The sequence below is a fragment of the Pristiophorus japonicus genome, chromosome 4 (assembly GCF_044704955.1).
Source record: "Pristiophorus japonicus isolate sPriJap1 chromosome 4, sPriJap1.hap1, whole genome shotgun sequence".
Taxonomy (NCBI): Eukaryota; Metazoa; Chordata; class Chondrichthyes; family Pristiophoridae; genus Pristiophorus; species Pristiophorus japonicus.
This window is the reverse complement of record NC_091980.1, coordinates 100,671,902-100,738,611: the sequence shown is the minus strand read 5'-3', so window position 1 is coordinate 100,738,611 and position 66,710 is coordinate 100,671,902. Positions and strand designations below refer to the sequence as shown.

At 46.6% G+C, this 66,710-nt stretch overlaps 1 protein-coding gene across 1 annotated transcript; it reads right to left on the bottom strand.

Moving 5' to 3' along the window:
• Nucleotides 1-26,618: 26,618 nt before the first annotated feature.
• Nucleotides 26,619-29,328, bottom strand: LOC139262127 (trypsin inhibitor ClTI-1). Its single transcript, XM_070877276.1, has 4 exons — nucleotides 29,274-29,328; nucleotides 28,130-28,170; nucleotides 27,925-28,034; nucleotides 26,619-26,686 (listed from the first exon to the last, which is right to left on the bottom strand). Exons 1-4 carry the CDS (start codon nucleotides 29,326-29,328, stop codon nucleotides 26,641-26,643), a joined length of 252 nt encoding a protein of 83 aa, XP_070733377.1. The 3' UTR covers nucleotides 26,619-26,640.
• Nucleotides 29,329-66,710: the final 37,382 nt, after the last annotated feature.

The following is a 66,710-nucleotide window of genomic DNA, read 5'->3' as shown; positions in this document are numbered from 1 at the left end:
AAAGGATCAATCGAAGATGTAGCAGAGTAATGCTTAGACAGAGTCAGAGGAGACAGAAGAGGCGAGCGTACAGCCAATGAAGGTAAACACAGAAACATAGAAACATAGAAAATAGGTGCAGGAGTAGGCCATTCGGCCCTTCTAGCCTGCACCGCCATTCAATGAGTTCATGGCTGAACATGCAACTTCAGTACCCCATTCCTGCTTTCTCACCATACCCCTTGATTCCCCTAGTAGTAAGGACTTCATCTAACTCCTTTTTGAATATATTTAGTGAATTGGCCTCAACAACTTTCTGTGGTAGAGAATTCCACAGGTTCACCACTCTCTGGGTGAAGAAATTCCTCCTCATCTCGGTCCTAAATGGCTTACCCCTTATCCTTAGACTGTGTCCCCTGGTTCTGGACTTCCCCAACATTGGGAACATTCTTCCTGCATCTAACCTGTCTAACTCCGTCAGAATTTTAAACGTTTCTATGAGGTCCCCTCTCATTCTTCTGAACTCCAGTGAATACAAGCCCAGTTGATCCAGTCTTTCTTGATAGGTCAGTCCCGCCATCCCGGGAATCAGTCTGGTGAACCTTCGCTGCACTCCCTCAATAGTAAGAATGTCCTTCCTCAGGTTAGGAGACCAAAACTGTACACAATACTCCAGGTGTGGCCTCACCAAGGCTCTGTACAATTGTAGCAACACCTCCCTGCCCCTGTACTCAAATCCCCTCGTTACGAAGGCCAACATGCCATTTGCTTTCTTAACCGCCTGCTGTACCTGCATGCCAACCTTCAATGACTGATGTACCATGACACCCAGGTCTCTTTGCACCTCCCCTTTTCCTAATCTGTCACCATTCAGATAATAGTCTGTCTCTCTGTTTTTACCACCAAAGTGGATAACCTCACATTTATCCACATTATACTTCATCTGCCATGCATTTGCCCACTCACCTAACCTATCCAAGTCGCTCTGCAGCCTTATAGAATCCTCCTTGCAGCTCACACTGCCACCCAACTTAGTGTCATCCGCAAATTTGGAGATACTACATTTAATCCCCTCGTCTAAATCATTAATGTACAGTGTAAACAGCTGGGGCCCCAGCACAGAACCTTGCGGTACCCCACTAGTCACTGCCTGCCATTCTGAAAAGTCCCCATTTACTCCTACTCTTTGCTTCCTGTCTGACAACCAGTTCTCAATCCATGTCAGCACACTACCCCCAATCCCATGTGCTTTAACTTTGCACATTAATCTCTTGTGTGGGACCTTGTCGAAAGCCTTCTGAAAGTCCAAATATACCACATCAACTGGTTCTCCCTTGTCCACTCTACTGGAAACATCCTCAAAAAATTCCAGAAGATTTGTCAAGCATGATTTCCCTTTCACAAATCCATGCTGACTTGGACCTATCATATTACCTCTTTCCAAATGCACTGCTGTGACATCCTTAATAATTGATTCCATCATTTTACCCACTACCAATGTCAGGCTGACCGGTCTATAATTCCCTGTTTTCTCTCTCCCTCCTTTTTTAAAAAGTGGGGTTACATTGGCTACCCTCCACTCCATAGGAACTGATCCAGAGTCAATGGAATGTTGGAAAATGACTGTCAATGCATCCACTATTTCAAAGGCCACCTCCTTAAGTACTCTGGGATGCAGTCCATCAGGCCCTGGGGATTTATCGGCCTTCAATCCCATCAATTTCCCCAACACAATTTCCCGACTAATAAGGATTTCCCTCAGTTCCTCCTCCTTACTAGACCCTCCGACCCCTTTTATATCCGGAAGGTTGTTTGTGTCCTCCTCAGTGAATACCGAACCAAAGTACTTGTTCAATTGGTCCGCCATTTCTTTGTTCCCCGTTATGACTTCCCCTGATTCTGACTGCAGGGGACCTACGTTTGTCTTTACTAACCTTTTTCTCTTTACATATCTATAGAAACTTTTGCAATCCGTCTTAATGTTCCCTGCAAGCTTCTTCTCGTACTCCATTTTCCCTGCCCTAATCAAACCCTTTGAAAAGCAATTTTACCTCAACTTGCCTGAAAACGCGTGTCTTAGGAGGCTGCGCATCTGGAAGGAGGTCATCGATGAGATTTGCTAGCTCATCAAGGGTGATCTGCAGCCTTCCAGCACCATCAGAACTGCACTCTCCGTTGAGGTGAAGGTTACTGGAGCCCTAGCCTTCTATGCATCAGGATCTTTTCAGGCTTCAACTGGTGACATCTGCCATATCTCTCAGCACGCCACACACTGCTGCATTCAGCAGGTGACTGAAGCCCTTTACGCTTGCAGGATGGGCTTTAAAGCTTCCCAATGACCAGGAAGGCACAGACCGAGAGGGCTTTGGGTTTCTCGAGAATATCACACTTCCCCAAGGTGCAAGGAGCAATAGACTGCACGTACATTTCCCTGAAAGCCCCCTTAAAGAACACCCTAAATGTGCAGCTTGTTGTCGACCACACCCAAATAATCATGACAGTAAATACTACATTTCCTGGCAGCATCCATGATGCGCACATCCTACATGAGAGAGCTATCCCTGACCTGTTTGTCAATCAGCCAGAAGATCATGGTTGGTTGCTGGGGGATAAGGGATATGGACTTGTCAGTTGGCTGATGACCCCTCTGCATAATCCCGTCACTGAAGCAGAGAAGCATTACAATGAAAGTCACATAGCGACACGCAACATCTTTGAAAAGACAATTGGAGTCCTAAAGCAGCGCTTCAGATGCCTGGATCATTCTGGTGGCAACCTACAGTACCACCCTGACCAGGTCGCTGAGTTTATTGTGGTGTGTTGCCTGCTGCATAACCTAGCTATAAGGAGAGGACAAGTAATGCCAGATCTGGCTGCAGGCCCACCTCCAGAAGGAGGGGAGATGGAAGAGCCAGCCGGCGAGGAGCAAGAGGAGGAAGAGGAGGCAGAAGAGGCTGGTGAGGACCTAGGGGAGGGCAATCAGCCTGGCGATCTAGCCCCGGTACCACCACCCCACTCCCGAAGACCAGTACCCAGTGGCTGTTACGCGGCTGCTAAGTTGTTGCATCAGCAGCTCATTTATGAACGCTTTGCGTGAACTTACATTGTGGATATTCACATTTGCATTTAAAGTTATGGTTAATCAAAAGTTTCATTTGCGTGGGGTTTCATTTTTGCCTTGCCTGCACTGGCCTGGCATCTGCATTAATGCTTAGCTTAAGTAAAGTGATGCTATAATAAAAGACTGAACAAATAATGCAGAACAACTGTAAATATGTTGTGCTTAATGTAATTCAGAGAGAAGACACAACAATTGTTAAACTCAATAAATTTTTTTAATTAACACAACGTATTATTGACATTTTTTTTATCAACACCCTCCCCCAACCCACCCTTCCCCCCCACCCCAAACAACCATGAACAAAATAACAAACTTGTAAAAATATTAACAATTTAACAGTTTAATTGAAAAACAAACCCCCCCTCCCTACCTGCGGCCACGTTTCCCTCCAGGTCCTTTCCCGCCCCGTGTTTTTACACCACCCACCCGTTTTGGTCTACGCAGATCGACACGAAGGTGGTGTGCAGCGTGGGATGGCAAGACTTCCTGCCGTGGTGGAGGTGACGGAGTGGAAGCAGAAGCCTGAGGCTCCATTTCCAAGTCAGGAGGAATTGTGTCCTCCGTGCTCACTTGAGTGCTAGGGGTCACACTCCGAGCCAACATGACACCTTGGGGTGCAGCGCTGTGTCCAGCCAGCAACGCATGCCGAAGGGCATTGGTTGCGGTGGTCTGTTCACGAATCGCCTCCAAGGTCTCCCGTACTATTTCCGTTTGCACAGAAGACCAGTTGGAGAAGTTCGTGTTGAACTGGCTCCAGGTTGTTGGGAACTGGCTCCATTTCGTGGAGAACCCATCGAACCCCTGGATAAGGTCGCGACCTATCGCGACCGTCTCCCTGCACAGGGAGATCAAGCACTCTGTCTGCCCGACCGAGGTAGGCGATTGCTCACCTCGCTGACCTGACCTCCGTGGGGTCGGCGTGTGCAAAATGTTGCGCCTTGGCGTCACCACCTGCACATCGCTTGGTTCTGGTGCCTCATCACTTTCAATAGAGATGAGCGCAGGTTCTTCCCTCCTACAATAATGGTCGATTCCTCTTCGTCCTCCTCCTGGAGGTGAGGAAAGTTTTCTTCCTCTTTACTTAAATGTTCCTCCTCTTCCTCCTCCGAGGTGGTTGCATCTGATGGTGCAGGTGGAGTGGACAGCCAAATTGACACTACCTTCTCAGGTTGACCTTAAAAACGCGAATTACATTTTTAAAGAACTTATTAGAACAAAACGGTGATCATTACTAGGAGACCTTACATATCAATACTTTTCGCCAGCCCATCTGCACAAGGGCTGCACCAGGGCTGCCATCACATCATTAATATATCAAGAGTACATCACAAGTATATTGCATATTGTATTATAATTACAGGATATTACATGCGTAACTAATTTAAGATTTTAAGATTTTAAAAATGTTTTTAACACTGTTTGACACATTGCACAGTTCACATTACTCACGAGACTCAAGGCTGGGTTCGGCCAGACCACGGGTCGTGACCGAACGGCTGTCATGTCCCACCAGTGTGTCCGCAAGCTCCTCAATTTCTGTTAATGGTTGCAGCTGAGCAGATCCGCCCCCCCCGTCCTCCTCTGCTCTGCCCGGTTGATAGATATCTTCTTCTGCAAATGAGAAGAGAGCATGGCATGGCATAAGCTAATGGACTTGGTAATTAACATTTAAGAATGACAGACTTAAATTCAATGCAGGAGATTAAAAGTTTGATTAAAAATTTGAATTGCATCAGTACAATATTTTAGAAATGGAAAATGCAACTTACTGTTAGCATGGCTTAATTAATTAATTGATACAATAAAGAAAGTCAAACTTAAATTCAACACAGGAAATTCAATGTTCTAATCAAAATTTGCATGCATCATTAAAATATTACATATAACATTTGAAATATAACATGCAACTTACTCTTGCTGCTGCCAACAAGCAATTCCATCATTTCTGGCACTGGTCAGGTGTCCTCACCTTGTGGGATGCAAATGTTACCACGTCTGCAATCTCCCGCCAAATTTTTCTGTAGACACGGGGTGGAGGTTTCCCATGCCCACCCCAAGTCAAGTCGTCCCACCTAGCATGCACCACATTGACCAGGGCTTCGTTCACCTCATCACTGAAGGATTTGCCCTTTTCCTTTCAGAGTCACCCTCCATTTTACTATATTAAATTTAACTATATTAGTTTCTATGTCAGGACAATTAGCCTCTTCACCACTAACAATATACATTTATATAGCTTTTCTAACTCCAAATAACTTTTATAACTCCAAACAACTCCTAAAACAAATTATTCTCTCTCCTCTGCAACTCTGCCTTCCTTTTCTCGCTCTATCACCACTCTCTCTCTCTGACCCTCCCTGTGCATTCTGAGCATGAGTGATGACCTCTGATCTCCCAAAACACAGCAAAGGCAGTCAGCCGGAAGAAAAAAAATCCCACACATGCGCAGAATAAAGTTGCTAGGGAAGCTTTTTTTTTTCTTTGACTTCTGTTTTCGGTGGGCGATTATGAGATCGCCGAAAAATCATATCGCCCATTTGGCATCGCCAGGCTAAGGCCGAGTGGAAAATCGCAAAAAAAAAATTGGGCCTTGTACCAGCGATCAGTAAGGCTGAGACGTCCCATATCACTGAAAGAAGGTCCACTTTTTGGGGCCTTGGCCACCTAGTGGAAAGTCTAGCCCTAGATGTGTTCTTATAATGCTATCTACTAGTTTATACACTCTCTTGGTTTTAGTTGCAATTCATATCTCATGATGTGATGAAACTACTGTGGTAATTGACTAATTGTGGCATAAAGTATATATCACAAATATTCACTTTGTTTTATGTTAATTTTGTCATTAGCCAATCAAATATAAAACTATAAAATGACATCATACTACATGATATCATTAATTAACCAATCAAATTTTCCTATATCTCATGGTACATTATGATATCAAAGATATATCAGCAGGTACTTTATGATATCATCAGTAAGAGTAAACTAAAATCATCCCCATGGAATTACAACAAAGTCGACACAATCTCCGAATTGGACATACAATGTAAGTTTCTGTCCAATTACCTTTATGAATATATCAAAATTCAATTTGGGAAAGCATTACCTCAGACCCTTTGTTTAATTATTTTTTTAGATGACAGATAGAAAAGCCAGAAATGCTACCTGGAGGCAATTTTAGCTGCTATTGGATGCCAACAAAAGGACAAATGAACTCGTTGTTAATTTATTAATGTAAACAGGTATATTAACATTCAAAAAAATGTTTGAATGTAAATTTTCCTTCCAGGTAACATGCTTAAGATAGGATCACGGAAAAATACGAGTGTTATGGGAGATACGGATATAAAGACATTCAACTGGAATTTTCCTAAGGGTTTTACTATAATGTCAGCACAAGATTAGTGGAACCTGTGAGAAATAGCATAAATGGCTAAAACTGAACTGCTTCTCCAGGGTTTCCATTTATTTTCTGTCAAAGTTTTAGTGGGAGATTGGAAGAAACCTGCAGAAATTATCCCACATTTCATTTTGAGATGTAGTTTCCCCATGCAGATCTCGGAAAATTATCTCATTGAATTTATCTTTAATTTTCAAGTGTTTTTAATCTTTTACTGTGTCATCTGTAAATTTGTACAAGAGAGATCTGTAAAAAAAAAAAGATGCATCCCGGTGACTCAGTGGGTAAATGTACAGCTTCATGAACTGTACAAACCAGGAAAATCCCAGGTTCAATCTTTGGTTGGTACTGATCCAATTGATCTCAGATAGCGTAGCAGCAGTGGATGTATACAATTGGCATCAACTGACCCTGAGCTAAGAAGGGGAAAAAAATCAGCCCAAGTTTCTACTCCTTATTATGAACGACTGACCTCCAATGACCTGGGTGTCATGGTACATCAGTCATTGAAAGTAGGCATGCAGGTACAGCAGGCAAATGGCGTGTTGGCCTTCATAGCGAGAGGATTTGAGTATAGGAGCAGGGAGGTCTTACTGCAGTTGTACTGGGCCTTGGTGAGACCTCACTTTGAGTATTGTGTGCAGTTTTTGGTCTCCTAATCTGAGGAAGGGCATTCTTGCTATTGAGGGAGTGCAGCGAAGGTTCACCAGACTGATTCCCGGGATGGCAGGGCTGACATATGAAGAAAGACTGGATCGACTAGGCTTATATTCACTGTAATTTAGAAGAATGAGAGGGGATCTCATAGAAGCATATAAAATTCTGATGGGATTGGCAGGAAGAATGTTCCCGATGTTGGGGAAGTTCAGAACCAGGGATCACAGACTAAGGCTAAGGGGTAAGCCATATAGGACCGAGATGAGGAGAAACTTCTTCACTCAGAGAATTGTGAACCTATGGAATTCTCTACCACCGAAAGTTGTTCAGTCCAGTTCATTGGATATATTCAAAAGGGAGTTAGATGTGGCCCTTACGGCTAAAGGGATCAGGGGGTATGGAGAGAAGGCAGGAGTGGGGTACTGAAGTTGCATGATCAGCCATGATCATATTGAATGGTGGTGCAGGCTCGAAGGACCGAATAGCCTGCTCCTGCACCTATTTTCTATGTTTCCATGTTTCTATGAAAGTATAGATCTGTCACTATTGAATGGGAAAAGGATTCCACAAAAGTCACATCCTCACTGATACTCATGGTTTAGGGTCAGACATGAAGAATGACCATTTAGACAAAGTACACGGTTGCATGACCCTGCAGAACTATACCTCAAATTTCAACAGCTTAATTTTGGCAATATGAGATTCAATTCAACAATGTGATTGTAGTACAAAAGCAAAATTCTGAGAATGCTGGAATCTGAAATAAAAACAGAAAATGCTGGGAATCTCAGCAGGGCAGGCAGCATCTGGGAGAGAAACAAAATTAAAGTTTTGGGTCTGTGACCCTTCGTCAGAACTGGAAAAGTTTGAGATGTAACAGATTCATAAGGAAGTGCAGGGGAACTAAAAGGGGGAGGGGGGAAAGAACAAAAGGGAAGATCTGTGATTGGGTGGAAGGCAGGAGTGATTTAAGAGACAAAAGGGATGATGGGCAAAATGAGATGGTAATGGCACAAGTTTGGAAACAAAAGATGAGTTTAGATGTGGTGTGAAAAGTGGAATGATCACCAGCTGCCATGGGAAAGAGAAAAAAATGGGGGGTTTATGAAAAAAAAGGAGGAAAGGGGAAAAAAATATACGCAGTTATTTGTACTATCAAAATGGCCACACTGTCTCTGATTGGCTCTCCATTATCACATGACTTGATTGCTGATTGGTCCCCTTGGAGGATAAACCACACCCAGAAGTTTCTCTGGAATGTGTAACTGGAACCGCCCAGCCCAAGTTCTGACTTCAGAAGCAACAGAGGAAGGACCTTCACCAACCTAGCAAAAGTCTCTTAAGTTCCATCCAAAGCCCCTTCACCCAGCGCAAGTTCATGACCTTACCCCTCAGCCCCCACCATAGATGGGGCATTGTGTGTGGGTCACGGATTGTTAACAGGTTTTTTTAGGTATGAAGTGAATAGAGTGTCGTGACTTCTGGATTTCATCCAATCCAACAATGCCCCTTGTAACACATGCATGGAGCTTTCCGAAAATCGGTGTGGGTGTAAAGTGGGTTGGAAGAACGTGATCTGTCTGCCTTGACCTCTCTCCCCTCCGATCCCCCCCATGTCTCTCTCTTTCTCTCTCCCCGCATGTCTCCCGCCCCGCCCCTCTCTATCCTCTCCCCGGTCCGTGTCCCTCTCTCTCTTCCTACCCCCTGCGTGTGTCCCTCATTCTCTCACCCCCCCCCCATGTCTCTTGCCTCCTGTGTCTTTCTCTACCTCTCCTCCCCCATGTCTCTCTCTATCCCCTGCCTGCCCGATACCTCTCTCGCCCCCACCGCCTCTACCTCCTACGCCCAACACCTCTCTCTCCCCGCCCCGGCACCTGCCACCTCGCTCTCCCCGACCCAACCTTCTGCCTATTCCCCACTCCTTGCTCTCCCCTGCCCTGCTACCTCTCTCTCACCCCCACCATCTTTCTCCCCCCCGCCGCCTCTCTCTCCCTCCCACCAACTCTCTCACGCCCACCATCTCTCCCCTAACTCCCACTCCCGGCCACCTCTCAATCGCCGCCCCCCCACCCCCCGACACCTCTCTCTCCCCCCTTCCACCACCTCTCTCCCCTGCCTGTTGCCTCTCTCTCCCCCCTCGCCGCACACCGCCTCTCTCTCCCCCCTCATTGCCCATCGCCTCTCTCTCCCCCCTTGCCGCCCGCCATCTCTCTCTCCCTCCCACCACCTCTCTCTGCCCCGCCTGTTGCCTCTCTCTCCCCCCCCACTGCCCACCACCTTTCTCTCCCCACCGCCACCCGCCATCTCTCTCTCTCCGCCCGCTACCCGCTGCCTCTCTCCCCCCCCCCACTGCCCACCACCTTTCTCTACACCCCCCCACGCCGCCAGCCACCCCTCTCTGCCCCACCCGCCGCCTCTCACTCCCCTGTCCGCACGTCTTCCCCCCTGCCACTGCCCACCACCTCTCTCTCTCGCCCACCGCTTTTCTCTCCTCCCCACCGCCCGCTGCCCCTCTCTGCCCCACCACCGTCTCCCTCTCCCCCGCTCACCACCTCTCTCTCCCGCCCATCAACTCTCTCTATCTTGCCCACTGCCTCCCCCCCCCCCACACCCCACCGCCTCTCTCTTAGCCCCCCCTCGCCGCCTCTCTCTCCCCTGCCCACCGCCTCTCTCTCCTCCGCCCGCTGCCTCTCTCTCCCCCAACCGCCACCTCTCTCTCCCCCGCCCGCCGCCCCTCTCTCCCCCACCCACCGCCTCTCTCTCCCCCGCCCGCCGCCTCTCTCTCCCCCGCCCACCACCTCTCTCTCCCCCGTCCGCCGTCCCTCTCTCTCCCTCGCCCACCGCCTCTCTCTCTCTCCCCCGCCCACCGCCTCTCTCTTACACCCCCTCCCCGCCTCTCTCTCCCCCGTCCACCACCTCTCTCTCCCCTGCCCACCGCCTCTCTCTCCCCCACCCACCGCCTCTCTCTCCCCCGCCCACCACCTCTCTCTCCCCCACCCACCGCCTCTCTCTCCCCCGCCCACCACCTCTCTCTCCCCCGCCCACCACCTCTCTCTCCCCCACCCACCGCCTCTCTCTCCCCCGTCCACCACCTCTCTCTCCCCCGCCCACCGCCTCTCTCTCCCCCACCCACCGCCTCTCTCTCCCCCGCCCACCACCTCTCTCTCCCCCACCCACCACCTCTCTCTCCCCCGCCCACCACCTCTCTCTCCCCCACCCACCGCCTCTCTCTCCCCCGCCCGCCGCCTCTCTCTCCCCCGCCCACCGCCTCTCTCTCCCCCGTCCGCCGTCCCTCTCTCTCCCTCGCCCACCGCCTCTCTCTCTCTCCCCCGCCCACCGCCTCTCTCTTACACCCCCTCCCCGCCTCTCTCTCCCCCGTCCACCACCTCTCTCTCCTCCGCCCGCTGCCTCTCTCTCCCCCGCCTGCCGCCTTTCTCTCCCCCGCCCGCCGCCCCTCTCTCCCCCACCCACCGCCTCTCTCTCCCCCGCCCGCCACCTCTCTCTCCCCCGCCTGCCGCCTCTCTCTCCCCCGCCCACCACCTCTCTCTCCCCCGCCCGCGCCCCTCTCTCTCCCCCGCCCGCCGCCCCTCTCTCTCCCCCGCCCACTATCTCTCTCTCCCCCACCCACCGCCTCTCTCTCCCCCGCCCGCTGCCTCTCTCTCCCCCGTTGTACTGAGGAACAATGTGGTCAATTGCGGGGCCCCACTTCCAGTTCCAGTTTCGGGTGGAGTTTGAGGACGCAGACGCAGAATGCCAGAAAAAGGACAATGCAAATAGACACTCTGAAAAAAATATGGGCAGAGGTTATGATCTGAAAATGTTGCATCCAGAAGGCTGTTAAGGGCCTAAACGAAAGATGAGGTGTTGATCCTTGAGCTTGCGTTGAGCTTTGTTGGAACAGCGTAGGAGATGTAATTGTAGTATTTCTTTTTAAATGAGTCGATTGATCCATCTTCAGTTGACTGAACGTAAGCATATTTTCGTTATTGAAAATTACATGTTTTTGGAATACTAATGTGTCAGTTCAAGGTTTATGTTTGATTTTTTTCCCCATACTTTTTTTGTTTATTGGTTTGGGAGTAGGCTTGAGATAAGCAAACCGAACAACTGAGGATAAAGATCAGAGCCAAATTATTTTCTTTCAGGGAAAGAATCCAAATCTTTGCACAACAACTTTTACAACTGCATAAATAATTTAACACTGAGTTACCGGTTGAACTTGTCTTTCAGATCTGCTGTGTCTTTAATGAGGATAAGAGGCAAAGCAGTTTCTGGTTAATTCATCATCTCATACTGTAGGCAGGAGGAGGCAGGTTAAGAGTGGTGACTCTTATGGAAACCTTTTTGTAACTTTTCACGGTAAGCTTTCCCCTGGCTCCATAGTCCTCTTGGGCATTGTCATGTATTCAACCAGCAATATAACCCATGTGTAATCTGACCTAAGTTGTACACTGTGAGCACAATGACCACTAGGTGGTGAACTTGTGGGAGACACTCCTAACCTGGACCTTCAGATATAAAAGGGGAAGCTCCACCAACTTCCTGCACTTGAGTGCTAAGGAATAAAGGACAGGTCACAAACTGACCTTCTCTCAAGCATGGGCCTCGTGTGCATTTATACTGTACAGTAAGGACGTATCAATGGCGACGAGAAACTGGGATTTAAACCACGCGAGCATGGCCACTAGCAGAACAGACGAGAGGTACTGTGTTAAGGAATGGTTGGGACAGAGATTCAACATTGTTACAGCAGCACACAGTTCTCCAGGCAGACAAGGGCAATCGGGCATGCCCCAACATGTAGTCGAACCCAGAGGGGGGGTTCGACAGGGATGATGGCAAGTTGAACAGCAATTCATGCCATTGCAAGGGACAATGCGGCCAGTAATAGGGCCATCAACACCTGTTAATGGCGCACTCAAGGACAATAACAGGGGCAGTCAGGGCTGATCAACTGGCAAGGGACCTTTTGTTTCAAACAACAGCTCATGTTGGAGGCGTGGAGGCACACACTCAGCCAGAGTTTGCAGAGATGAGCAAAATACCTGCAGAAATTGCAGAAATGAACGCTGGGGGAAATCGCTGGAAACTGAAGTTCAGTGAGTTCATGTGGAGCACGTATACAGTTCATACACCAGGACGCCACCGATAATGATGAAAGTGCTTCTCAATGGCATCCCAGTATCAATGGAGCTAGACACGGGGGCCAGCCAGTCCCTGATGGGTATCAGACAGTTCGAAAAGTTGTGGGCGTCCAAGGCCAGGAGGCTAAAATTATCGCCGATTGACGCACAGCTACAGACATACACAAAGCAGATCATTCCGGTGCTAGGCAGTGCCACGGTAGTCGTGACCCACAAAGATTCGGAGAATAGGTTGCCACTCTGGATTGTTCCGGGGGATGGTCCCACACTACTGGGAGGAGTTGGCTTGCTGTCATGAACTGGAAATGGGGCGATGTCAATGCAATTTCCTCTGTGGAGCGAGTATCATGCTCACAGATCCTGGACAAATTTGACTCATTATTTCAACCCGGCATTGGCACTTTCATGGGGGCCAAGGTAGTGAATCACATAAACCCAGACACCAGGCCAGTACACCACAAGGCCAGGGCGGTGCCGTACGTGATGCGGGAAAAGATAGAAGGCGAATTGGACCGCCTGCTGAGGGAAGGCATCATCTCGCCAGTCGAATTCAGTGACTGGGCGAGCCTGATTGTGCCGGTGCTCAAGACGGATGGGTCGGTCAGGATATGTGGTGATTACAAGGCCACCATCAATTTGGGATTCGCTCGGCCGCTGCGATCTTCCAACGAAATATGGAAAGCCTCCTCAAGTCGATTCCAGGGATGGTGGTTTTTCAGGACGACATCCTCATCACGGGTTACGATACTGAAGAACACCTCCACAACCTGGAGGAGGTGCTACGCAGACTGGACCGGGTAGGTCTGCGACTGAAAAAGGCGAAGTGCGTCTTCCTCGCTCCAGAGGTAGAATTACTGGGGATGAGGGTAGCAGCAGACGGGATCAGCCCTACTGCGTCCAAGACGGAAGCGATCCAGAGAGCACTCAGACCCCGTAACACGATGGGGCTGCGTTCGTTCCTGGGGCTCCTGAACTATTTTGGTAACTTTATTCCCAAATTGAGCACGCTGCTAGAGCCACTACACGTGCTCCTACGCAAAGGTCACGAATGGGCTTGGGGGGGACAGCCAGGAAAGGGTTTTTAATAGAGCACGCAATTTGTTATGTTCCAACAATCTGTTGACGCTATATGACCCATGTAACAAACTTGTGTTAACGTGCGATGCATCGTCCTATGGTGTCGGGTGTGTGTTGCTGCATGTCAATGCCAAGGGTCAGTTACAGCCGGTAGCTTATGCCTCCAGAAGTCTGTCCCAGGCAGAAAGGGGCTACGGGATGGTAGAAAAGGAGGCGCTCGCATGTGTATATGCGGTAAAGAAAATGCACCAGTACCTGTTTGGCAGGAAATTTGAGCTGGAGACAGATCACAAACCCCTAACGTCCCTTTTGGCCGACAACAAGGCCATAAATGCAAACGCATCGGCCCGCATACAGGGGTGGGCACTCACGTTAGCCGCCTATGACTACACAATTCGGCACAGACCGGGCACCGAAAACTGCGCCGATACACTCAGCAGGCTCCCACTAGCCACCGCTGAGGGGGCTACCGAGCATGCTGCTGAGATGGTCATGGCTGTTGAAGCTTTCGGAAGCGAAGGCTCACCCATGACAGCCCGTCAGATTAAAGTCTGGACAAATAGAGACCCGCTATTGTCTCTAGTCAAGAAATGTGTCCTGAATGGGGACTGGGCAGCCACGTACAGAAATTTAAACCATTTCACAGGCGCAGGGATGAACTCTTAATTCAGGCCGATTGCCTACTGTGGGGAAACCGCGTAGTCATGCCCCAGATGGGCAGAGAGGTGTTCATCAGAGAACTCCACAATGAGCACCCGGGCATTGTCATAATGAAGGCAATTGCCAGATCACACGTTTGGTGGCCAGGGATAGACGCAGATCTGGAACTTTGTGTTCGCAGGTGCAACACGTGTGCCCAGCTGGGCAATGCGCCCAGGGAAGCCCCCCTTAGACCCTGGCCATGGCCCGCCAAGCCTTGGTCATGCATCCATGTGGACTACGCACGTCCTTTCATGGGCAAAAGGTTTTTGATTGTAGTAGACGCCTACTTCAAATGGATCGAGTGTGACATTTTAAATTCAAGCACATCCTCTGCCACGGTAGAAAGTCTACGGGCAATGTTCGCCGCCCACGGTCTACTGGACATATTGGTCAGCGACAATGGCCCGTGCTTCACAAGCACTGAATTCCAGGACTTCATGGCAGGCAATGGAATTAACCATGTCAGAACGGCACCGTTCAAGCCGGCCTCAAACGGCCAGGCAGAACGAACAGTGCAAATCATCAAACAGGGGATGCTCAGAATCCAAGGGGGTTCCCTATAAAGACGCTTATCATGCTTCCTGTTGGCCTACAGATCCCGTCCACACTCGCTCACAGGGGTTCCACCCGCAGAGCTGCTAATGAAAAGGACGCTCAAATCCCGATTATCCCTTATACATCCCACCATGAAAGAAATTGTCGAGAGCAGGCGCCAGTCACAATATGACTACCATGACAGGAATGCGAGGGCGCGATGTATTGATGTAAATGATCCTGTTTTTGTCCTCAGCTACGCTGCAGGGCCCAAATAGCTCGCAGGCACTGTGATTGCCAAAGAGGGAAATAGGATTCTGGTACTTAAACTTACCAATGGACAAATCTGCCGCAAACATGTGGATCAAACAAAAAGGAGGTTCAGCAACCCCATAGAAGAAGCAGAGGAAGAACACAATATGGAGTTCACTCCTCCACAGGTGACCGAACACAGGGACCAATGGGAGGAGAGCCCAGTCACTGTGGGCAGTCCGGATAGGCCTGAGGCACCGCAAACAGCAGACACTTAGGCCAGCGCCAACAACCGGAGCCCTAAATCAGGCGCTCTACAAGAGAGCGTAAACCACCAGAGAGATTCAACCTGTGATCCCAATAAGACTTTGGGGTGGGGGGTGTTGTCATGTATTCAACCAGCAATGTAACCCATGTATAATCTGATTAAAGTTGTACACTGTGAGAACAATGACTACTAGGTGGTGAACGTGTGGGAGACTCTCCTAACCTGGACCTTCAGATGTAAAAGAGGAAGCTCCACCCACTTCCTGCACTTGAGTGCTAAGGAATAAAGGACAGGTCACAGACTGACCTTCTCTCAAGCATGGGCCTCGTGTGCATTTATACTGTATAGTAAGGACGTATCAGGCATCATGCCTCTGCTGCCTAGAACATATACACAGAACCTGTTTCTTCTTTAATCATTGCTGATATCACCTCCATTGCAGCAGCAGCCAGGAAGTAGCAGGCACTGCCCAGATAAGATTCACCATTCTGATTTTCCTGATCCCCTCCAGATAGACACCACAGCCCTTCTGATTTTCCTTTTACAGTGCAGAAACACCACAACATTCAATAAAGCACAGTGCCATTCAACAGCTCCAATAAGATGTATTCTTGGCTATGTTTCTTGGCAGGTGATAACAGTTTATAGTCTTGTCGAACAGCTGTCGCCATCTTAATTTGTGTCTTAATGTGTCGCATGCAGTCTTTACAGAGGATTCAGTTTGAAAGGACCAAAGTTTCAATTTCTCTACAAAAGGACCTGAACCTGAATTCTCCTTTGTAGTTTGTAAAACATTGGTATCATCAAATCTCATGTTCATGGCAATTGTATTTTGCCTCTTATCTGTGTAGGAAGTGAATTGCAGTTCATGATCTTGACTAAACCAAGTTTTTCCCCTTTGGGGCGACATTGTTTTCTCTTCTGTATGGATAAGAGGCTATGAAGGCTAACTTGCCAGCAAGGGAATAGTATGAAGTATGTAACTTGTTGCACATGTCTGTTGTTATCTGACCTTTCACTGATGCTGTTCATTATATATCTAAGCATATATATGACAAGACTGCACATTTATAAAGGTGAAAGTTTGGAGACCTATTGCAACTGTTTAAAGATGTGCAGCAGCAAACTTAAGAATTGTCTTTTGGTTACCATACTGCACTCTTGAATCGTATTATAGAATGCCTAACACTCACCCTAAATTACAGCTGGTAGGCGAGAGTAGAAAAAAGTCTGTACCTATATGAATATATGTGTCACAAATCTCAAGATTGCAAATACAGTGAAATAAGGTATATGTATTTGAATGAATGGTCAGCATCTTATAATTGCTTGAAATCTCTTGTTTTCATTTCAAAGCAGATTCTTTAAAAATCTGAGGAGTTGAAATTCAGTTGCGGAAGCCGCCCGTTACCTCACGCGGGAGGCGGCAAATGGGCGGCAAAGGCCTACCTTCGATGGTAAGTGGTGTCGACACCTCGTCATAAATTCAGTCGGCTCTTTGGCAGAAGCGCCAAGAGGCAATGGTGCGCCGGCTAATGACACCTACATGGTGTCGTCATTCAGCGTACAACGCCTCTTTGACGCTTCTGTCGCAACATTTGCTTTGTACAGGCAGCTGTACAGCCAGGGAAAAGTGGTCATTAAAGAGCGGGTCTCGGGTGAAATCGTCCAGAAAGAAAGGTAAGTTTTTCACTTTATTTATTTCTGCATGCTTTCATTAGTTTTAAGAGTGGGGAAGTGTGTGTGTGGATTGCAGAAGTTTTTGTTTTTTTTAATCCCGTTTTTTCCCAGCATGGCAGCAGCCTCCCGTTGGGAAATTCAGTAGGCTTCCTGAACTGCCGCCCAGGAATGAGTGTGCAATGCCACATTTTAGCACTACTCTCTCATCTTTGAGCGTACAAACTGAATTTAGGACTTTGAGGCTATGCCTCAAAATCAGCACTCGGGCAGTGACACCATCGCAAAAATGGCCATAACGAATTTTGACCCCTGAAATTTGCAAAGTGGTAAGATTTCATGAAAAAGATTAAAAATGCAATGACGAAAACACTGCAGAAAATGTCTCATTTAAGGTTTTACTTCATGAACTACAAATAAAATGCATTACTTAAAGAAAGAAAAGTGACAAGTCAACAAATCTTCAGAATGAAACTTCATTTTTTATGAACTAATGGGAAGGAATTTAATAACTCACACTATTAGTTCTAAAAGCCTTTGTAATATTCATGTATGGTGCCTTTGAGGTAATCCTGATATTTACAGTGAGGCTGGACTGATTGGCACTGAAGGGACCATTCCCAGAGAAGTGTCACCCAAAATGCTTGACAGAAGACAGCTGATAGGATAATTGCTCTCAGTAACACCTAGAGTAACATCTGGCTACAAATGTAAAAGAAGATGGAAGACCTTACACAAGGTATCAAGTGACTTTATCCAGGAGATTCCTATAGCAAATATATGTCCAAGTATTCATGGTACAAATAATATCCTCAGAAGCTTTTATTCTTGCACTGTTTGTCCCATCCCTTCAAAGCTTTTATGCAACATTACAGCCCTTTCAATACTTAGCACGCAGGGAACACATTCAGGATTCAATTTATATTTGAAAATGTTGTCGCACTGAAAGCTTAACAATGTTTCAAAATGTGAAAGTTTCCAACACAACCTAACTACAGATGCAAATTCAGTTATTGGCACACAGGGTTTGTCATGTATGTAACCATCATGCAATGGTAATCCTCATGTAACTGTAACCTTCATGCAACTCCTGTACACTGTACTTATACCTGAGAAATGCACACCCTGACCACAGGGGGTGAATTTGTGGGAGACACTCCTCACCTGGGCTTCCAGGTATAAAAGGGGAGTTCCCACCCAGTGTCAGCACTCCTTGGTCCTGGAAATAAAGGTTAAGGGTCACGTAGTGACTGTGTCTACAGTACATGCCTCATGTGAGTTTTTAGTACGGTGCAGGGACACTACATTTGGCGACGAGAAACGAGAATCACCGAACCACGAGGATGGCCACCAGTAGCACAGAGGAACATTACTGTGTGGTGAGGACTGGGACAACTTCGTGGAAAGACTCCAGCAGAGCTTTGTCACAAAGGACTGGCTGGGAGTGACAGCGGCTGACAAGCGGAGGGCGCATCTACTGATCAGCTGCAGACCACAAATGTATGCATTGCTGAAAGATCTGCTCGCACCCCAAAAGCCAGTGGACAAGTCCTTTGAAGAGCTCAGCCAGTTGATCAGTGAGCATCTCAAGCCGGCGAGTAGCGTACACATGGCCCGGCACCGGTTCTACACACACCGGCGTCGGGAGGGACAATGCATCTTGGACTTCATTGCGGACCTGCGGCGCTTGGCCAGTCTCTGTAAGTTCACAGACGCCTGCAGGGGGGAGATGTTAAGGGACTTTTTCATTGAGGGCATTAATCATGCCGGGATTTTCAGGAAGCTCATAGAGGCCAAGGACTTGACTTTAGAAGGGGCGGCGTTGATAGCTCAGACCTTCATGGCAGGGGAAGAGGAGACCAAGCTAACTTATGTGCACAGCCCTGGTCCCAACGTGGCGATGGACCAGAGAGTTAACATTGTGAACGCAGCCATGAACCCCGCAGGCAGGCAAGGGCATTTCGAAACCGCCCAGGCAGCAACAGACACAAGGGTGGGCCCGCAACAGAGACAATGGAAAGGGGATCGGCAATTCACGCCATCTCGAGGAACAATGCGTCCCACGATGGGACCATTAACACCCACCATCAGAGTGCTTAGAAACAACCAAATGGGCAATCAGAGAGGAATGTCTAGTAACAGTCCCTTTGTTAAGAGGCAATCTCAGCTCATGCTGGAGATGCGGGGGCAGACATACTGTGAAAAGCTGCAGGTTCCAGCAATATACCTGTAGGATTTGTAACGTCAGTGGACACTTAGCCAGGATATGCAAAAAGGCTGTAGCGAGGCTATTCTGCGAGACAGAGGAACCAGACGAGGGATCTGCAATGCAGGATGATGCCTGGGGAAAAGCCATGGATGCTGAAGTTCAGTGGGTTCACGTGGCTGACGTCCACAGCTCATACACTAAAACGCCACCCATGATGATGAAAGTTTTATTGAATGGCTTCCCGGTGCACATGGAGCTGGATACGGGAGCTAGCCAGTCACTTATGAGCGCCCAACAATTTGAGAGACTATGGCCACACAGAGCTAACAGGCCCAAACTGGAACGCATTAACATGCAGCTAAGGACGTACACCAAAGAGATCATCCCAGTGCAAGGCAGTGCAAACTTGGTCGTAACACATAATGGATCACAGAACTGGCTGCCACTCTGGATCGTCCCGGGGAAAGGCCCCGCGCTCTTGGGGAGGAGTTGGCTAGCCGAGATGAATTGGAAATGGGGGAATGTGCACGCCATTTCATCTGTGGAGTGAAGTTCATGCTCACAGGTCCTACAAAAATTCGGGTCATTGTTTCAACCCGGTGTCGGAACGTTCAAGGGCACTAAAGTAGTGATACGCATCACTCCGGACACCAGGCCAGTGCACCACAAAACCAGAGCGGTGCCGTATGTGATGCGTGAGAAAATTGAAAGTGAATTAGACAGGCTGCTCAGAGAGGGTATAATTTCAGCCGTTGAATTCAATGACTGGGCAAATCCCATCGTTCCTGTCCTTAAAGCAGATGGCTCGGTCAGGATTTGTGGCGACTACAAAGCCATCATCAACCGAGTGTCGCTGCAAGACCAATACCCGCTCCCGAGAGCGGAGGACCTTTTTGCCACGCTGGCACGTGGCAAGCTGTTCATGAAGCTGGACCTCACTTTGGCCTACATGACTCAGGAACTGGCTGAAGAATCCAAGCTTCTGACCACCATCATGACGCACAAGGGTTTATTTATCTACAACAGGTGTCCGTTTGGCATTCGTTCGGCGGCAGCTATCTTTCAGAGCAACATGGAAAGCTTGCTCAAATTCATTCCTGGAACAATCGTATTCCAAAACGACATCCTTATAACGGGTCGAGACACTGAGGAACACCTCCACAACCTGGAGGAGGTGCTACTCCGGCTGGACCGGGTAGGCTTGAGGCTGAAAAAAGCGAAGTGTGTGTTTTTGGCCCCAGGGGTCGAGATTTTGGGCAGGAGGGTTGCCGCAGACGGGATCAGGCTCACTGAATCAAAAACGGAGGCGATCCGCCGGGCGCCCAGGCCCAGCAACACGTCGGAGTTGTGATCATTCCTGGGACTTTTGAACTATTTCGGGAACTTTCTGCCAAACTTAAGCACATTGTTGGAACCGTTATACATGCTCCTGCGTAAAGGTTGTGAATGGCTTTGGGGGGACTGTCAAGAATGGGCTTTCAATAAGGCGAGGAACCTGCTGTGCTCTAACAAACTGTTGACTTTGTATGACCCCTGTAAAAAACTGGCTTTAACGTGTGATGCATCGTCCTACGGGGTTGGGTGTGTGTTGCAGCAGGGTAATGACGACGGCTGACTCCAACCAGTGGCTTATGCCTCCAGGCCACTCTCCCAGGCAGAGCGTGGATACGGCATGGTCGTAAATGAAGCACTCGCTTGTGTTTACAGTGTGAAAAAGATGCACCAGTACCTTTTCGGTAGACAGTTCGAGTAAGAGACGGACCACAAGCCATTAACATCCCTGTTGTCCGAAAACAATGGGTAAGCCATTTAGGACCGAGATGAGGAGAAACTTCTTCGCCCAGATAGTGGTGAACCTGTAGAATTCTCTACCACAGAAAGTTGTTGAGGCCAATTCACTAAATATATTCAAAAAGGAGTTAGATGTAGTCCTTACTACTAGGGGGATCAAGGGGTATGGCGAGAAAGCAGGAATGGGGTACTGAAGTTGCATGTTCAACCATGAACTCATTGAATGGCGGTGCAGGCTCGAAGGGCCGAATGTCCTACTCCTGCACCTATTTTCTATGTTTCTATGTCAATACCAAAGCGTCAGCTCGCATACAGCGATGGGCTCTCACGCTGGCTGCGTATGACTATACCATACGTCACCGACCAGGCACTGAAAATTGCGCTGACGCGCTCAGCAGACTCCCACTGGCCACCACCGAGGGGGCAGCGGAGCAAAGAGCTGAGATGGTCATAGCCGTTGAGGCTTTTGACACCGCAGGCTCCCCCATCATAGCCCGCCAGATCAAACTCTGGACCAACAGAGACCCCTTCCTATCCATGACTGGGGATTGGGCGCCCGCACACAGGGCATGCTCCGAGGAGGTCAGACCGTTTCAGAGATGGCTGGATGAGCTCTCCATCCAAGCCGACTGCCTGCTATGGGGCAGCCGGGTAATCATGCCCCAGAAAGGCAGGGACGCCTTCATCAGGGAACTCCACAGCAAGCACCCTGGCATTGTGTTAATGAAGGCCATTGCCCGGTCACACATGTGGTGGCCAGGGATTGACTCAGACCTAGAACACTGGGTTCGCAGGTGCACGACGTGTGCCCAGCTGGGCAATGCCCCCAAAGAGGCCCCACTCAGCCCATGGCCCTGGCCCACCAAGCCATGGTCACGCATTCACGTAGACTACGCGGGGCCGTTCATGGGAAAAATGTTCCTGATCGTTGTCGATGCATACTCGAAGTGGATCGAGTGCATCATATTAAACTCGTGCACGACATCCATTACCTTGGAGAGTCTGCGTACGGTTTTCGCGACCCACGGCTTGCCGGACATTCTGGTCAGCGACAATGGCCCGTGTTTCACCAGCCATGAGTTCCAGGAGTTTATGTCGGGCAATGGTATAAAACACGTCCAGACAGCTCCTTTCAAGCTGACTTCCAATGGCCAGGCGGAACATGCGGTCCAAGTCATAAAACAGGGCATGCTACGCATTCAAGGACCCTCCCTTCAGTACCGCCTATCACGCCTCCTGCTGGCCTACAGGTCCTGCCCGCACTCGCTCACGGGAGTACCGCCAGTGGAACTCCTCATGAAACGCATGTTTAAAACGCGGCTGCCCTGGCAGACATTGTTGAGGACAAGCGCCAGTCGCAAACCGAGTTTCACGATCGAAACTCAAGGGGGGCGGTGTATAGAAATGGATGACCCGGTATTTGTTCTTAACCATGCTTTGGGACCCAAGTGGCTTGAGGGCACAGTAATTGGCAAAGAAGGGAATAGGGTGATAGTGGTCAGACTAAAAAATGGGCAGATATGCTGCAAACACTTGGACCAAGTAAAAGAAAAGGTTCAGCATAGACACGGAGGAACCTGAAGAAGAGCATGAGATGTCACCCACACCACTGCCAGTGGACGAGCAACAAGGACAATCCACAGCATGCACAGTCCCTGCGGCCAGCCCGGACAGGCTGGAATTACCTCAGGTGACAGAGATGCATGCCGAGGCTCAGCCACCAGAGCCACAACTGCGGTGCTCCACGAGAGAGCATCGGCCACCTGAAAGACTTAACCTTTGACACAAAAAGACGTAAGGGGGGAGGTGATGTCATGTATGTAACCATCATGCAATGGTAATCCTCATGTAACTGTAACCTTCATGCAACTCCTGTACACTGTACTTATACCCTTATAAATGCACACCCTGACCACAGGGGGTGAACTTGTGGGAGACACTCCTCACCTGGGCTTCCAGGTATAAAAGGGGAGGTCCCACCCAGGGTCAGCACTCCTTGGTCCTGGAAATAAAGGTTAAGGTCACGTAGTGACTGTGCCTACAGTACATGTCGCGTGTGAATTTGTAGTAAGGTGCAGGGACACCACAGGGTTAACTTCTGAATGGCCACTTGATCTCCTGAACTTTGTGAAAATCAGCAATGTACTGAAATTCAGCAGGTTATCACACTGTTGATTGTGAGAAGGTAAGAAGTTGGAATCTGTAGTCCTCCTGAAAACTAACCACAATCAGTAAGGAGGTGGTGCTCAGTAAGATAATAGGACTAAAGGCAGATAAATCCCCTGGACCTAATGGCTTGCATCCTAGGGTCTTAAGAGAAGTAACGGCAGGGATTCTGGATGCATTGGTTTTAATTTACTAAAATTCCCTGGATTCTGGGGAGGTCCCAGCAGATTAGAAAACTGCAAATGTATCATCCCTATTTAAAAAAGGAGGCAAACAAAAGGAAACTATAGACCAGTTAGCCTAACATCTGTGGTTGGAAAATGTTGGAGTCCATTATTAAAGAAGCAGTAGCAGGACATTTGGAAAAGCAAAATTCGGTCAGGCAGAGTCGGCATGGATTTATGAAGGGGAAGTCATGTTTGACAAATTTGTTGAAATTCTTTGAGGATGTAGTGAACAGGGTGGATAAAGGGGAACCAGTGGATGTGATGTATTTGGACTTCCAGAAGGCATTTCGCAAGGTGCCACATAAAAGGTGACTGCACAAGATAAAAGTTCACAGGGTTGGGGGTAATAACTTAGCATGGGTATAGGATTGGCTAACTAACAGAAAACATAGAACATAGAAAAACATAGAAAATAGGTGCAGGAGTAGGCCATTTGGCCCTTCGAGCCTGCACCGCCATTCAATGAGTTCATGGCTGAACATGCAACCTCAGTACCCCATTCCTGATTTCTCGCCATATCCCTTGATCCCCCTAGTAGTAAGGACTACATCTAACTCCTTTTTGAATATATTTAGTGAATTGGCCTCAACAACTTTCTGTTGGAGAGAATTCCACAGGTTCACCACTCTCTGGGTGAAGAAGTTTCTCCTCATCTCGGTCCTAAATGGCTTACCCCTTATCCTTTGACTATGTCCTCTGGTTCTGGACTTCCCCAACATCAGGAACATTCTCCCTGCATCTAAGCTGTCCAGTCCCGTCAGATTTTTATATGTTTCTATGAAATCTCCTCTCTTCCTTCTAAACTCCAGTGAATAAAGGCCCAGTGGATCCAATCTTTCCTTATATGTCAGTCCAGCCATCTCGGGAATCAGTCTGGTGAACCTTCGCTGCATTCCCTCATTAGCAAGAATGTCCTTCCTCAGATTAGGAGGCCAAAATTGAATACAATATTCCAGGTGAGGCCTCTCCAAAGCCCTGTACAACTGCAGTATGACCTCCCTAGTCCTAAGCTCAAAACCCTTAGCTATGAAGGCCAACATACTATTTGCCTTCTTCACCGCCTGTTGTACCTGCATGCCAACTTTCAATGATTGATGTACCATGACACCCAGGTCTCGTTGCACCTCCCCTTTTCCTAATCTGCCGCCATTCAGATAATATTCTGCCTTCGTGTTTTTGCCCCCAAAGTGGATAACCTCACATTTATCCACATTATACTGCATCTGCCATGCATTTGCCCACTCACCTAACCTGTCCAAGTCCAATTCCTCCTCACAGCTCACACCACCACCCAGTTTAATGTCATCTGCAAACTTGGAGATATTACACTCAATTCCTTCATGTAAATCATTAATGTATATTGTAAATAGCTGGGGTCCCAGCACTGAGCCCTGCGGCACCCCACTAGTCGCTGCCTGCCATTCTGAAAAGGATCCGTTTATCCCGACTCTCTGCTTCCTGTCTGCCAACCAGTTCTCTATACACGTCAGTACATTACCCCCAATACCATGTGCTTTAATTTTGCACACCAATCTCTGTGTGTGGCACCTTGTCAAAAGTCTTTTGAAAGTCCAAATATGCCACATCCACTGGTTCTCCCTTGTCCACTCTACCAGTTACATCCTCAAAAAATTCTAGAAGATTTGTCAAGCATGATTCACCTTTCATAAATCCATGCTGACTTGGACCGATCCTGTCACTGCTTTCCAAATGCGCTGCTATTTCATCTTTAATAGTTGATTCCAACATTTTTCCCACCACTGATGTCAGGCTAACCGGTCTATAATTACCTGTTTTCTCTCTCCCTCCCTTCTTAAAGAGTAGTGTTATATTAGCTATCTTCAAGTCCATAGAAACTGATCCCGAGTCGATAGACTGTTGGAAAATGATCACCAATGCATCCACTATTTCTAAGGCCACTTCCTTAAGTACTCTGGGATGCAAACTATCAGGCCCCGGGGATTTATCGGCCATCAATCCCATCAATTTCCCTAACACGATTTCCCGCCTAATAAGGATTTCCTTCTCACTGGACCCTCGATCCCCTAGTATTTTCAGAAGGTTATTTGTGTCTTCCTTCGTGAAGACAGAACCAAAGTATTTGTTTAACTGGTCCGCCATTTCTTTGTTCCCCATTATAAATTCATCTGCATCTGACTGCAAGGGACCTACGTTTGTCTTCACTAATCTTTTTCTCTTCACATATCTATGCAGTCAGTTTTTATGTTCCCAGCAAGCTTCCTCTCATACTCTCTTTTCCCCCTCCTAATTAAACCACTAGCAAAATATGCAAGAGTCTATATTGTCATTCATGTTCCATTTACCAGTTAACTTCAGCAGAACCATTTCTGCCAATTGCAATTTGTAACTTAAATAGTGGTGCCACATTCATAGTTTGTAAACACTGCTGAACTGCTTCACAGAAACAAGTAAGTATGTATGAGTTGAATTAACACACCCAAAACATTATAGGACACGACTGCTGCCAACGAAATTGAAGTAGTTGTACATGCTCAGTGTTTTTTTGGTTATTTGCTTCGGATCTCATGGGATCTGGGGAAAAAAATGCCAGGAATACAGAGCAGGCCTTCGGATCTCACGGAAAAAATGCCGGGAACGTGGAGCGAGCCTTTGGGTCTCATGGGCTCTGTGTAAAAATGTAGAAACATCATCGATATCACCTTCCAGATTAATGTGCAGAACAGTTCTGCGCAGCTTCCGGTCAGTGGCAGCATGAACTTACACTCTGGACATGGTAACCTGTCTTTTCTCTTTACAGATTCTGACTGACCTACTCTTTAGTGGTTTAATTTAGAAAACCATCCCCAAGGTGTAAAGCCTCTCTTTCATGCTGTATTCAATTGACTCCTCTGTGGTAAGTGGATTTTATCAAGAATGTGCCTAGCTGGTCAGGAGGTAAGTGCCCTACTTCTAGCAATATTAAACTCCAGTACAGTGCTGAGGGAGTGCTGCACTGTCAGACGTGCAGTCTTTCAGACGAGATGTTAAACCAAGGCCCTGTCTGCCCTCTCAGGTGGACGTAAAAGTTCCTATTTCGAAGAAGAGGAAGAGAATTATCCTCGGTGTCCTGGCCAATATTTATCCCTCAATCAATATAGCAAAAACAGATTCTGGTCATTATCACATTTATGGGAGTATGCCGTGCACAGGTTGGCTGCCACATTTTTCACATTACAACAGTGACTACATTCCAAAAGTACTTCATTCACTTTGAGATGTCTGGTGGTCGTGAAAGGCGCTGTATAAATGCAAGTCTTTCTTTCTTTTAACCAGGCCCTCACACTGACCTTTTAAGAGGGAGGGAAAAAAATCAACATTCAGTATTAGGTTTTTCTGTTTATTTTGTTTGTAATTTTGACATTCACAGCTTTTGCAAAATGAACTTTATCTTCTAGTGTTGAAATGTGTATCTTCAGCATTCTGCTAGTTTAGTTATACGGATGTTGACTTTTCTTTGCCTGAAGAAGAATAGAGAATATTCCATGTAAGCTGGTGATTACTGATCTTTATTACCTTTCATTACTGACAAATGAGACAACTGAGCACAAACGTTATTGGTGTAGGAGTGAGAATGTTAGAGAATTTCTAAAGTAAAGGAAGGAAAACACAGTTTAAGGTGAAACTGGCAGACTATCAAGGTGAACATCTGAATCATGTTGGTATATTCCCACACAAACTCATCGCAAAATCATTATTCACTACCATTTCCTTGAAATGCTTTGAACCATCTGGTTCCTTTCACTGGTCTAGAAATGTTCTCCTTGTATTCAGCATTTAATAGCGTTATTCTTATGACAGTAACAATTTCATTGATCTTAATTCTACTTTATGGTTTAAGTTCCGCACTTTCTAATTATATAAGTTATTATTGATTGAAAAATAATACCAATTTTAGTTTGCAGAACATCCCTTTAAAAATAATGGCCCTGAATTCCCTAGGACTTTCGACTGCCACCATGTCATACCTTTGTTTCCGCGTGTATATGGTGTTTCCACCAGCACGCAAATTACAACAGCACAGCTGCATAGGAACAGAAGGAGGCCATTTAGCCCCTGAAGCCTGCTCCATCATTCAATAGCTGCTCTGTATCTCAACTCGATTTACCTGCCTTAACTCAATATCCCTTGATACCCTTACGTAATAAAAATCTATCTATCTCAGTCTTGAAAGCTTTTGGGGCAGCCAATTCCAGATTTCTACCAGCTGTTGTGTAAAAAGGTCAAAGGGTCTGAGTCAATTCAGGGCTAATGTCTTGTTAATGCAGCTTTGTATTTTTTATTTTCTAAATTCTGTTAACATTATTGGACGACAGATTTATTTTTAACATTTCCCTGAATTTTCCAAGTATATATCTGTTTGTAATCAAACCTGTCAGTGTTGTTCCACAGAAATGTAAATCTTTATTGTAATTTGGGGATTTTGTTATCTTTGGTACTACGTACTTTTAATTTTAAGAAAAATAATTAAAACACCCAGTAGTTTTATCGAATAACTTATTGGGAGGTTTTTATTTTATTGCAGAAAAACAATTCTTTGCGATTTAGGATGTCTGTGTTTGTGTAAGCCGTTTGAATAATCTTTCTAATTATAACATGTGGTACAGATATCTGTGCAAATAGAGCGTACTTTGGATTTTCAGGTGATTCATATTTCTACCCCTTAACCTAGTGTGAAAGAAATAATTAATTCACTCACTTGATCTCAACACACATCAAACACTCGTTTGAGTATGTGTTGCCATCTGAGCCACAGACAGGAGCATAATTCCTTGGACACTTTGGCAACATGTATTTATCACAGGCAGGCTACAAGAGATTAAAAATATCAGAACTTAATACGAAGAAACAAATCATGTAAAATCCCTTTAAGTATTAAGCGACAAATCAAATTATGATCTTACCTGTTCGGTTTCTTCATTAGTATTAATAGTTTTGGACATATCTGGAATAGACAAAGATTTCACATAGAATGCAGGTTACTTAACTGCGTGATTCACTAAATCGATCTCATAACCTGCGGGGAAAACAAAGTCAACTGACATTCTGACAGTCAACGGAAATGCCACGAAAGCCAAATGTACTAGCCAATAAATATTTCTAATAAATTAAAAGTTGTTGAAGACAAAAGCTATATTTTGCACTGTTTGCTGACTGATCTTTTAAAATGCAAGATGAGAACAAATGATTATCAAGTCACTTATCCAAATGGATGCATTCCTTGATTTAGAAGCTATTATTTTAGATGCATTATAACGGCTGAAGTTATCAATAAAAGAAGTTTCATATAACATGAGATAAATGAACAGTGTTAAAAATTGCAAATAAAAATATGCGCGACAAATTAACAATTGTCTGATATCTCGAAACATGTGGAGATCTAATGTATATCTTTTTTACACAAAACTGTAGTACTGATTTATATGTAAAGGACTCTCCAATGAGCTAAATTCTGAAGTAACTATGAAGGTAATGAAAGTTCAGTATCTCTTTATAATAATATGAGCATTTTGTTTTATCGGCGGTGATTTTCAACTGCTACACATCTGTTTCTCGCCAGAAAAACAGAGTACTCGCCTGATGTGATTAATGAGTAAGCCTGCAGAAGGACGTTTGAGCTGGCTAATATCCCTCTCACCAACTCACTTGGTGCCTGCAGCTCATCTCACTGGCAACATTCAAATAAAGGCCCAAAGCTTCAAAACAGTTTGGACGTCCTGACAGTGGCTCAGGCAAGCGGTGCAGCCACTCTGCCAATTGGAAAGGCCATTTTGAATGGAAGTTGAAAATCCCATCATCTGGTTGGAAAAATATTGATTTTGTACAAAATAGCTATTAGGTGCTATATTTGCCTCCTCATTCATTTGCACCACAAGTTATTGAGATTTCTTTTTTACATTTCTTCTATTTGCAGGTATTGCTGACATCAAAATAATTATGAGCGTTACTGAAATTGGATATAATATCCGATAAAACAAATTCTTTTTTTTTAAATGTATTACTCATGTTAAAGATTATGATGAAGTGCACAATGCAAATTGAACTCACCAGCAAAAATGAAAACCACAAGGGCAGCAATGAGAAAAAAATGTGTTCTCTTCATTTTGACGTTTCTGGGATTGCTTTGAAACACTTGATTTCAGCAGTATTTATATCTTTACATAATCCTAGTCATCATGTTTGTGACATCACTAGGCACATGATGAAAGATAAGTCATTGCACAACGGCTACCTGCAATAGTTGTATCATTGTTTTCCGAAGTTGCATATCACGTTCAACGTTGCTTACAAAATGTTATACCTTCAATCAATTTGATTAAGTAGGGGCCATTAAGTGAGTTATTCACAATCAACTCAATGAATCAGGAATGTTTTTACTTAAAGTACTGGTTCTTGTCATAACTTTAATAAAAAATGTTGGACAAGAATCCTCATTGTCACTGAATCATAGAATCATAGAAATTTACAGCATGGAAGGAAGCTATTTCGGCCTATCGTGTCCGCACCGACCAACCAAGAGCTATCCAACCTAATCCCACTTTCCAGCTCTTGGTCTGTAGCCCTGTAGGTTACGGCACTTTAAGTGCACATTCAAATATTTTTAAATGTGGTGAGGGTTTCTGCCTCTACCACCCTTTCAGTCAGTGAGTTCCAGACCCTCACCACCCTCTGGCTGAAGAAATTTCCCCCCAATTACTTTAACTTTATACCCCCTGGTTGTTGACCCATCTGCAAAGGGAAACTGTAAGGTCCTTACACAATACTACAAATCCACACGAGGCACATTCTATGAACAAGGTCACTCCATGACCTGAACCTTTATTCACAGGACCAAGAAGTCATGATCCTGCGTGGTACCTCCCTTTAAATACCTGGATGAGCAGGTGAGGAGTGTCTCCCACAAGTTCACCCCCTGTGGTCAAGGTGTGCATTTCTTATGTATATACAGTATTGCAGTGTTGTTACATAAAGATTACATACATGACATCAACTCCCCCTCAACATCTTATTGGGATCATAGGTGAAGTCTCTCGGGTGATCTGCGCTCTCTCGTGGAGCGCCGCAGTTGGGGCTCTGGTTGTTGAGCCTTGGTGTGCGTGTCTGTCACCTGTGGTGATTCCGGCCTGTCGGGGCTGACCGCAGGGACTGTGCATGCTGCTGAATGTTCTTGTTGCTCGTTCACTGGTGATGGTGTGAATACCATCTCATGATCTTCCTCAGGTTCCTCAGTGTCCATGCTGAACCTTTTTTTTACTTGTTCCAGATGCTTGCGGCATATCTGCTCATTGTTAAGTTTAACCACTATGCCCTATTCCCCTCTTTGTCTATTACAGTACCCTCAAGCCATTTGGGCCCCAAAGCGTGATTGAGAACAAATACGGGGTCATCAATTTCTATACATCTCCCCCTTGAATTTCAGTCATAGTACTCGTTTTGGAACTGGCGCTTGCCCTCAACAATGTCGGACAGGGCTGGATGAATGAGGGACAGCTGAGTTTTGAGTGTTCGTTTCATGAGTAGCTCCGCGGGCGGGACTCCCGTGAGCGAGTGCGGTCAGGACCTATAGGCCTGCAGGAGGCGCGATAGGTGGCATTGAAGGGAGAGTCCTTGAATCCGGAGCATGCCTTGTTTTATGAATTGGACCGCATGTTCCGCCTGGCCATTGGAGGCCGGCTTGAACGGTGCTGACCTGAGATGGTTAATGCCATTACCTGACATGAACTCCCGGAATTCGTAGCTTGTTAAACATGGGCCATTATCGCTAACAAGGATGTCCGGCAAGCCGTGGGTCGCAAAGACCGCACCCAGACTCTCCACGGTGGTGGATGTCGTGCACAAATTCAAAATGATGCACTCGATCCATTTCAAGTACGCATCAACCACGTAGTCTATGTGAATAAGTGACCATGGCCTGGTGGGCCAGGGCCACGGGCTGAGCGGGGCCTCCCTGAGGGCATTACCTAGCTGGGCACACGTCGTGCACCTGCGAACACAGTGTTCCAGGTCTGAATCAATTCCCGGCCACCACACATGTGACCGGGCAATGGCCTTCATCAGCACGATGCCTGCCTAGGTGCTCGCTGTGGAGTTCCCTGATGAATGCTTCCCTGCCCCTCTAGGGCATGACTACCCGGCTGCCCCATAGTAGGCAGCCGGCTTGGATGGAGAGCTCATCCATCTGTCTGTGAAACGGTCTGACCTCCTCAGGGCATGCTCCGTGTGCGGGCGCCCAATCCCCAGTCAGGACACATTTCTTAATCAAGGATAGGAGGGGATCTCTGTTGGTCCAGATTTTGATCTGACGGGCTGTGATGGGGGAGCCTGCGCTGTCAAAGGCATCGACAGCCATGACCATCTCAGCGCTTTGCTCCGCTGCCCCCTCAGTGGTGGCCAGTAGAAGCCTGCTGAGCGCTTCAACGCAGTCTTCGGTGCTGGGTCGGTGCTGGATGGTGTAGTCATATGCAGCGAGCGTGAGAGCCCATCGCTGTATGCGAGCTGACGCATTGGCATTGACAGCTTGGCTGTCTGACAACAGGGATGTTAATGGCTTGTGGTCCGTTTCTAATTTGAATCTTCTGCCAAAAAGGTATTGATGCATCTTTTCCACACCATAGCCACATGCGAGTGCTTCCTTCTCAACCATCCCATATCCCCGTTCAGCTTGAGAGAGCGACCTGGAGGCATAAGCCGCAGGTTGTAGTTGGCCCTCAGCATTGCCCTGCTGCAACACGCACCCAATCCCATAGGACGATGCATCACATGTCAGAACCAATTTCTTACGGGGGTCGTACAGGGTCAACAACTTATTTGAACAAAGTAGGTTCCGCGCCCGATTGAAGGCCCGTTCCTGACAGTCCTCCCAAAACCAATCACAACCCTCATGCAGGAGCACAAGTAGCGGCTCCAACAACGTGCTTAAGTTTGGCAGGAAGTTCCCAAAATAGTTCAAGAGTCCCAGAAATGAACGCAACTCTGATGTGTTGCAGGGCCTGGGTGCTCGACAAATCGCCTCCGTTTTGGATTTGGTTGGCGGAATCCCGTCTGCAGTAACCCTCCTGCCCAGAAACTCGATCTCAGGAGCCAAAAACACACACTTAGACTTCTTGAGTCACAGGCCTACTCGGTCCAGTCGGCGTAGCACCTCCTCCAGGTTGTGGAAGTGTTCCTCGGTGTCACGATCCGTGATGAGGATGTCGTCCTGAAATTCGATTGTTCCGGGAATGAATTTGAGCAGGCTTTCCATGTTCCTTTGAAAGGTAGCGGCCGCTGATCGAATGCCAAACGGACACCTGTTGTAAACAAACAGTCCCTTGTGCGTGGTGATGGTGGTCAGTAGTTTGGATTCGTCGGCCAGTTCCTCAGTCATATAGGCTGAAGTGAGGTCCAACTTGGTGAACAGCTTGCCACCTGCCAGTGTGGCAAAAAGGTCCTCCGCTCTCGGGAGCAGGTATTGGTCTTGTAGGGACACCCGATTGATAGTGGCCTTGTAGTCGCCACAGATCCTGACCGAGCCATCCATTTTTAGGACGGGAACGATGGGGCTCGCCCAGTCGCTGAATTCAACGGGCGAGATGATGCCCTCTCTCAACAACCGGTCCAACTCGCTCACAATTTTCTCCCGCATCACATACGGCACAGCTCTGGCTTTGTGGTGCACTGGCCTGGCGTCCGGGATGATGCGTATCACTCGTCCCAACGCCAAGTTAAAATAGTGGTTCAAATTGCTGTAGGACCTGTTGGTGTGAACTTCGCTCCACAGATGACATGGCGTGCACATCCCCCATTTCCAGTTCATCTCAGCTAACCAGCTCCTCCCCAACAGTGCGAGACCATTGCCCGGGACAATCCAGAGCAGCAGCCGGTTCACCAATCCATTGTGTGTGACCGCCAACATTGCACTGCCTAGCACTGGAATGATTTCTTTGGTGTATGTCCGTAATTGCGTCTGAATGCGTTCTAGTTTGGGTCTGCTGGCTTTGAGTGGCCACAGCTTTTCGAATTGTTGAACACTCATGAGTGACTGGCTGGTCCCCGTGTCCAGCTCCATGCGTACAGGGATGCCGTTTAATAGGACTTTCATCATCATAGGTGGCGTTTTGGTATATGAGCTGTTAATGTTTACCACATGAACCTGCTGAACTTCAGCGTCCATTAATTTGCCCCAAGTGTCATCCTGCCTCGCAGACCCCTCATCTGGTTCATCCGCCTCGTATATTAGCCCGGTTACAGGCTTTCTGCACATTCTAGCTAAATGGCCACTGAGGTTACAATTTCTGCAGATAAACTATTGAAACCTGCAAGTCCTGGCAGCATGTCTGCCCCCACACCTCCAGCATGAACTGAGATTCCCATTGTTGTGAACAAAAGAGCTGTTGCAAGGCATTCCTCGCTGATTGTCCCTTTGACTGCTCTTGAGCACCCTGTTAGTGGGTGTCAATGGCCCTATCCCGGGCCGCATTGTCCACTGGGGGGGGAGTAAATGTCCGTTCAGCCTGCCATTGTCTCTGTTGGAGACTTACTCTTGCGTCAAACTGCCCTTGCCTGCCTGCGGGGCTCTGTGTCGCGTTTATGATATTGACTCCCTGATCCATCGTTGGAGGCAAAATTGCGCGCATATATTATCTTGGTTTCCTCCTCCCCCACCATAAAAGTCTGAGCCATCAACGCCGTCGCTTCCAAGGTCAAGTCCTTGGTCTCAATTAGCTTTCTGAAAATCCCAGCATAACCGATGTCCTCAATAAAGAAATCCCTTAGCATTTCCCCCCTGCAGGCGTCTGTGAACTTACAGAGGCTGGCCAAATGCCGGAAGTCCGCAATGAAATCCGGTATGCTCAGTCCTTCCTGACGTCGGTGTGTATAGAATCTGTGTTGGGCCATGTGTATGCTGCTCGCCGGTTTGAGGTGCTCACCGATTAGTTTGCTGAGCTCTTCAAAGGTTTTGTCTGCCGGCTTCTCGGGTGCTAGCAAGTCTTTCATGAGCGCGTAAGTCTTAGATCCACAGCTGGTCAGCAGATGAGCCCTTCGCTTGTCGGCCACTGCGTCTCCCAGCCAGTCCTTTGTGCCAAACCTCTGCTGGAGCCTCTCAATGAAATCGCCCCAGTCCTCACCAATACAGTACCGTTCATCTGTGCTACCAGTGGCCATCTTGTGGTCGTTGATTTCCGTTTCTCGTCGCCAATGTAAAGTCCTTACACATTACCACAAATCCACACGAGGCACATTCTATGGACAAGATCATTCCATGACCTGAACCTTTATTCACAGGACCAAGAAGTCATGACCTGGCATGGGACCTCCCTTATATACCTGGATGACCAGGTGAGAAGTGTCTCCCACAAGTTCACCCTCTGTGGTCAAGGTGTGCATTTCTTACGTATATACAGTATTGCAGTGTTGTTACATAAAGGTTACATACATGACAGAAACAAGTCCTTCCTACCTACTCTATCCAGGCCCCTCATAATTTTATACATCTCAATAAGGTCTCCACTCAGTCTCCTTCGTCCCAAAGAAAACAGACCCAGCATCTCCAATCTTTCATCATAAACAACATTTTCCAGCCAAGGCAACATTCTTGTAAATCTCCTCTGCACCGTTTCCAGTGCAATCACATCTTTCCTGTAATGTGGTGACCAGAACGGCACACAATACTCCAACTGTGGCCTAACCAGTGTTTTATACAGTTCAAGTATATCATCATCATCATAAGCAGTCCCTCGGAATCGGACTCTTAAAATGAGTCCTAAGATGGCTGAACAGTCCAATACGAGAGCCACAGTCCCTGTCACAAGTGGGACAGATTGTCGTTGAGGGTAAGAGAGGGTGGGACAGATTTGCCGCATGCTCGTTCTGCTGCCTGTGCTTGATTTCTGAATGCTCTCGGCGATGAGACTCGAGGTGCTCAGCGTCCTCCCGGATGCACTTCCGCCACTTTGGGTGGTCTTTGGCCAGGGACTCCCAGGTGTCGGTGGGGATGCTGCACTTTATCAGGGAAGGTTTGAGGATGTCCTTGTAACGTTTCCTCTGCCTACCTTTGGCTCGTTTGCCATGAACTAGTTCCGAGTATAGTGCTTGCTTTGGGAGTCTCATGTCTGGCATATAGACAATGTGGCTTGCCCAGCGGAGCTGATCAAGTGTGGTCAGTGCTTCAATGCTGGGGGTGTTGGACTGGTCGAGGACACTAATGTTGGTGCGTCTGTCCTCCCATGGGATTTGTAGGATCTTGCGGAGACATCGTTGGTGATATTTCTCCAACGACTTGAGGTGTCTCCTGTACATGGTCTCTGAGCCATACAGGAGGGCAGGTATTACTACAGCCCTGTAGACCATGAGCTAGCTGGTACATTTGAGGGCCTGGACTTCAAACACTCTTTTTCTCAGGCAGCCAAAGGCTGCACTGGCGCACTGGAGGCGGTGTTGAATCTCATCATCAATGTCTGCTCTTATTGATAAGAGGCTCCCGAGGTATAGGAAATGTTCCACGCTGTCCAGGGTCGTGCCGTGGATCTTGATGACTGGGGGCAGTGCTGTGCAGTGAGGACAGCCTGGTGGAGGACCTTTGTCTTAAGGATGTTTAGTGTGAGGCCCATGCTTTCGTACGTTTCAGTAAGTATGCCGACTATGTCCTGGAGTTCAGACGCAGGCATCGTCCGCATACTGTAGCTCGGTGACAGAGGTTGGGGTGGTCTTGGACCTGGCCTGGAGACAGTGAAGTTGAGCAGGTTCCCACTGGTTCTGTAGTTTAGTTCCACTCCAGCGGGGAGCTTGTTGACTGTGAGGTGGAACATGGGAGCGAGGACGATTGAGAAAAGGGTTGGGCGATGATGCAGTTCTTGACCCCGGTCCGGGCATAGATTGGATCTGTAATGGATCTGTTGGTAAGGATAATGGCCTGCATGTCGTCGTGGAGCAGGCGTGCATATAACCTCCTTGCTCTCGTACTGGAACTCCCTCCCTAACAGCACTGTGGGAGTACCATCAACACATGGACTTCAGCGGTTCAAGAAGGTGGCTCACCATCATCTTCTCAAGGGCAATTAGGGATGGGCAATAAATGCTGACCTTGTCAACAAAGCCCACATCCCATGAACGACAAATGAAAAAAAATGTTAAACATTTTTAAAAAAGTATTCCATGCCTCGACTAACAAAGGCAAGTATTCCATATGGCTGCTTAACCAACCTATCTACCTGGTCTGCTACCTTCAGGGATCTGTGGATCTGCATTCCAAGGTCCCTTTGTTACTCTACACTTTTTAGTGTTGTACCATTTAATGTATATCCTTTGCCTTGTTAGACATCCCCAAATGCATAACCTCACACTTATCCGGATTGAATTCCATTTGCCACTGTTCTGCCCACCTGATCAGTACATTGATATCTTCCTGCAGTCTACAACTTTCTTCTTCATTATCAAGCACACAGTCTATTTTAGTGTAATCTGCAAACTTCTTAATCATACCCCCAACATTCAAGTCTAAGTCATTGATATACACCATAAACAGCAAGGGACCCAGCACTGAGCCTGCGGAACCCCACTGGATACAGCCTTCCAGTCACAAAAACACCTATCAACCATTACCCTTTGCTCCTGCCTCTGAGCCAATTTTGGATCCAACTTGCCACTTGGCCCTGGATCCCATGGACTTTTAATTTCGTGACCAATCTGCCATGTGGAACCTTATCACAAGCTTTGCTAAAATCCATAAACATTAAATCATACGCCCAGCCCTCATCGACCCTCCTGGTTACCTCCTCAAAAAATTCAATCAAGTTAGTCAGCCACGACCTTCCCTTAACAAATCCATGCTGACAGTCCTTGATTAATCCATGTCTTTCCAAATGAAGATTTGTCCTGTCCCTCAGGACTTTTTCCAATAATTTTCGCACCACTGCAGTTAGGCTGACTGGCCTGTAATTACTCGGTCTATCTATCCCTTTCTCCCTTTTTAAACAAAGGTACAACATTAACAGTTCTCCAGTCCTCTGGCACCACACCTGTTGCCAGAGAGGATTGGAAAATGATGGTCAGAGCTTCTGCTATTTCCTCTTTTGTTTTTTTTAACAGCCTGGGATACATTTCATCCAGGCCTGGGGATTTATCCACCTTCAAAGCTGCTAAGCTCCTTAATACTCCCTCTCTCACTATGTTTATCTCCTCTAATATTTCACACTACTCCTCCCTCGTTGCAAAGTCTGTATCACCCCCCTCTTTTATGAAAACAGATACAAAGTATTCATTAAGAATCACACCCACGTCTTCTGCCTCCACACACAGATTTTCTTTATGGTCTCTAATTGGCCCCATTCTTTCTCTAGTTATCCTCTTGCTCTTAATGTATTTGTAAAACATCTTTGGGTTCTCCCTGATTTTACTTCTCAACATTCTTTCTTGCTCTCTCTTTGCTTTCCTGATATCTTTTTTAATTGCACCCATGCACTTCTTATACTCCTCTAGAGTTCTGCAGTATTGAGTTCCCGGTATCTGTCTCAAGCTTCCTTTTTTTCTTTATCTTACACTGTCTGTCCCTTGACATCCAGGGTGTTCTAGGTTTGTTTGCCCCACCCTTTTTTTAAGGGAACATACTTGCTCTGTCCCCTCATGATCTCCTCCTTCAATGCCTCCCACTGCTCTGACACTGATTTACTGTCAAGTAGCCATTCCCAGTCCACTTTAGCAAAATTGGCTTAACCCCATTTGAGAACTTTTATTCCTGGTCCCCTTTGTCCCTTTCCATAATTACCCTAAATTTTACTGAATTATGATCACTAGCACCAAAATGCTCTCCCACTGATACCCCTTCCACCTGTCCCTCTTCATTCCCCCAAACCAAGTTCAAAATCGGCCCCTCCCTTCTTGGGCTTATTACATACTGGCTAAAGAAGTTCTCCTGAATGCATTTTAGGAATTCTACACCCTCAAATATTTGATTAAATATTTTATAATGATTATGTCTGATTATTAATAGTGAGACGATTTCTCCATTCTCTTAATAATTCGTGGCAATTGCATAAATCAACATTTTCTTCAATTAAACAAATACTGGTTATTGCCTTATCTGATCATAGAATCATAGAAATTTACAGCACGGAAGAAAGCCATTTCGGCCCATCATGTCCGCGCCGGCCGACCAATAGCTATCCAGCCTAATCCCACGTTCCAGCTCTTGGTCTGTAGCCCTGTAGGTTACAGCACTTCAAGTGCACATCCAAGTAATCTTTAAATGTGGTGAGGCTTTCTGCCTCTACCACCCTTTCAGGCAGTGAGTTCCAGACCCCCACCATCCTTTGGGTGAAGAAATGTCTCCTCATATCTCCTCTAAACCTCCCCCAATTCTTTAAATCTATGCCCCTGGTTGTTGACCCCTCTGTCAAGGGAAACAGGTCCTTCCTAGCCACTCTATCCAGGCCCCTTATAATTTTATACACCTTAAACAGTTCTCCCCTCAGTCTCCTCTGTTCCAAAGAAAATAGTCCCAGCATCTCCAATCTTTCCTCATAGCAAAAATTCTCCAATCCAGGCAACATTCTTGTAAATTTCTCTGCACTCTTTCCAGTGTAATCACATATTTCCTGTAATGTGGTGACCAGAACTATACACAGTACTCCAGCTGCAGCCTAACCAGTGTTTTATACAGTTCAAGCACAACGTGAGCCAGGGCAGTCTAACTCATTTGGTTGTGTGACATGAACAAGGACACTAGGGGAGTGGTAGGCGGGGAGCAGACATGCTGTCGGCCTGAGAAACAGTGCCTCTCCCATGGAGCCAAGGCCTCTATCCTGCGACTGTGCCTCATCAGTCCTATGGCTCTGCTTGAGGACAGAGTGCAGGAGTGAGGTGATACTCTGGCCCTTATCATCACTGGCCCCAGAGCCAAGATGGAAGCTCTCTGAGTTACTATGACAGCTGTGAGAGCTGCAAGGAGAGGCTCCATGTCAGTAGCAATGCCACCGTGGTATTAATGGAGCTGGTCACTCAGGTCACATTGGATAGAATGGTCTCCACCCTCAGCTTTGAGACAAGTTGTAGCTGGACTCCTCCATGCTCTACGACATTGTGTGCAAGCACGTTGACAGGATTCCCAGTGCAACTAAAAATTCCTGGTATAAGTCCATGAGCCTTCCTCAGTAGCTTGGGTCCTGGAAGTCAGCATCTGAGTCCTCTGCAGCAGAACTAGTATGCCATTTCACCCTCGGGCAAACTGTCACCTGTGGTGTCCTATCCCCCGACCCTAGCTCCTGCGCACTTGTGCACTGGTGAGTCAACATGTGTAGGTATCTCCTTTAAGAACACAAGCAATAGGAACAGGAGTAGGCCATACAGCCCCTTGAGCCTGCTCCGCCATTCAATAAGATCATGGCTGAACTGATCATGGACTCAGCTCCACTTCCCCGCCCGCTCCCCATAACCCCTTATCCCCTTATCATTTAAGAAACTGTCTATTTCTGTCTTAAATTTATTCAATGTCCCAGCTTCCACAGCTCTCTGAGGCAGCGAATTCTACAGATTTATAACCCTCGAAGAGAAGAAATTTCTCCTCATCTCTGTTTTAAATGGGCGGCCCCTTATTCTAAGATCATGCCCTCTAGTTCTAGTCTCCTCCATCAGTGGAAACATTCTCTCTGCATCCACTTTGTCAGGCCCCCTCATAATCTTATACTTTTCGATAAGATCACCTCTGATTCTTCTGAATTCCAATGAATAGAGGCCCAACCTACTCAACCTTTCCTCATAATTGTAAGAATAAAAGTGGTTATTAATGATTAACATTGATTCTGTGTATGTATAAATGTTAAAAGTGTAGATTATACGGAAAGGCTGAGTTTTGTAAGAAACAAAATGAAAGCCCACAGAGCTGCCGCATGGGTTTTGTGTATTGGAAAGGTATTTAATCTAATCAAGAGATGGCTGAGCCAGGCCAGACAGCCACATGTGTGAGGAGAGCCAATAAGGAACTGCTCTGGAACCAAGGTCCAATCGTGAGGCTATCGGAGGGACAATGGCTTGGAGAGGTTTAAAATAACCAAAAAAAGACTTTTCTCACTCTCCTCAACCAGCCAGCCAAAGGGAAGTAACGTATATCCCTTTTTACTATGAACTCATTGTGTCTATTGTAACTAAGGTGGCTGTGGATGTGCATGTGTTTTTTAATAAACTGTTCCAATTGTTTTAGAAGGATTGTCTCACTGTCAAATTTAATGCCAGAGATTTAGAAATCTTACGTACGTCAACCCCCTCATCCCCGGAATCAACCTAGTGAACCTTCTCTGAACTGCCTCCAAAACAATTATATCCTTTCGTAAATATGGAAACCAAAACTGCATGCAGTATTCCAGGTGTGGCCTCACCAATACCTTATATAGTTGTAGCAAGACTTCTCTGCTTTTATACTCCATCCCCTTTGCAATAAAGGCCAAGATACCATTGGCTTTCGTGATCATTTGCTGTACCTGCATACTATCCTTTTGCGTTTCATGCACAAGTACCCCCAGGTCCCGCTGTATTGCGGCACTTTGCAATCTTTCTCCATTTAAATAATAACTTGCTCTTTGATTTTTTTTCTGCCAAAGTCCATGACCTCACACTTTCCAACATTATACTCCATCTGCCAAATTTTTGCCCACTCACTTTAGCCTGTCTATGTCCTTTTGCAGATGTTTTGTGTCCTCCTCACACATTGCTTTTCCTCCCATCTTTGTATCGTCAGCAAACTTTGCTATGTTACACTCGGTCCCTTCTTCCAAGTCGTTAATATAGATTGTAAATAGTTGAGGGTCCTAGCACTGATCCCTGTGGCACCCCACTAGTTACTGATTGCCAACCAGAGAATGAGCCATTTACCTCGACTCTCTGTTTTCTGTTAGTTAGCTAATCCTCTATCCATGCTAATATATTACCCCCAACTCCGTGAACTTTTATCTTGTGCAGTAACCTTTTATGTGGCACCTTGTCCAAATACATCACATCGACTGGTTCCCCTTTAATCACCCTGTTCGTTACATCCTCAAAGAATTCCAGCAAATTTGTCAAACATGACATCCCCTTCATAAATCCATGCCTGACTGAATTTTGCTTTTCCAAATGTCCTGCTAATGCTTCTTTAATAATGCACTCCAACATTTTACCAATCACAGATGTTAGGCTAACTGGTCTATAGTTTCCTGCTTTAACCTAGTCTCTGAAGTACATTTACTATCAGTATCTGAGCCGGTGTTTGCAAGGGTGAGATTGAGTGATGGTGCATCTTCAGGAACAGAGGCTTCCAAATCTTTAGCACCTGAAATGAAAGAGAGGCACAAAGGCTAGCTTTTAGTGCAAAGAGAGAGCAGAGAAGGAGAAGTGGGTGGTGGAAGCATCTGCAACTTGTCACGCAGAGTGTACGTGAGATAGAAATAATAAGGCTAGGGCATGAAGTAACCCTGCGTGACATGTCCTCTAGCATGTACAGTCGCCATGGCTGCAACTCTCTGCTTGTCCATGATGGCTAGCACACTTTCTTTGAGTGGGGGGAGTCGGGTGGTGGATGAGCTTGTGCAGGTGGGCTCTTCCTCCTCCGGTGCCAGCCCGAAGTCTGGAGTTTTGGCCAATTTTCTCCCACTAGAAAGAAGGGATTGTGTTAGTGAGATTCCTGTGAAGTGTTCAGAGAATGTCTCTGTCATGGTAGAGTAGCTAGTAGTTAGTGTGTCAGAAATGAGCTGTGGGTAAGTGAGGGTTTGAATAATTAAGAGTGTGTGAGTGTGAGCAAAAGGACATGTAGTGAAGTGTGGTGCAGGGATTGCAGGAGCATGAAGGAAAGTTGGGGAGGGGAGTATATTGAGTAGTGAGGCTTTAGGTGGTTGAGGTGTCTGCAGAGAGTAAGAGAGCAGTATTCATACCCTAACCACTCTAGTGAGGTCACACAGCACTCTTAGGGGTCAAAATACAGTTCCGCCGATTTTGAAGCGGTGTCACCGGCTGAGAGGAATTTTTATTGCGCGGCCACCAAAACGCAAAATTCAGTTTTTGTGCCTGAAAAGTGTATTGCAGCATTAAATCATGGCATTATACACTTATCTGGAGGCAGTAAGTGGCATTAAGGGGGCCTCAACATCCAGCCATTAGGCAGTATTTGGAACTGCACCACACACATAGTGGCACTACCTGGATTCCATTGAAGCGTTGATTGGACGCCTCAATGGCTCGTGGGTATATTTTCTTCCTACGCACTCACTCAGACGGTGAAGATGGTAGACCTAGCAGCAGCAGCTCACCAGCGTGCCCACCAGTTCTCGGACGCCGCCATCGAGGCACTCCTTGATGCCCTGGAGAGGCGGTGGGAATTGCTCAGGACAGAGGCTGGGAGGAGACCACAACCACAAACTTACAGACGGCTATGGATGGAAATCGCAGAACGAGTGTCTGTGAGTAACACGGTGGCCAGGACAGCCACTCAATGCAGAAGAAAGTGGAACGCGGCTGGTGAGGGTGAGTATCTTAAATTTTAAATGTCAATGTTCCCATTTGAAGCCTCACCCACTGCAAGGGCCTGCATGCGCTGTTAACATTCCTACTCGGTTCTGCAGACCAACCCTTTATGTTGTTACCTCCTCAGTCTTTTTATGCATCTGGAAGATGGTCGCCTTCCCGTTACTGTAGGGTCGTGGCCCCCTAATTCAAACATTGCTACTCGGACTCAGACTTAAATTTTGACTTTCTCTTTGATTTGTTTCTAGTACATCTGATGTAGGATTTGCAATTGGTATTGTACTTGTAACAAGACTATCTGATGAGTCAGAAATAATCGAATCATTCCAACTACCAACTCCTTCCACATCTGTCGGTAAAGTATGATCAATGTGAACAAACCTAACCTGTCCATGATCAAACACCTTGACCAAATATGTGCGAGGACCACATATCTTTACTACACTTCCTGGTAACCACTTAACCAATTATGGCGATGGTTCTTCACTCTCACCTTCTGATTTAATTTCACACTTCTCTCTCTTACTCCACCTCTATTATGATTCTCTTTCTGTCTTAATTGTTTCTCTTCTAGGAATTGTGCCAAGTTTGGTTTCAACCACGAGAACCTGGTCCGTGGCTGTCGTTTGAGAAACAACTCTTTTGGTGTTCTACCAGTGGTAGTATGAGTATTACAATAAATATTTAGAAAATTTGCCAATTTATGGTTCAACAACAACTGCCGTTTCTTTGGATTTGGATCCAACATTTGTTTGATGAGAGCACATTTTGCAACTTGTACTATGCACTCTGCTGGACTATTTGAAGCAGGGTGGTATGGTGGAACCTTGGTATGTTTCACACCATTTCTGCTCGTGAACTGTACAAATTCTTCTGAACAAAATTGTGGCCCATTATCAGAAACAATGTCTTCTGGGAGGCTATATGGAGAAAATAATCTTAGCAAATTGTCTAGTGTTTTACTAGTTGTTATTTTCCACATCGGAAACACCTCTACCCACTTTGAATGGCTATCAGTCACAATGAACAATTGCTGTCCTTCTAGCTCAGTAAAATCAATATGTAACCTCTGCCACACCCTGGGAGGCTAATTCCATGTCTGTAATGGTAATGATGATGGTTCCTTGCTTACCGATTGACATGTTGTACACTGACTAACGATGTACTCTATATCTTTATCTAGACCTGGCCACCATAAGTAACTGTGTATAAAACTCTTGATCAAGCACATTCCCAGGTGCTAGTCATGAAGATCTCCCAATAATTTGGATCTGAATTTATCTGGGATAACTACTCTTGCATCCCACATGATACAATCTTTATCCACTGATAATTCATTCCTACAAATGAAGTATGGATGTATATCGTCCTCTGATACCTGGTTTGGCCAGATATTTGCTATGTAATCATACACCTTTGACATAACTGGGTCACGTTTGGTTGCTCTACCAAACTCTTCAACTGTGACTGGTAGTTCATCAATGTATGAAAAATAGAACACTTCTTCCCCATTGGATGTAACTTGTGATGGGGATGACAACCTACACATAGCATCAGCATTACTTTGATCAGCTGATCATCTGTACTCAATGTCATACGTATATGCTGACAAAATCAATGCCCATCTCTGCATTTAGCCTGCAGTTAATGTTGGAACTGGGGACTTTGGATTGAGGATTGCTGTCAGGAGCTTATAAGAACATAAGAACATAAGAAATAGGAACAGGAGTAGGCCATACGGCCCCTCGAGCCTGCTCCGCCATTCAATAAGATCATGGCTGATTTGATCATGGACTCAGCTCCACTTCTCTGCCCACTCCACATAACCCATTATCCCCTTATCATTTAAGAAACTGTCTATTCTATCTTAAATTTATTCAATGTCCCAGCTTCCACAGCTCTCTGAGGCAGCGAATTCCACAGATTTACAACCCTCTGCGAGAAGAAATTTCTCCTCATCTCAGTCTTAAATGGACGGTCCTTTATTCTAAGATCATGCCCTCTAGTTCTAGTCTATCCCATCAGTGGAAACATCCTCTCTGCATCCACCTTGTCAAGCCCCCTCATAATCTTATACGTTTCGATAAGATCACCTCTCATTCTTCTGAATTCCAATGAGTAGAGGCCCAACCTACTCAAACTTTCCTCATAAGTCAACCCCCTCATCTCCGGAATCAACCTAGTGAACCTTCTCTAAACTGCCTCCAAAGCAAGTATATCCTTTCGTAAATATGGAAAGTAAAACTGCACGCAGTACTCCAGGTGTGGGCTCACCATTACCCTGTACAGCTGTAGCAAGACTTCCCTGCTTTTATACTTCATCCCCTTTGCACTAAAGGCCAAGATACCATTGGCCTTCCTGATCACTTGCTGTACCTGCATACTATCTTTTTGTGTTTCATGCACAAGTACCCCCAGGTCCCACTGTACTGCAGCACTTTGCAATCTTTCTCCATTTAAATAATAACTTGCTTTTTGATTTTTTTCTGCCAAAGTGCATGACCTCACAATTTCCAACATTATACTCCATCTGCAAAATTCTTGCCCACTCACTTAGCCTGTCTATGTCCTTTTGCAGATTTTTTGAGTCCTCCTCACACATTGCTGTTCCTCCCATCTTTGTATCATCAGCAAACTTGGCTACTTTACACTCAGTCCCTTCTTCCAAGTCGTTAATATAGATTGTAAATAGTTGGGGTCCCAGCACTGATCCCTGTGGCACCCCACTCATTACTGGTTGTCAACCAGAGAATGAATCATTTATCCCGACTCTCTGTTTTCTGTTAGTTAGCCAATCTTCTATCCATGCTAATATATTACCTCCAACCCCGTGAACTTTTAGCTTGTGCAGTAACCTTTTATGTGGCACCTTGTCAAATGTCTTCTGCAAGTCCAAATACTCCACATCCACTGGTTCCCCTCTATCCACCCTGTTCATTACATCTTCAAAGAATTCCAGAAAATTTGTCAAACATGACTTTCCCTTCTTAAATCCATGCTGACTCTGCCTGATCGAATTTTGCTTTTCCAAATGTCCTACTACTGCTTCTTTAATAATGGACTCCAACATTTTCCCAACCACCGATGTTAGGCTAACTGGTCTATAGTTTCCTACTTTTTGTCTGCCTCCTTTTTTAAATAGGGGCGTTACATTTGCAGTTTTCCAATGTGCTGGGACCGTCTCAGAATCCAGCGCATTTTGGTAAATTACAACCAATACATCCACAATCCCTGCCACTGCTTCTCTTAGGACCCTAGGATACAAGCCATCAGGTCCAGGGGATTTATCTGCCTTTAGTTCCATTATCTTACTGAGTACCACCTCCTTAGTGATTGTGATTGTGTTAAGTTCCTCCCCCCATAGCCCCTTGACTATCCATTGTTGGAATATTGTTAGTGTGCTCTACCGTAAGGACTGATACGTATGATCCATAAATTTAACAATGGTAAATTTATGACCATATGAATATTTGTGGAACTTCTTGACCCCAAAAATTAATGCCAAAGCTTCCCTTTCAATCTGCGCATAACTACGCTCACTGACACTGAGTGTGTGAAGCAAACGCAATTGGTCTCTCAACCCTTAATGTAGTACATGAGAGATCACTGCCCCAACTCCATATGGAAACGTATCACAGGCTACCTTGATCTCCTTAGATATGTCATAGTGAACTAACATGGTGCTCTCTACCAACTGGCTTTTACACTCCTGGAATGCAGCATCGCATTCGTCTGACCTCTTCCACTGGACCTGTTTTTTCAACAGTTCATGCAGTGCATGTAACACTGTAGCCAAATTTGGTAGGAACTTCCTATAATAGTTTAAAAGATCCAAAAATGATCGAAGTTCCGTGACATTTTTGGGTGGGGGTGCATTTCTGATTGCATCCAGCTTTGTCTTGGTTGGATGTAAACCATCATTGTCTACTCTGTGCCCTAAGTACGCCACTGAGTTTTGAAATAACTCACACTTGCGAGCAGTCACTCGTACTCTGTGCTTCTCTAGCCATGTGAGCACTTCATTTAATACATTATTATGGATTTGCCTGTTTGGTGCTGAAATGAGTATGTCATCTAAATAACATACTACCCCTTCAATGGTTCATCACCCCTTGGAATATGCCGGGGACAGAAGGCGCTCCAATGGTAGCCTATTAAACTGATATAGGCGTTGATGATTATTTATAGTCAAGCATGACTTGGACTCCTCGTCTAGTTCAAGTTGTAAGTAGGCATTTGTGACATCTAACTTTGAGAAGATCTAACCACCTGTCAGCATTGTGAATAAATCTTCTACATTTAGCAATGTATTGGGGAGATTACCCTCTGGAACCTGGTTTTACGGTTAATTTATGATCACCACACAACCTTACCTTACCATCTGACTTGGGTACAACAACAATGGGTGTAGCCCAATTACATAGATCTATCAGAGATCGTGTTCTCAGTCTCTAGTCTTTTGAGTTCTTGCTCAACTCTCTCCTTGAGTGCATATGGTACGGGACGTGGCTTACAATAAACTGGTCTAGCGTCCTTCTGTACTCTGACACTCACCTTGAAACCTTGGATCGGACTGCCTATTTCGCAGAACGTCTTTGGATACTTCTTGATTACATCATTCTTCGATGCAAATCCCATTTCAACACGAAAAATCTCATTCCAATCCAGCTTCAGTGATCCCAACCAATTTCTATCTAGTAAGGCAGACTTGTCTCCTTCCAGTACTAAGAGAGGCAAGCTCTAAAATTAAGTCTTGTATTTCACCTGTATGGTGATACATCCTACCACAGGAATTTTCTCTCCTGAGTAACCTCGCAGCTCTATCTTCGACTTCTCTAGTGCAAAATCACACAACTTATCGAGATATAGCGATTCCGGTACTACGCTCACAGATGCACCAGTGTCAATTTCCATGGGTATCCTGGTTCCTGCAACACCTACTTAGATGACGATACTTTTCAAATCTCTGTTAGATACGCTCGTGCTCTCAATGACGTGTATGTCTTCGTCCTGTTGCTTTTCTTCCATGCTATGTAGTCTCTGGGATTTTCTATTTATAGCCTTGAAAGTTGGTTTACTCTTCAGTTGGCATTCCTTTGCAAGATGCCCAGTTTTCTTGCAGAAGAAACACAGTGCCTTCACATATGAAAGCTTTGAGCAATGTGTTGTCCCAGACACTGATAGCATGACTCCAATGCACTGTTACCTTGGCCATTTGCTGAGGCTTTGGGGCCCAACTGCCTTTGACTGTTAACCTGCAGGTGATTCACCTCGGTTGTCCGATGACTGGAAATGGTATGAAATTCTCAGGAGTATTGGTCGTCCATATCCATTGACTTAGCAGTCTAACAAGCTAAATCAAAAATCAAGTTAGGGGTTGTCAACAACACCTTCTAATCGCTTCATTTTTCATCCCACAAACAAAGCAGTCACGCAATGCTCGGTCCTGAAAATTTCCGAAATGACAGGTAATGACTAGCTTTTTTAATGCTACAATGTACTCACTGATGCTCTCGTCGCTTAAGTGATTTTGTATTTCAAAATGATAACTTTCAGCAATTTCAAGGGGCACAGGACTGTAGCGCTACTTTTCTAACTTGCTTAGAATCTCTTTCAGTGGCTTGTCCTTCAGCTTGACAGGATCAAACAAATTTTTCGGGGTTTCATACACCTCGGGGTCTGCTTCAATCAGGAAAATAGGCCGTTTTCTTTCTAACACCACCCGGTTACGGTTTTCATCATCGGGGACTTTGATGATACTATTTGCAGTGAAAAACATTCCCAGCCGCTCCACCTATTCTCTGAAAGTTTATCGGTGGCATTGAAACTTGCCCAACAGCCTATTACTCCCATAAGCACGGCCATCTGGACTCTTTAGTTCAGCCAAGTGTGCTTGAAATTTTCCTTGGATTTTCAGCTGTTATTCAAAACAAGGAAGCCCTCAAAGTCTCCCTGTCGGTTGGATGAATCATTCCCCAACAAAAATTTCGGCTAGGATATCCAGAAATCCTATCCTCATCGCCAACGTGATATATTCTCTACGACATCACAAACACGCTTCAACTCAGGAACTTGTCAGGTGACCTGACCTTTTATTATTATACATGAGCAATTGCATTATCACAGCAGTCCATTAGGTGGAGCAGTAGTCCACGAGATGGAGCTATAAATTACAATGATGTGGTGTGCAATCACTGCCCTCATAACTTTGCAGAGGTAACAGCGATATGCTCGTTCCAAATTTATCCGGTCTTGAACCAGCCAATGTCTCCGAAATGCGAGTACTGAAGGTTAGAAGTCTGTAGCCACAGGATGCCAGCACCTTTGAACTGTGCAGCATGGGCTGCAAGCTCTTGGGTTGGCTACAACTCCCTTTAAATAACACCCCGGATTCGTGTGCACACCAACTTTTTCAGGCGTCATCGCCGCCAGCTGGTAAGTGGGGTGGAAAAAGTGAATTTGATGAGACCGGCGCCAACGAGCCGTTGCATGCGCACTGACGTCAGGATTTCCATGGCAGTAGTTAGCGGGGGGGCAAATCTTTAAATCCTTGAAAAAGAACAACTGAATTTCCCATCAGGTGGCACCCACGCCTAACACCACCGGCCAACCGTTCATGGCATGTTGCTGCCTCACTCAGGCGGTATCAGCTCATGATAGCAACCAAATTTTGACCCCTTATTGCTGCTGTCAAAATTGTATGCCATTATCTAATTGGTCTAACCTTGAGGTGAAATATCAACATCAGCTACACCCATCCCACCCCATCCCACTATCATTTATTAATGTAGTTAATCACCTATGTTTTCCAGGAATGTAGAATATTACTATCATTTAAGATCTATATCACCAATATTCTTCAAATTCTAAATGTACATTATTATCTAGAATAGCAATATGTTCACAACACATATAAAAATAGAGAATTTCAATGTTCATAGTATTTTTTTGAATAAAAAGTAAAATAAAAAATATTACGCGTTTATGTTTGTTAGCAAAGTGCTTAAAAGTTAACAAGGGCATAAGTCTGACTTTGGTGTTCCAAAATTACTAGTGGCCTCCAAATATGATTAATTCAATTCAGGAGATCCTTTACTCTCAAAGAAATGTAATAGAATTCCATGTCTCCAACCAGAGTGGAAACAGGAAAGCACTGCAAGGTATTAGTGCTGCAACATGCAACATGGTGCAGAAAATCACAAGCTCTCACCTATCATTCTCCACACAATGAGTACATGGTCTTTATTTGCCTTCAGGGACAATAAGCAAGGTACAAAATGTAGATGCTTTTCTATTGGTAGCATCAAAATCAGACAACAAATCACCCTTGAGCATTCCTTAAAGCTCAAAAACACCAATGGGTCTAGAAGCTGGTCCCACAAATCAGAAGAATGACCTGTTAACCTGTTTTTGGTGAAGTTGATTGAGGGAAAGATATCATCCAGGATACCAGGGAAACTCCCCACTCATCTTTGAATAGTGCCACAGAATCTTTTATATCCACCTGAATAGGCAGACATGGCCTTGATATAGCATCTCAGAAAAAGACACTGGTAAATTCTTGTCTTCATTGCCTGGGAAGTAATCTGGTGGAGCAGATTGCCCACCCATTGTAGAACCTGCCCAATTTTCATTCTACTGATTCCAATTGAATGGAAATCAGATGGGTTTTACAATGGGTGGATGAAGGTGAAAATTTACCCCACTGCCTCTGACAATGCATTCATTGGAGTAGGGTTTGAACCCACAACTTTCTGGCTCACCGAAAAGAATGCTACCAACTTGCCCATTAGTGTCCTTGTGCCTGAAAAAACAGTTTAATATTTAAAAACCCCTCAAAAGCCTGAAGATGTGCGCAACTAGCGGAAACAGGGTGATTAGTTTATCCTGGGGGCATAACCAGTTTTGTGGGCAGGGCCTGAATCTAGCGCAATGTTTTTTAAACTAGCACAAAAGATCACAGAAACTCGAGTTGCACTGAACGTAACTTGCACTTAAATTTCCGAGATCTTTTGTGTCGGTCAAGCCGATTGACAAAACTAACTCCTACCCCATATATTTTCCAGGTTTAATTTCTTATTCATGAAGCAACATAATCTGCAGTGGGAAAAAATGCATAATTTAATGCCAGCAAAAAAGCTAACAATTCTGCTTTATTTGAAGTAAACTATTTATGACTTGATTTATTATACAGGGTATTGACGCTGCAAATTTAGGCTTTACAAGAAAGTATACCGATCTCAGGAGGTAAATTATTTATATTTTGCAAAATAAATTGTACATTTATTTTGTCGTTGTACAATTTCCTGCAGGGTATGAAAGAACATGTTATAATATCGAGTTCGTATTATTACACAGAATTATCTGCTTTTTTGTTCTACGTTCCTTAATTTCAGAGTGTTGATCATGTGCAATGTATAGTATGGTAATTGTCTTCGAGCCAGAGCTTGTGTGCCTTGAGCAATTGAGACCATGTGATTGATTGCTGTGTGAGAGCTGTCGAATGTAATAAAATTAATCATGTAGTCAATCCAATCATTTGAAGACAGAGCACCCTGACAAAGAATGCAGCAATTAATTTCTCTATCACTGAAATAACATGGGAGCTCTTGTCGAAACCAATGATAAATGGCACAGCGACAGCATTAGTCACAAGAAGTAATCTTGCTGTTTTTCACAGGTGTCTTTATTTTCCAGAGTTCCCATGACCACACCACAACAAAAGGATGTAAATTATTTTCCATACCTCTAAAAGTACTGCGTGAGCAGACCTACTGACTACATCATTTGTGGTGTAAAGTTTTTAAGCATTTCTTGCATCACCTTTAAAAGAATTAGTGAAACTAAAGGACTGAGCAGTACAGTCATATTAACATTTTCATGTTCATGCATAGCGGCTTCAGATGTGATTTGGCACGAGATCATCAGTGAAACTTAATAGGTCAGGTCCCGATCTGACCACTGAATACATTGAAACTGGAAGATATGAGATCACTTCTAATAGGTAGCTCCACACCACTTAAGCTTTATATTGGATGTATTATGACTCCAGTGAAAGACAAGTTCAAGAAGTGCCCAGGCAGTCCATTTGCTCAACTGGGTACTTTATAAACTTATACAGGTTGAACCTCCCTTATCCGTAACCCTCGGGACTTGGCCTGTTCCGGATAAGGGATTTTCCGGATGAGGGGTGGTCACATTAAATTGGTTGGTAGAGGTACTGAGCAAGGGGATATCGGGGCTGGCTGGCTTGGAGCTGGGAGTGCGGCAGAGAGATCACGGGGAAGGGGGGGGGCGTGGGCGCGGTGGATTGTGGGGTCAGGTCAGCAATTGCGGGAGTCAACAACAAGGAAAACATAGAAACATAGAGAGTAGGTGCAGGAGTAGGCGATTCGGCCCTTCGAGCCTGCACCACCATTCAATATGATCATGGCTGATCATGCAACTTCAGTACCCCATTCCTGCTTTCTCTCCATACCCCTTGATTCCTTTAGCCGTAAGGGCCACATCTAACTCTCTTTTGAATATATCTAACGAACTGGCCTCAACAACTTCCTGTGGTAGAGAATTCCACAGGTTCACAATTCTCTGAGTGAAGAAGTTTCTCCTCATCTCGGTCCTAAATGGCTTACCCCTTATCCTTAGATTGTGACCCCTGGTTCTGGAGTTCCCCAACATTGGGAACAATCATCCTGCATTTAACCTGTTCAATCCCGTCAGAATTTTATACATTTCCATGAGATCCCCTTTCATTCTTCTAAATTCCAGTGAATATAAACCTAGTCGATCCAGTCTTTCTTCATGTGTCAGTCCTGCCATCCCGGGAATCAGTCTGGTGAATCTTCGCTGCACTCCCTCAATAGCAAGATTGTCCTTCCTCAGGTTAGGAGACCAAAACTGCAGACAATAATCAAGGTGTGGTCTCACCAAGGCCCTGTAGAACTGCAGTTAGACCTCCCTGCTCTTATACTCAAATCCCCTCACTATGAAGGCCAGCATGCCATTTTCTTTCTTTACTGCCTGCTGTACCTGCATGCCTACCTTCAATGACTGATGTACCATGACACCCAGGTCTCATGTACCTCCTCTTTTACTAATCTGTCACCATTCAGATAATAATCTGCCTTCCTGTTTTTGCAACCAAAGTGGATAACCTCACATTTATCCACATTATACTGCATCTGCCATGCATTTGCCCACTCACCTAATCTGTCCAAGTCACCCTGCAGCCTCTGAGCATCCTCCTCACAGCTCACACTGCCACCCATCTTAGTGTCATCTGCAAACTTGGAGATATTATACTCAATTCCTTCATCTAAATCATTAATGTATATTGTAAAAAATAGCTGGGGTCCCAGCACTGAACCCTGCGGCACCCCACTAGTCACTGCCTGCCATTCTGAAAAGGGCCCGTTTATTCCCACTCTTTGCTTCCTGTCTGCCAACCAGTTCTCTATCCACGTCAGTACATTACCCCAATACCATGTGCTTTAATTTTGCACACTAATCTCTTGTGTGGGACCTTGTCAAAAGCCTTTTGAAAGTCCAAATACACCACATCCACTAGTTCTCCCTTATCCACTCTACTAGTTACATCCTCAAAAAACTCTAGAAGATTTGCCAAGCATGATTTCCCTTTCATAAACCCATGCTGACTTGGATCGATCCTGTCACTGCTTTCCAAATACGCTGCTATTACATCTTTAATAATTGATTTTCCCGCATTTTCCCCACCACCAATGTCAGGCTAACCAGTCTATAATTCCCTGTTTTCTCTCTCCCTCCTGTTTTAAAAAGTGGGGTTACATTAGCTACCCTCCAATCCATAAGAACTGAACCAGAGTCCATGGAATGTTGGAAAATGACCACCAATGCATCCACTATTTCTAGGGCCACTTCCTTAATTACTCTGGGATACAAACTATCAGGCCCTGGGGATTTATCAGCCTTCAGTCCTTCAATTTCCCTAACACCAATTCCTGACAAATAAGGATTTCTTTCAGTTCCCCCTTCTCGCTCGACCCTCGGTCCCCTAGTATCTTCGGGAGGTTATTCGTGTCTTCCTTAGTGAAGACAGAACCAAAGTACTTGTTCAATTGGTCTGCCATTTCCTTGTTCCCCATTATGAATTCCCCTGATTCTGACTGCAAGAGACCTACATTAATCTTCACTAATCTTTTTCTCTTCACATATCTGTAGAAGCTTTTGCAGTCAGTTTTTATGTTCCCTGCAAGCTTACTCTCATACTCTATTTTCCCCCTCTTAATTAAACCCTTTGTCCTCCTCTGCTGAATTCTAAATTTCTCCCAGTCCTCAGGTTTGCTGCTTTTTCTGGCCAATTTATATGCCTCTTCCTTGGATTTAACACTTTCCCTAATTTCCCTTGTTAGCCATGGTTGAGCCACCTTCTCTTTTTTATTATTACGCCACACAGGGCTGTACAATTGTTGTAGTTCATCCATGTGATATTTAAATGTCTACCATTGCCTATCCACCGTCAACCCTTTAAGTATCATTCTCCAGTCTATCCTAGCTAATTCACGCCTCATACCGTCGAAGTTTCCTTTCCTTAAGTTCAGGACCCTAGTCTCTGAATTAACTGCGTCACTCTCCATCTTAATGAAGAATTCTACCATATTATGGTCACTCTTCCCCAAGGGGCCCCGCATGACCAGATTGCTAGTTAATCCTCTCTCGTTACACAAGACCCAATCTAGGATGGCCTGCTCTCTAGTTGGTTCCTCAACATATTGGTCGAGAAAACCAACCCTTAGACACTTCAGGAAATCCTCCTCCACAGTATTGCTACCAGTTTTGTTAGCCCAATCAATATGCAGATTAAAGTCATCCATGATAACTGCTGTACCCTTATTGCACACGTCCCTAATTTCCTGTTTCATGCTATCCCCAACCTCCCTTCTACTGTTTGATGGTCTGTACACAACTCACACTAACGTTTTCTGCCCTTTGGTGTTTCGCAGCTCTACCCATATAGATTCCACATCATCCACACTAATGTTCTTCCTTACTATTGCGTTAATCTCCTCTTTAACCAGTAATGCTACCCCACCTCCTTTTCCTTCCTGTCTGTCCTTCCTGAATATTGAATACCCCTGGATGTTGAGTTCCCAGCCTTGGTTACCTTGGAGCCATGTCTCCGTAATCCCAATTACATCATATCCGTTAACAGCTATCTGCGCAGTCAATACTTGAAGCATCTACATAAGAACATAAGAAATAGGAGCAGGAGTAGGCCATCTGGCAACTCGAGCCTGCTCCGCCATACAATAAGATCATGGCTGATCTAATCTTGGCCTCAACTCCACTTCCCTGCCCTCTCCCCATAATCCTTGACTCCCTCATCATTCATAAATCTGTCCAGCTCTACCTTAAATATATTCAATGACCCAGCCTCTGGGGTAGAGAATTCCAAAGATTCACGACCCTCTGTGAGAAGAAATTCTTCCTCATTTCAGTTTTAAATTGACGACCACTTATTCTGAAACTATGCCTCCTAATTCTAGAACACCCATGAGGGGAAACATCCTCTCTGCATGTACACTGTCAAGCCCCCTCAGAATCTTATATTTTTCAATAAGATCACCTCTCATTTTTCTAATTTCCAATGAGTATAGGCCCAACCTGCTTAACCTTGCTTCATCACAGGAATCAACCACGTAGTATCAGCCCAACTCAACTGCGGAGCCCCTGGCAAGCACATGGTGCACCCAATGGCTGCGGCCAGTCTGACCGCTCCTCCTTCCATGAAGTGGACCTCTGGCCATCCCAATGCCTGCCCTCAGCCAGGAGCTAATACCTAGAAGAGGGAAGCATTACCTCAAATCTTTCACCCCCACTTCCCACACCTCGGATCTCTCACCATCTCACCGAAGGGCGCTGCTCAGCACCGAGCTTACGGCTGGCATCCCACCGTAGGCAACTAGGCCCATACAGTAGAGCCTAGTCTCCAGTCATCTTGGACAACCTTGCCATTGGACCAAGACCTTGCTCAGCTAAGTCCGTGTGGTAGCCGGTGTGCAATGGCCAACCCACATTAAAAGAACTCACTCACAGGCATCTTCCACCTTCAAAATGAAGTTCGGGACCTGGAATGTCAGGACCCTCATGGACAACCCCAACAGTGACAGACCGGAACGTCACACCGCCATCGTTGCCCGGGAACTCACGCTTTGACATCAACATCGCCACCCTAAATGTGACCTGGTGGGTAGGGGAAGGCCAGCTCAAAGAGCAAGGTGGTGGTTACGCCTTCCTCTGGAAAGGCAAACCAGAAGAAGAACTTCGCCTCCATGGATTTGGCTTCGCCATCAAGAATGAGCTGGTTGGCCGCCTCAGAGACTCCCCCTGCAGGATAAACGAACGTCTCATAACTCTCCGGCTCACCCTAGCCTGGAACCAGTGCACCACAGTTATCAGCGCGTACACCCCAACACTTGACGCAACAAATGAGACCAAAGAGGAATTCTGCTCCAGCCTCGAACAATCCCTGTCCCGAGGCCCTACAGACGACAAACTGATCCTCCTCGGTGACTTCAACACCAGAGTCGGTAAGGAAAACCAACTCCAGCGGTACCCTGCTCCTGACAAAATGCCTAGAACATGATCTTGTCATCACCAATACCTTGTTCCATCAAAAGGACAAGTATAAGGCATCGTGGCAACACCCTCGCTCAAAGCACTGGCACCTGCTCGACTACGTCATCATCCGAGTGAGGGACCACAAGGACATGCGCATCACCCGCACCATGACAGGAGCCGACAACTGCTGAATGGACCTCCGTCATCAACATCAATATAGCCCCAAAGCAGCAACGGCAATAGAAACAATGCCACAGAAAAATTAACGCCAGGGCACTCAAAGATCCAGCGAAGAAAGCCCTCTACAGCCAACGCCTCACTGCCAACCTGGTGACCCTCGATGTTCCCGAGACGCAGAATGCCCACAGCGCCTGGCCTGCCCTCAAGGCCACCATAACCAGCAGCTGCGAAGAGACGCTCGGTCACTCAACCAGGAAACACCAAGACTGGTTTGACGAGAACGACCAGGAGATCCAGGAGCGAATAAGCCGCAAGCACATGGCGTTTCTGAACTTAAAGCACCAACCCAATTCGGGAGCAGCAAAGCTGCTCTGCAGACGGCTGAAGGCCGAGGTTCAACAAAAAATCGACGACCTAAAGAATAGATGGTGGGTGGAGAAAGTACAGGAGATCCAGCAGCTGGCCGACAGCCATGACTTGCAAGGATTCTTCACCGCAGTTAAGTCCACCTATGGCGCAAGCACCCAAGGCCCCACCCCACTGCTGGCCAAGAACGGGGCGGCAATCATTAAGGACACTGAGGCAGTCACGGCCCACTGGTAGGAGCACTTTGAAGATCTCCTTAACCGAGACTCTGCCGTCGACACAAGTGTCCTCGACTCCATCCCGCAGCTACCCGCCACCATCTCAGCAAAAACTAAGCCCGGCACAAGGTAGAAAAGGCCATCCATCAGCACAAGAACAAGAAGGCATCAGGAGCAAATGGAATCCCCGCTGAGGCACTAAAGTATGGTGGAGAAGCACTATTGGCACAAATGCATGACCTCCTCTCTCTTATCTGGAAGAAGGAGAGTTTGCCAGGAAATCTCAGATATGCTGTAATCATGACAATCTTCATAAAAGGGAACAAGTCCGACTGTGGAAAATACAGAGGAATCTTCATGCTGTCGGCCACTGGGAAAGTCATTGCAAGAATCCTCCTCAACCATCTTCTCCCTGTAGCTGAAGAGCTCCTCCCAGAGTCACAATGCAGATTCCGTCCACTAAGGATATAATGGACAAGATCTTCATTGCACGACAACTACAAGAGAAATGCAGAGAACAGCACCAACCCTTGGCCTTCTTTGGCCTCACAAAGGCCTTTGACATTGTCAACCGTAAGGGACTATGGCACGTCCTCCTCCATTTCGGCTGCCCCCAAAAGTTTGTCACCATCCTCCACCTGCTCCACGATGACATGAAGCTGTGATCCTGACCAATGGATCCATCAAGACCCAATCTGTTATGTCTTGAATAAAGAATCAGACTAGATACTGCAAGTTCAAAGTAAGGTGTGACCGTAGTCCTTTATTACAGATCTCAGAGTGCCTCTCCAGTCTGTGAGGCCTCCTTTTATACAGGTGCTCCCAAGGGATTGTGGGATGCCTTGGGACTCCAGGGGATAAGGCCTCTGGTGGTTAGACATGGTATTTACAGGTTTACATACATAACAACAATCCCGCCCTTCCCCCAAGTCAATAGTGTAACTATTTACAAGGTGAGTCGATCTGGGGCTTTCCTTTCCCTGATTGATTGTCTCAGTGTAAATGCTGGTGTTGGTAAGTCATTTGTTGGACCTTCACTGGACTGCTGCTCAGCTGGCCTTGCTGGGCTGCTGGGGGTTGTGAGTCTTGCTGGGCTGCTGTGAGTGATGGGTTCTGCTTTGTGGTCAACCGCTGGGTCGTGTGTGTGTGTTGAAGGGTCGAAAAAGGTAGAGTCTATTTGTGGGTTGTTCTGGATAGCCCGTAAATCTGAGTTTGGTTTGGTCCAAGTGTTTCCTGCAGGTGAGTCCATTTGACCACAAACACCCTACTCCCCTCTTTGGCCAAAACAGTGCCAGCAAGCCACTTGGGACCTTGTCCATAGTTCAACACAAATACAGGATCATTTATTTCTACTTGTTCGTGTAGATCAGGGTGGACTAACGAGAGCCTTGTCTTAAGTGCCCTTTTCATGAAGAGTTCAGCGGGAGGAACCCCAGTGAGCGAGTAGGTTCTTGTGCGGTAACTAAGCAGGACTCGGGATAAGCGAGTCTGCAGTGAGCCTTAAGTTACCCTTTTCAAGCTCTGCTTGATTGTTTCAACTGGTTGTTCTGCCTGATCGTTGGATGCTGTTTGAAACGGGGCAGACGTGACATGTTTAATCCCATTGCAGACCATGAACGCCTTGAAATTGGCATTTGTAAAGCACGGCCCATTGTCACTTACAAGGATATCAGGCATGCCATGTGTGGCAAACATGGCCGGTAGGCTTTCAATGGTGGCAGCGGACATGCTTGCCGACATTATCACACATTCAATCCATTTGGAGTACGCATCTACAGCCACTAAAAACATTTTTCCCAAGAATGGGCCTGCATAGTCGACATGGACCCAAGACCACGGTTTGGAGGGCCAGGACCATAAACTTAGTGGCGCCTCCCTGGGTGCCTTGCTTAACTGGGAACATGTATTACATTTGTGCATGCAGGACTCTAAGTCCGCATCGATACCGGGCCACCACACGTGGGATCTGGCTATTGCTTTCATCATTACAATGCCTGGGTGGGTGCTGTGGAGATCACTAATGAAAGTGTCCCTGCTCTTTTTTGGGACAATTACCCGATTACCCCATAGGAGGCAGTCTGCCTGTATAGATATTTCATCTTTGCGTCGCTGGTACAGTTTTATTTCTTCCTGCATCTCTAACGGGCCACTAGACCAACTCCCGGTGAGCACACAGTTTTTTACTAAGGATAATAAGGAGTCCTGGCTCATCCAGGTTCTAATCTGTGGGGCGATAACAGGTGATTACTCACTCTCGAATGTTTCCATTACCATAACTAAGTCTGCGGGCTGTGCCATCTCCACCCTGGTGGTGGGCAATGGCTGCCTACTGAGAGCATCGGCACAGTTTTCTGTGCCTGGCATGCGGCGGATGGCGCAGTTGTATGCTGACAACGTAAGCACCCATCTCTGGATGCGGGCTGATGCATTTGTATTTATCCCCTTACTTTCAGAAAAGAGGGATATAAGCGGCTTATGTTCGGTTTCTAATTCAAATTTGAGCACGAACAGATATTGATGCATTTTCTTTATCCCATAGACACATGCTAATGCTTTTTTTTTGATCATACCATAGGCCCTCTCAGCCTTAGACAGACTTCTAGATGCTTAAACAACCAGTTGCAATTTCCCAAATTCATTAGCTTGTTGCAATACACACCTGACTCCATACTACGATGCATCACATGCTAGTACCAAACACTTACATGGATCATACAACACAAGCAATTTGTTTGAACAGAACAGTTTCCTAGCTTTTTCAAAGGCATTTTCTTGGCTTTTACCCCATACCCATTCATCTCCTTCATGCAGTAAAGAGTGCAGGGGTTCTAACAATGTGTTAAGACCCGGTAAAAAGTTACCAAAATAGTTCAGGAGTCCCAGAAATGACCGCAGCTCCGTCACGTTCTGTGGTCTCGGTGCGTTCTTGATTGCCTACGTCTTCGAAACGGTGGGCCTGATGCCGTCCACAGTGATTTTTCTCCCCAGGAACTCCACTTCAGGTGCCAGGAAAATGCACTTAGAGAATTTTAGCCTGAGCCCCACACGATTAAGCCGACAAGAACTTCTCCAGGTTCTGCAGGTGCTCGACGGTGTCCCAACCTGTAACCAAGATGCCGTCCTGGAAGACCACGGTGCGCGGGATCAACTTCAGCAAGCTTTCCATGTTCCGCTAGAATATCGCCACGGCTGATTGAATCCCAAACGGGCATCTGTTGTAAATGAAGAGACCTTTGTGCGTGTTGATGCAGGTGAGGCCCTTCGATGATTCCTTCAGCTCCTGCGTCATGTAGACCGAGATCAAGTTCAGCTTCATGAACGTTTTCCCTCCTGCCAGCGTCGCAAATAGGTCGCCTGCCTTTGGTAGCGGGTATTGATCCTGCAGTGAGAAACGATTGATAGTTACTTTGTAATCACCACAGATTCTGATGGTGCCATCTCCCTTGAGGACTGGAACAATCGGACTGGCCCACTCATTGAATTCGATCGGCGAAATGGGTGCCCTCTCGTTGCAACCTGTCCAGCTTGATCTTCACCCTCTCTCTCATCATGTAAGGTACGGCTCTCTCCTTGTGATGGATGGGTCACGCCCCCGGAATCAAATGGATCTGCACTTTTTCTCCTTGGAACTTTCCGATGCCTGGTTCGAACAGAGAGGGGAACTTGCTTAGAACCTGGGCACATGAGGTGTCGTCAACGGACGAAAGCACTCAGACGTCGTCCCAGTTCCAGCGTATCTTTCCCAGCCAGCTCCTGCCGAACAGCATGGGGCCATTGCCCGGTACCACCCAGAGTGGTAACTTGTGCACCGCTCCATCGTAGGAGACCTTTACGATAGCACTGCCAATTACGGGAATCAGTTCCTTTGTGTACGTTCTAAGTTTAGTACGAATGGGAATCAGGACTGGCCTTGAAGCCTTGCTGCACCACAATTTATCAAAAGTCTTTTTGCTCATTATGGACTGGCTTATGCCCGTATCCAGCTCCATGGACACCGAGAGTACATTTAATTCAACCTTCAGCATTATCGGGGGAAACTTTGTGGTAAATGTGTGCACCACATATACCTCTGCCTCCTCGGTCTGAGGCTCTGATTCGTCGTGATCCACCATGGATCTGTCCTCCTCTGCAACATGGTGGTTTGCAGGATTAGCAGGGTTTGCAGCTCGCCTGCACATGCATATGAGGTGTCCCATTGTTCCACAGCCCTTGCAAATGTATCCTTTGAAGTGGCATGAATGGAAACGATGATCACCCCCGCAGCGCCAACAAGGTTTTAATGGCCTTGTATTCACCACCCTAGATGGTGGACTCGGAGTCATCTGCGGACGTGCAGCTGCAGGCGTGTAAGTCCTGCCATGAACATTTCGATTGGAAAACAATGTTACTTTGTTCACAGTACTTGCAGCAGCACTAGTGTGCTGAGAAATTTGTTGGTATTGTCACTGGTGGTGATAAACGCCTGGGCTATCGCTATGGCTTTACTCAAGGTTGGGGTCTCTTCAGTCAAAAGTTTGCGAAGTATTACTTCATGGCCAATGCCAAATACAAAGAAGTCCCTGAGCATGTGCCCCAAGTGTGCTTCAAATTCGCAATGTCCTGCAAGGTGCCTTAGCTTGGCAACGTAGCTCGCCACTTCCTAGCTTTCAGACCTCTTGTACGTGTAGAACCGATACCTCGCCATCAGAACGCTTTCCTTCGGGTTTAGATGCTCCCGGACCAGTGTGCACAACTCACCATACGATTTTTCTGTGGGTTTCGCTGGAGCAAGCAGGTTTTTCATGAGGCCATACGTTGGTGCCCCGCAAACAGTGAGGAGGATCGCCCTTCGTTTGGCAGCGTTCGCTTCTTCTTCCAGCTCGTTGGCCACGAAGTATTGGTCAAATCACTCCACGAAGGTTTCCCAATCATCTCCCTCCGAAAATTTCTCCAGGATGTCCACAGTTCTCTGCATTGTTGCGGTGGGGTTCGTCATTTGTGTCTCGTCGCCAGTTGTTATGTCTTGAATAAAGAGTCAGACTAGATACTGCAATCTCAAAGTAACCCTAGTTCTTTATTACAGGTCTCAGAGTGCCTCTCCAGCCTGTGAGGCCTCCTTATATACAGGTGCTCCCAAGAGATTGTGGAATCCCTTGGGACTCCACGGGATAAGCCCTCTGGTGGTTAGACATGGTATTTACAGGTTTACATACATAACACAATCCACGTCCGGACCAGAGTCAAGCAGGGCTGCGTCATCGCGCCAACGCTCTTCTCAATCATCCTTGCTACAATGCTCCATCTCACTCTCAACAAGCTCCCCCTGGAGTTGAACTAAACTATAGAACCAACGGGAACCTGTTCAACCTTCGTCGTCTCCAGGCTAGATCCAAGGTTGTCGCATCCTCTGTTGTCGATCTACAGTACGCAGATGACGCTTGCATCTGTGCACATTCAGAGGCCGAACTCCAAGCCTTCGTCAACATTTTCACCAAGGCATATGAAAGCATTGGCCTTACACAAAACATCTGTAAGACAAAGGTCCTCTACCAACCTGACCCTGCCACACCTCACTGCCCCCAGTCATCAAAATCCACAGCGCGCCCTTCAACAACGTGGACCATTTTCCGTACCTCGGTAGCCTACTATCAGCAAGGGCAGACATCGACGACAAGGTCAAACACCACCTCCAATGCGCCAACCAGCCTTTGGTCGCCTGAGGAAGAGAGTGTTTGAAGATCAGGACCTCAAATCTGGCACCGTGCTTATGGTCTACAGTAGTGATACTCGCCCTCCTATATGGCTCAGAGACATGGACCATATACAATAGACACTTCAAATCACTGGAGAAGAACCACCAACAATGTCTCCACAAGATTCAGCAAATCCACTGGGAGGATAGATGCACCAACGTCAGTGTTCTTGCTCAGGCCAACATCCCCTGCATCGAAGCACTGACCACACTGGACTAGCTCCGTTGGACAGGCCACACCGTCCGCATGCCCGACACGAGACTCCCAAGACAAGTGCTCTACTCGGAACTCCTACACGGCAAGCGAGCCCCAGTGGGCAGAGGAAATATTTCAAGGCACCCTCAAAGCCTGCTTGATAAAGTGCAACATCCCCACTGGCACCTGGGAATCCCTGGCCCCCAAGACCGCCCTAAGTGGAGGAAGAGCATTCGGGAGGTCGTTGAGCACCTCGAGTCTCATTGCCTAGAGCATGCAGAAATCAAGCGCAGATAGCGGAAGGAGCGTGCGGCAAACCAGACTCCCCACCCACCCCTTCCTTCCACCACTGTCTGTCCCACCTGTGACAGAGACTATAATTCCCGTATTGCACTGTACCTGAGAACTCACTTTTAGAGTGGAAGCAAGTCTTCCTCGATTTCGAGGGACTGCCTATGATGATGATCAGCAGAGGACTGATGCCCCTACCTGCTCTTTCCTAAGATTTCATATTAATGGCAGGGCAACAGAGTGCTGTGTGTAATATTTGTAGGTACATACAGAGTATTCTTGTTGGGGCGGATTCTGTGTGCAACATCAATCAGCTGGCAGCTTAACTGAAGTTTCCTGGTGGCACATCATACTGTACAGAGACTGATATTTAGTTAATGATCGCCTTAGGTGATTATACAGGGTACATTTGTGTGTCCCTTCCTTGGCCAGGTAATTTATTTCAAGAGCCAAATGAAGGTTAGGTTGTATAAAGTTTATCTAGTAACAGTTCATAATGGGAGATGTGAACTTTCTTATTCAAACATGTTTCAAGATGCAGTTATACTGCTCCTTTCACATCGATCCAATGAAACATTGACACATAAAGCGGCAGTCTAACTTGCTAGTCAGATGACTCCAGAGTGCACTTCAAGCAATGGGATTAGATCACTCCAGGAAGCTATATCACATTGGTTTGAGTTCACATTGGCTGAAATCTGATTCCATGCTTACATGATAAAGCATTTTAAAAGTGTGCTTTTGAGGTCTTCAGCAGATGGTACTGGGGACTTTATAAATGTACTTTTTAATGTTGGTAATATTATTAGAAGGTGGATGTTTCTGCTGCAATCTCCTAACATTAAGAATTAGTTTCCTGGGTAGCAGAACTTTGTGCATGTACCCAAGCCTTCATGTGCGGGGCTCCTTTATCACTTACCTCAGTACAACCCACAGTTAGCAAGACAACTCAAGCCTGAAGACTGTACATTATTCTCCACAAAATAGTCTGGGACTGGTTGCCGCAGTTCCAGAGAACTAAATGGGAAGGAAAGCTATAGCTAAGATGGTTTTCCTATGCTGCAGTCAGAAAATATCTTGGGAAATTTCCCACGGTGATGCTTTCATGTAATAATTCAGCAACTTAATCTGCGTGATTGGTGATGCAAGCATGAAGCATGAGTTTAGATGTCTCACATCTTTGGGGCTGAAATTCAGATCGCTAAAAAGGCCGCTTACCGCCGGAAAGCCACAGCCAGGCGGCGGAGTCAAGCAGCCGCCACCAGCGAAATTCAGCTCGGGCATTTTTGCAGCGGTGCTGACTTCCAGTCCGCTCCCCCCACTTCCGCCACAGTATTGAGGATGTGGCCATAATGATGCTATCAGAGCACACACCGCTGCCTCTCTGCCTGCCCAGAAAGCCAAATTCACCATTAAAAAACAATCTGCTGCCTGACGATGTCCCCGACAGTTTTTTGTGTCGGAGCTCAGTGCTCACCAGATAGTGGGCGAGAAGCCAGATGCTTGCCAGCTTCAGCCTGCAGAGGCTGAGGAACATCAAGGGGATGAGGAAGAAGGCAACCAGCCAGACGCCATCGGAGGGGCCCAGCACAGACCTAGGGGAAGGAGGCCCTACCATGCAAGGGTGTACTGACATCAGCTTTACTTCATGGAGCTCACAGATGAGCAATGTCTGCAAAGGCTCCAATTCAGGAAGGACATCCTGAGGGAGCTGTGCACTTTCCTGTGACCAGTTCTGAGGCAAAGCTGAGGCAGCCCTGAGCGTTGAAACTAAAGCAACCATTGCACTGATCTTCTACGCAACTGGCTCTTTTCAGTCTGCAATGGCAGACATTTCTAATATCTCTCAGTTCTCCGCCCATCGCTCCGTCCGTCAAGTCACAGATGCTCTCTATAAGAGAAGAGTGCAATACATTAGTTTCCCGATGAGCAGGGAGAAGTAGGTGGAGCGTCAGGCTGGATTTGTCCGGATTACGGGATTCCCCAGGGTGCAAGGGGCCATCGACTGCACACACGTCGCACTGAGGGCGCCACAAACCCATGCTGAGATGTTAATGAACAGAAAGGGATTTCACTCGCTCAATGTCCAGCTGGTGTATTGATCATGGCAGTTGATGCCCGGTATCCAGGCAGCAGCCACGATGCCTTCATCCTGTGCCAGAGCAGTGTGCCCGCCGTCTTCTCGGGCCAAAACCAGGATTGTGGATGGCTGCTTGGGGACAAGGGATATCCCCAGTCCACTTGGCTGCTGACTTCCCTTCATAACCCCAGGACTGCTGGCGAACATGCGTACAACGATTCCCATTTCACCACAGGGTGCATAATTGAGCACTGCATCAGGTTCCTCAAACAGAGGTTCCGTTGCCTGGACCGCTCTGGTGGAGTGTTGCAGTACTCACCTGGTCGGGTTTCCGTATTTGACATAATCTGCTGCAGGCTGCATAACCTGGCAATCATGAGGGGCCAGCCGCTGGAGGTCGATCCAGAGTAACACCTCAGGAGGAGGTACAGCAGCAGGAGGAGGAGGAGGAGGAGGACCAGGATGCTCGTCGCCAGAAACCCAGGAGGCGTCGTCGCCATCCCAACCCTGCAAGGGAAGTACAGACCTATCTCATTACTGCTAGTTTCAGATGAGTTAATGCCCACATGACCCTTCAGCTTTGCTTTTTCATGGCCATCCCAATGAGTCCCTTCATACATCATTGCCCACCGTCAAATGATACACCTGCCCAAATATAGGAACACAAAATAAAGATTTATTACATAATAAAGCGGTGCAAAAAACAAACACAACACCTTTGTGCCTTTCCTTATAACCCCTTGCAAACCTGCCCTGCTACTACACCGTAGTATCTCCCCTGTGGCTGTCTCATGGGTCTGGAAAGGCTGCTGTGTTTCCTGTGTGGGGGAAGCTACTGATTTTGTTCTGGGATGCCCTCGACCAGCTCTGGCCCGGGAAGGGTCAGCTGAAGACTGGTCAGCACCCACCTGGGAGGGTTCCGTCGGCCATGGCTCGGGCAAGTCCATGCTTGGAAGCAATGGCAGAGTGACAGGTCTGGGGTCAGGAATGGTACGATCCTGAGAGACCACATCCTGATCCGAGGAGCCTGAGTCACTCACCAGCGACGGCACGTTACCACCACCACCAATCTGAGGGAGCTCAGGTCGGTGATGTGGTGCCACACCCGAAAGTCCCCCGTGGCCCAAGGTGGACCCAGCCGCGAAGGCAACACTGAGGTGCCGGGTGGCATCGAGCTGAGACTGCATGTGAGCAGCCACAGTCTGAAAGCCACCAGAGATGACAGCAGTTAGACGCTCCGTAGCCTGTTGCCCAGAGTGCTTAAGAGCATTCTGAGCTTCCAGGACCATCTCCAAAGCAGCACTGATACACTCGTTCCCTTGCGCCTGTGCTGCAATAGCAGCTGCCACATCACCTACAG

What these genes read in the sequence shown, in the direction of transcription:
- LOC139262127 (XM_070877276.1), bottom strand. Translation starts at nt 29,328, where the DNA reads ATGAAGAGAACACATTTTTTTCTCATTGCTGCCCTTGTGGTTTTCATT. An exon ending in CTAATGAAGAAACCGAACAG is followed by an intron (nt 28,035 to 28,129) that starts GTAAGATCATAA and finishes AATCTCTTGTAG; the next exon opens with CCTGCCTGTGATAAATACAT. An exon ending in TTGATGTGTGTTGAGATCAA is followed by an intron (nt 26,687 to 27,924) that starts GTGAGTGAATTA and finishes ATTCTTCTTCAG; the next exon opens with GCAAAGAAAAGTCAACATCC.